Source organism: Dermacentor variabilis, chromosome 10 (genome assembly GCF_050947875.1).
Source record: "Dermacentor variabilis isolate Ectoservices chromosome 10, ASM5094787v1, whole genome shotgun sequence".
Lineage (NCBI taxonomy): Eukaryota > Metazoa > Arthropoda > Arachnida > Ixodida > Ixodidae > Dermacentor > Dermacentor variabilis.
The window spans coordinates 61486264-61540073 of NC_134577.1; the positions used below are offsets into that span (position 1 = coordinate 61486264).

Here is a 53810-nt window from a genome sequence, read left to right on the forward strand (position 1 = left end):
TGTCGCGTGTAGATAATGTTACAGATATTTCTTTTCTTTTGGTGCGTGATGCTGGTATCTACAGCGTCATCTACTGCTAACATTTCAGGAGATATTGCCTTTGCGCGGTCGTTTAGAGCACTATAGGTTATCCGCATATTTTACTGCAGCGTACCAGGCACAGTTCTGAAAATTGCTTCTGCCTATCTTGTACACAAAGCAGCTCGCCGTGGACGTGTTTGTGGCAAGGATGTTGGAGGACACAACGCCAGGCACCACCGGCTTGGCAAGTGAAAGTAAGCTGCGCTTTCATCATCATCATCATCATCATCATCATCATCATCATCATCATCCTGGCTACGCCCACTGCAGGGTAAAGGCCTCTCCCATACTTCTCCAACTACTCGGGGTTGTGCTAATTGTGGCCATGTTGTCCCTGCAAACTTCTTAATCTCATCCGCCCACCTAACTTTCTGCCGCCCCCTGCTACGCTTCCCTTCCTTTGGAATCCAGTCCGTAACCCTTAATGACCATCGGTTATCTTCCCTCCTCGTTACATATCCTGCCCATGCCCCATTAATTTTTCTTGATTTCAACTAAGATGTCATTAACTCGCGTTTGTTCCCTCACTCAATCTGCTCTTTTCTTATCCCTTAACGTTACACCCGTCATTCTTCTTTCCATAGCTCGTTGCGTCTTTGATCCTCCCCTCCCTTAGCTGCACTTTGACCCTCCCCTTTGCCTTCCCTTTTCGTGGAGCTGTTTTTTTAGCTCTAAGAAGCATTCAACGACAGCAACACTAACCATCATCCAATGAACTCGCTCTTTAAAGCCAATATAGGAGTAGCACACCTGCAACAGGCCGACAGCCAGTCCCAGAGCCCGCCAGATGAGATGACTGCTGGCCCCAGCTCTGCTGAAACCAGTAAGAGGACTTTATGGAATTATGTTGCAGCTTTGTTGAACTGGCTTCACGGGAGGCACACTGCTGCTTTTGTATACTTTTTTTACTTTTGGTAGGTGTGCGTGTAATGTATTCCTTTTTTTTTCAGGCCAATCCCAACGAACGCATCGCCAGTGTCGCAGTTCACGTCGTGTGTCGTACCACGAAGCCCTCTTGGAACGTGTAGCCAAAGACTGTGCAAGAACTGCGGCACAAAATGAAGAGACAAACAAAGTGCGTGCGTTCTTACCTGCCTCTATGATGGAGTGTACAGATTGACAATGTATAGACTTAACGTTTCTTTCCCGACTTCATTTTTCTGGGCTGTGCAGAATCGTATGGGCTCATGGACGTGGTCGTAAAGATGGCAACTTGCCATCAGGCTCAAAGAACCCCTTAACACAGCGTAATCACTGATTGAACCTATTTCGCAAGCAGGTCATAACCGGGTGGACTAGAGAACACGCTGCATCGCTGCAAGTCACCGCATCAGCAAACATTTCGATGTGGCGAATACACGGCCACAATTTTCTTGCTACACTAAAAAAAAAAGCTAAGCAAAATAGAATGAGGATACCAGGATTTGAACGCGACAGGAATATGCCGATTTAACCGTTCAGTTCTGCACAGCATATTAAGGGGCAAAAACAGGTTATTTGTTTTCTTTCTTTTTTTTTGCACACAGACATGCGCCGCTTGTTCGTTCACAATCCGTAAATCACGTCTATACCATTGCCTGAACCTTTCAGCCACGTGATAGTTTGCAAATGCATACGATGTTCGCATTTATTGGAGGAAACTGAGAAAAACACAACTAGACATTTAGAACAGCGTGTCTGTGTATACTTCGTCACTTACGGCGCATATACATAGACGAGGGACAAAAAGGACGACGAAAACAAGCGCTTGTATTCGTCGTCCTTTTTGTCCCTCGTCTATGTATGCGCTGTAAGTGACGATTGATACCATGGAATATCAACTAGCCTATACCCAAACCTTGCTTCAGTATATTTCTAGTTCGTCGGTCATCGCTAACACTGTTTGTCTTCACCCTTCTATCCTTGTCCCAGCGCTTGACTTCGTCGTCCTTTTTGTCCCTCGTCTATGTATGCGCTGTAAGTGACGATTGATACCATGGGATATCAACTAGCCCATACCCAAACCTTGCTTCAGTATATTTCTAGTTCGTCAGTCATCGCTAACACTGTTTGTCTTCACCCTTCTATCCTTGTCCCAGCGCTTGTCTTCGTCGTCCCTTTTGTCCCTCGTCTATGTATGCGCTGTAAGTGACGATTGATACCATGGAATATCAACTAGCCTATACCCAAACCTTGCTTCAGTATATTTCTAGTTCGTTGGTCATCGCATACACTGTTTGTCTTCACCCTTCTATCCTTGTCCCAGCGCTTGTCTTCGTCGTCCTTTTTGTCCCTCGTCTATGTATGCGCTGTAAGTGATGATCGATACTATGGAATACCAACTAGCCCGTACCCAAACCTTGCTTACGTATACTGACTTGTTTAAGCTGCACAAACAGTCACAGCGTTCTTTTTTATGAGCGTGAGCAAATATAAACCAGCATAGGTAGAAAAGACTGTTTTCGTGAGTTGATGCCTGTCTGAATGGTCGCAATTGCCTGTTGATCGATATAGTGCTTTCCTTTCTAGATCCTCCATGGCGTTCTTAAGGGTGTGGCCCAGATGGCCACTGCCTCGGTACGGCAAGCTTGGGCAGCCGAGCGGATGGCAGCAGCCGCGGAGAGACAGTCTGAACTGCTGGCCGATGTGCTTCGTCACGTGGGCCAGCTTTCGCCGTTGGTGGCCTTTTTGCCTGAAGGGGCTGCTGCGAGAGGACCGCAGTAGTTGCAATCTAAGCGCACAAAGGAGAGAGTTGATTCTTAAGAAAATCTTCATTGTTTGAGTTACGATGCCGAGAACGTGTAGATATGTGTGATTTTATGAGCTTATTTCGAATCCGAGATTCACCTTCGTTTATCTTGTTTAGTACAAAGTTTGTGCAAGTTTCATTTGCCCAACTTTCTCGGGGGGAAAAATATGCGGGAAATCAGTACCTCAGATTTCACTGAACCGGCTATCATTAGTTTCTGCATGATGCAAGAACTACAGTAAGATCAGCCTTATTGCTATTATAAGGACAAAAAAAAAACGCACAAGCTTTTAGCACCGTACCTAAATGAATTAGGATATGTAATTGTCTTTCTTTCTGTCGCTCTAGGAACCAACTATGTGCGTCAGGATATTTGTCATTACGCCTAATTTTCAACAATCGTCAAATTTATTATATTGTCGCGAGAGAAAACGGCAATGCATTCACCCCAGAGCGAATGGCTGGGCTGCTTAATTTCTTGTCGGAAGACGGTAACCACGAGCGTCGTCTTCGTCATCTACCACAAAGAGAGCGTGGCATTATGGTACTTTTTCATGCAATTAATCACCGTTGGGCACATCTGTGAAAAATTGGTTTCAAGATAGGTCACCGTATTCACCTAGCAACAGATGAACTGCGGGTGGAGAAACATATTGTCTCAGTCACATTGTGTGAAACTGACTCATGCCATCTTTTCCATGCATGGAAGTGTATAAGGAGTGCTAGTCAGGCTTGTCTGATAATTCCGCGAATTGCTTCAGAGTAAATGATACGCGAGTGGTTCTAGTTGCCGTGATATTGTGATTCTGTGACGTACGTGCGTTGTCGAGGAATATATCACGAAAGGACGAATGTGTCACGTGGAGTGTTTGACCATCATCTTGCTGCGGACACCAGCGTGGTGGCTCTTACATAAGTTACCCTTCCTGCTATGTTAGCTCGAAAATAAAGTGAATTTCACGTGAAGTGTGCTAGGTGCTACAATTCACGGCCACAGCGTCTGGCGGCATGCTGTCTGTCGGGCAAAATGGCACTGTTCTAATTTTGGGTGAAATGTTGCGCCCGGGTGCAGTGCACTTGGGAAAGGAAGCGTGTGTGTGGGCAAAACAACTAATGCGGAACCTCTAAACGTAATTTCGTTTTTATGGGCGATGTGATCAACGTAATTGCAGCCATGAGGTACATTAATGAATTGATTTCATGAGTTTCATGAGTTTTCTTTAGCTCCATAATTCCTTTTAAATCCGTGTGGGCTACAAATGCTGTCTCGCCGATGGGCCGGTCCATCGCGGAATAAACCCGAGGTGTCTTTTAACTGCGACAGCAGTTACGAGCTCGAAATTGGGCCTGCCGTGTCCGTCCATCCTGTCGCGCTGACGAGGACCCTTAAAAAAGAAAGGCGCGTACCACAATAAAGGGCGAGCCGAGAATGTGGTGGGTGGTGACAAAATTCACTCACCATCCCGGCCTTGCGAAAGTTGCTATCCAGTGAAGCTGTTGATAACCACCACAACTGCTGAGAGGGGTATATGCAATGCTTTATTGCTTTAGAGTAATGGTAGTAATGGTAATTTTGAGTAATGGCAATTTTAACAGGCCGCCGCTGGTCGTACTGCCGTTTCTTTTTTTCCCGTTGCCGCTCCTCGTATTCACGCTCCTCCTTGGAAGTCCTAACTATGCGTTTCCTACCAATAGCGGTGCTGCAATAACGCTGAGATGAGTTGCCAGGCTGGTTCTTTGGATATCCGGGCGCTCCTGATGACAATGCGAAGCATGTTGCGCTCTCAGCTTTACGTTTCCCGGTAAAGATTACTCTTGCGCAAGCTGCCTCGGCGACGGCAGCTTGTGACGTGGGAGTGACGTATCTAGCCTTTCGTATATAATAGAACCAGCCTAGCAACTGTTATGTTGTAGTAGCACCGCTATGGGTACCTGACGCATAGCTGGGGACTCCCGAGGAGCAGCGTGAATGCGATAAGCGGCAAAGGGAGAACGATACTGCTACACGACCAGTGGCGGCGCGCTGCCAAAATTACAATTACTCACATTGCTACTGTTACTGTAAATTGTCATTACTACCATTACTCAAAAGCAGTAAAGCATCGCATACCCTCCAGAGCAGTTGTGGCGGTGGTTTTCAACAGCTTCGCTAGACGTAAACTTTCGCAGGGCCGGGATGGCGGGTCAATTTTTTTTGCATGCAAATGAATCTGATAATCATATAAAGCAAGGCCACACGAAGATTATCGGTCATGTAAATTTTACTAAAAAAGAAAAGTCCTTTACACTAATTAAAGTGGGCTTCATTCGCTGCACACAAGTGAGTGTGGGCTCCTAACGTCAAGCGCAAACGATTGTTACGATCATATTGAGCAATACCATGCAAAAGTACCTTGGAAATGTGAAGGTTATCAAGAAAATTAATTTTCTATAATGTAAGGAAAGGGGGCTGCGCGGCACACAAGTGCGTCTATGCTCCCAACTTCGCTCTTCGGCAGTTCTGTGCCACCGTATGGTATTGACAACACAGGAGTTCTAAATCGCCTCCGATCCTTCACATAGAGTACCCTCATGTCAGTCAGTCAAGAACTTTATTGAAGCCCTGAGGAGTTTCAAGCCGTTGGAGATCCCACGCGGGAAACTCCTCCGGCAGAAACCGTAGGCGACGCCCAAGTCGGGACGGGAACGTGGTGACGCTCCGCCAGTTCTTGGGCCGTACCCTCATGTACAATATCTTTTGATTTTCTCAATAGGGGCTGGCGCGTACGCCTAGCCCCACTACCAAAAATTGCATGCTCCAGCTACCCCGACTTGGGGAAGTGGCGTGCTTCAGCCAACCGCAGTGCAATGGAGAGGCCTCTGCACGGGGCCGTGGCCTCGGTGATCACCGCCGACCCAGCACCAGGTAAGTATGCGGAGACGAGCGTCAGAAAACGATGCCATGCGTGAAATGATGACATGGGGTGCAAGTAGACAAGTCACTTGCAAGTTAATCTGGGAAGGCAGCAAAGTCTCGACAGATCTTTAAGGCGATTTTTTTTACAGAAGTGCTTCGTGTTCACAAATCTATAAAATAAACTTGTGTGACTTTTTGCAGTTTGAAGTGCAGGTGAGAATAAATGCGAGCAAACACCAAAATGTGAGCCTGCTGGATTTATCTGTCGTGCTACCCGCTTAGTGGCGGTGGCGATGCGCTGCCGAGCTCGTGGTTACGGCAGTTAGTATATGCGTAGAGCACGCAGATAGCCACCTAGCGGGCGCTTTAGAAAGTACGCTCGGGATGCAGTAGCGCACACTTAGCCAGGCGGATCATTCCGCATCAAATAAATCGGCGTTCTTTTTTTTAACGTCACAGATATAGTTGAACAAATTCCTCATGTTTGTTGAAGTTCAACACTAATTCTCCACATTTATTTTGCTTTCCCAAAATTTTCTTCCATTACTGCGCAAAGTTATCGCCCAGCTGCACTGGAAGTCACCAACCAACTTTTTTTTTTCACAGACACATCGTATAATGCAGTCTTTCAAATGGTGTGTATTTCAAGACGATAAAGGTTTGTGGCTGCCGAAATAGTCAATTGTTAAAGATATTTGAATACTTCGAGTGCTTTTGGCACTGGCAAAACCGAGTGAAACCGCAAAGGTTGCTTTTTTCTCGCAACGCAGGAAAATGCAGAAAACAAATTATAGATGGAATCTTAGCCTAGTTGACATACAGTACAGCCGAAAAATATTTAAAGCTCTGAAGGTTCAGCTGATCACATGAAAAGAATAAGTGTGAAGTTCCAACTTGCAAAAAAGGTCAAAAAAGCTGGCTTTGGTGGTCGGCCTAATATATATATATATATATATATATATATATATATATATATATATATATATATATATATAGCAGCTGACGTTGGTATCCTGCGGACCATCGTCACTTCGCTCCTCGAAGAGGCAGCACGGGTGTCGAATGAGATCAGGAAGAACACTTTGCCATGTGGTGAACGTGGTAAGTACGACGTATTCCTAACGCATCTTTAATGCGTGAGCATTCTTTGGCGAGTACTCCAGCAATATCTGTCCGTCCCGTGAGGCCTTATATCTGCAAAAAAAAGTTGACAATCACTTTAGCACGCGCTAAAGATGGTGAAGGGAAAAGCCCGCGCGCTCACGAGATATTAATTAAATTATTTTGACATTCTCACTCGAATGTTTTGTTACCTCCTATTACTTGGTTTCTCTATAGTTGTTTTGCTCTTATCCTCTTTTTCGGTCGCCTAGACATCGCCACTGGTTCTGCGTGGTTATTGGCACGTTAGAACGGTCGTGCCAAGCCTATGAAAACCATTAAGATGCATACGCAGGTTCATTGACTGAATTTTTTTTTATTATAGCACTTTAATCGACGAGGTAGCTATATGGGCTTGCATATATGATGCCTTCTACTTTCTTGCATCACAGGCAGAATGAGAGGGACACGGTAAGGTAAATTAGACAAGCACGGCATTAACTTTCAACAACAGATTTGTTTCCAGTTCTTGCAAGCGTACTTATACTCCTCAAAACGTCATAAGACACATGACATTGCTCGGCAAAGAACAAAACCGGGAACACCACGCGCAGACAGTTGTGTGACCACATTAATTATTTGAAAGGGTGTCCGTTCAACGCGAACAGAGATAATCGAACTCTTTTTTTTATTGATAAAGAAATATTGGCGCATGTGCGTGAATTTTGATGCCATGACGCCCACGGTAAGTTTTTCGACCAATGAGCCATATAATGAATAAAATTGTGCATAATTGGTCAACACATGCAATCGTTATGCTAGTGCAATAGTATATGATTGGTAGCGTTAGAAAAAATACTTCTGACCGGGATTCGAACCATGGAACGCAGCGTGGCAGGCATATATCTGTGTGAGCCACATTCATTGGTAGCTTTAGAAAAAAAAGAATTCACGCAGCAACTCATGTGGGAGTTGTCTGAGTATGTGTAAGTATTGTGCCACTTGCTCATCTCCACGCAGCCCGGTGTCATTATCAATGTTATGAAACTTTATCCGGCGAGTACAAATGACAGCGCTGCAGTGACACGAACTGGTACAGACGGCGGCGCAAGGTGCGTTGATGACGCAAGCAAAGTACTGCAGGTGGCGGCGCCAGGTGCGCTGATGACGCTCCTACCATTATAAGCCGTTATCGCTTTTTAGCGCCTTATCCATCCGCGTCGAACCATCATGCCGTGATCAAACGCACACCGGCGTCGGCAGCGTGTATGGGACGGCCGCGTGGACAGTATCTTGAAAGCGATCTGCGATGCGAGCAGAGAGTGTCGACTGCTGATAGCTTCGCGCGCTGTGTTTTCGCCGCTTTCGCGTTGACGAGAGACGCGTGGGCCCACATCTTGAAAGCGATCGGCGAAAGTTGCAGGGTGCGGCTTGCGCTGAGGGCTTCACGAGCTCGGTGTTTTCGGCACCTAGTTCGCGTTGAAGCGACAGGCAGCATGAAGGTAAATCAGGGCAAAGTCGCTCGCTGCTGCGAGCTTTATCTTGAAAGCGAGCGTCTTACTGGATGGATGGACATTTGTCTCGTTGGGTATACGCATAGGAAAATAAAAAAAGTTAACAGACATGTAATTGTTATAGTAGTGTAATAGTATATGATCGGTAGCGTTCGGAAAAAAAATTCAGTGCCCTTCCACTCTGTGAAGAAGGATGACCAGCGAAGCTGAGTATGTAGGCCCCTTAATGGCGAACTGCACATCCGCCGCGCGTCGGCCCGGTATTGCATTATTTTCGGGATCGGCCCACGCGTGGGAAGCGCTTAACACCTGCTTCACCTCCGCCGCGGGTCGGTCCAGCATTGCACTTTCTCCGGGATTGGTTCACGTCTGTCTGCACACTGACACGATGCTGGGGGAACTAGCCCTTAACAACTTCGCTGTAAAAAAAACACTAAAGAAAACTGCTGACGCTGCCGTCGCCGCGTCAAGGTCGTAACAAAAAAGGAAAGCAACTTAAAACGCTACACCATGTCTCGCTTTTGATTTTCATAATGGGGGCTGGCGCGCACGCCAAGCCCCACTACCAAAAATTGCATGCTCCAGCTACCCCAACTTGGGGAAGTGGCGTGCTTCAGCCAACCGCAGTGCAATGGAGAGACCTCTGCACGGGGCCGTGGCCTCGGTGATCACCGCCGACCCAGCACCAGGTAAGTATGCGGAGACCAGCGTCAGAAAACGGTGCCATGCCTGAAACGATGACATGTGGTACGGGTAGACTAGTCAACTGCAAGTTAATTTGGGAAACCGGCAAAGTCGCGATATATCTTTAAGGCGATTCTTTTGGCAGAACTGCTTCGTGTTCACAAATCTATAAAATAAGTTTGAGTAACTTTTTGCAGTTTGGAGTGCAGGTGAAAATAAATGCGAGCCAAGGCCAGAAAGTGAGCGTGCTGGCTTTATCTATCATGCTATCCGCTTAGTGTCTGTGGCGATGTGCTGCCGAGCTCGTGGTCACGGCACAGTTGATAGACACCTAGAGCACCGCCTATAGAGGCTAATGCCCTTAAATCATTAGTAGAGGCGCCACTGATAGCCACCTAGCGGGTGCTTTCGGAAGTACGCCCGGGACGCAGTAGTAGACACTTTGCAGCAGGGTCATTCCACGGCAAGTCAGCCAGCATATTTTTTAACGTTACAGATCAAAAATATTTCCACGTGTTTGTTGAAGTTAAGAACTTATTCTCCACGTTTATTTTCTTTCTTCCCAAAAGTTGCCGGTCATTTCTGCGAAAATATATTTTTCTTGCCCAGCTGCGTAAGGAGGCACCAAGTGACATATTTTTTCAAAGGCGCTTTGTATAATGCAGTCGGCAAGACAATGAAGTAGTGTGACTGCCAAAATAGCTAAGTTTTCAAATATTTGAATACTTTGAGTGCTTTTGGCCCCGGTACAATCGAGGCAAAGTGCAATGCTTGAATGTTTTTTTCACCCAACGCAGGCAAATCCAGAAGGTTCAAATAAGATAGTGTAGCCGAAAAAATATTTGAAGCTTTGAAGGTTCAGCCGATCAATTGAAAAAAAGAAAGAAGATAGTATGAAGTTCGAATTTCTTGCAGGAGCTTCCTGTTCAAGGCAAAAAATTTGTGACGCCGCAGCATTCATATGAAGACGGATCACCAGCGAGGCTGTTTAGGCTGCATACGTGGGCCGAATACATGGGCTGCACACATTATGAAATCATCTAATTTTTTTTTCATACATAAGGACACTGCGCCGACACAAGCGCCACCGCGGTCACCGCACATACATTTTTATTACGATAGCAATTATACGAACACTCCTGGCTCACCTCTGCCGTCGCCATCGGCGTCGCCGTGAGATTCCGTATAAAGTCCAAGGGCGCTAAGTTCGTCGCGGCGCGTCGTGTGCTGTATGTGCGAGTGAAGGCGTGCGAGGGTGAGCCAACGATGATGGTTCAATCTCGCGTGCGCAAGGAAGGAGAGCGGGGCGGTAGCGCCTTCCTCCATCGCGTGCAAGGTTCCGATGGGGGTGTAGTAAGGGCGAGGGACTTCTACTCCAGCGGGGGCTGCTTAGGCGCGGCCGCGCGATCCCTGCCTTGAAAGCGGTCTACGATGGGAGCGGAGTGCGCCGAGCACTGATAGCTTCGTGTGCACTGAGTTTTCGCCGCTAAGTTCGCGTTGAAGCGAGATGCAGCACGAAGGTCGATTCGCTCGCTGCCGGAACCGCGCTTTCTCACTGCAGCGTTTTGACAGCGAGTGTGCGCGGTCATCGAGTAAGATGTGTTCATGTTTGCTTGTGCGCGCGTGACACCATATTTGCTAATTTAATTAGTAAATGAATATTTACGGGTTTATAACGCCCATAGGGCTACTATCCTTACTTGGTATAGCTGTCTACTCATTTGCTGTCGCAATTGATGCTTGGGCTTTCGGACGAAGCTGCGACTTTTTTTTCATCGACACCACAATACGCCGACACAAGCACCGCCGCGGTCACCGCACCTGTCACGCACCTGCCGCAACCGCTGCTGCAGCCTCCCCGGCACGTCAGACACGCGCGACGTCATAGCCACAGAAGCGCAGACCACGTGCACAGGCGCCGTCGCCACACTCCATCAACCCCTCTCCCTTTACCTGTTTCCGTTGCTTTAGCGCTGTGGCGCTGTCGCTGTGCCAAAACTACGATCTGATTATGACGTACGCCTTAGTGAGGGACTCCAGACATTTGGACCACCTGGTGTTCCTTAACGTGCACCTAAATCTAAGTACACGGGCGTATCCGCCCCTATCGAAATGCGGCCGCCATGGCCGGGATTCGATCCCGCGACCTCGTGCTTAGCAGCCGAACACCATAGGCTCTAAGCAACCACGGCGGGTAACGACGACGGCAGCATGACTGTAGCGTACGAAGCAGGGCCCGCCAAGCAACTGATTTGGGTTGTCGCAGTGCACTATGGGAAGGCCACGTATTGTGACGACTCCTGAAGAGCAGGGTACATGCGAGGCGCAGCGAATCTCTCTTCTCTCTGGTCCGCTCATTGTAGGTGCGCGAAATAGCGGCGCAAGCCAAGTCGCAGGCCATCGAAACGTCTTAGGCTAATAAAGAAAAAGCGCACGTGAATAATTTCAACCTACGCAGGAATGAGTAAACGTTTTAAAGGCCTTTTACAGCGAAGCTGCGTACTTAATTTTCGTGTCGTTGTGGTAAGCAAAAAAAACTTCCCATACGTGGGCCGAACCAGGAGATAGTGCAATACGGGCCCGACTCGCGGCGGAGGTGAAGCAGGCGTTAAGCACTCCCAATATGTGGGCAGAGCCACGGCGGGGGTGCAGTTCGCCATTAAAGGGCCCACATACACAGCTTCGCTGGTCTTCCTTCTTCACAGTGGAAGGGCACTGAGCTTTTTAACTACTCTAGGCTACACTACACCATGTCCTGCTTTTGATTTTCACAAATGGGGGCTGGCGCGCACGCCTAGCCCCTCTACCAAAAATTGCATGCTCCAGCTACCCCGACTTGGGGAAGTGGCGTGCTTCAGCCAACCGCAGTGCAATGGAGAGGCCTCTGCACGGGGCCGAGGCCTCGGTGATCACCGCCGACCCAGCACCAGGTAAGTATGCGAAGGCCGGCGTTGGAAAATGGCGCCATGTCTGAAACGTTGGCATGTGGTGCAGGTCGACAAGTCAATTGAAATGAAATCTTGGAAGGTGGCAAAGTAGCAAAACATAATTAAGGTGATGTTTATGACAGAAGATCATCGTGCTGACAAACCTTTAAATTAAATTAGAGCAAGGCTTTGCAAACTGAGCTGCAAATGAGAACTTATACGAGCAAATGTGGGAGAGAGTCAGCGCGCTGTTTTCATCTGCCATGCTATCCAGCTATCCAGCTCGATCCCAGCCGTGGCGACCGCATTTCGATGGGGGCAAAAAGAAAAAAAAAAGAGAAAAAGAAATAGAGAAACGCCGTGCAATTATAGTTGGAACCTCAGATGGTTTTAAATTTATCTGGATCCTCACGACAACGTGCCTCATCATGATGTCCTGATTTCAGCTAGCACGCGAACCCTCAAATATGAATTCGTTTTAATTAACGGTGCGTCTTGTTTTACTGAATGAGAAATCGCAGCCCTGAACGCAAGATGAGAATTCCTTCCTGCGCTGTCACACACCGGAAGAAACTTAAAGTTCCTGCGAAGATGAATGCATCGTTATTGCGCAGTCGGCTGACCTAGTTGAAGTAAAAACGGTTGCTGTTGTATCTGCCAAAACTGACTAGGATAATGAAAATGTTGCGCGCCGTTTGTTCTCCTTCACTTATAACAACATCTGAAACTTGATTTTCAGTTCGCCATTAAAGGGCCTAGATTCACATCTTCGCTGGGCATCCTTCTTCACACTGGAAGGGCACTGATTCTTTTTAACTACTCTAGGTCAGGGTGTTCCCTGACCTAGAGTAGCTAAAAAAAATCGCGGAGTACACACGCGGAGTACAGCGATGGAAAGACTTTTGCCATCGTTGTGGTCGACCCCAGCGGCATGATTTCCAATAGCGCCTTCATTCGCACTTCAGACCCTGGAGTCGCCGAGCAAGCCGCCATCACCCTCGCCCTGCTAGACGGTCGTGAGTCCGAGATATATAGCGATTCCAAAAGGGCACTTAGGGCTTTTCAGAAGGGTTGCATCGCCAAGCAAGCTGCTCGTCTTCTTAGCAGCTCGAGTCGATATGCTCTCACGCATCATTCAATCTACTGGTTTCCCGCTCACGCAGGGTCGGTCGAGGGGGATCCCCCAATGAGTCTGCTCACGAGGCTGCGCGTGACCTCACCGACCGCGCTTCCTCTGCAAGAAGCACCGACTCCCCTCCTCCATACTGCCACAGGGACGCTCCCGCTACTCACAACGAGATTATTAAATTCTACATGTCTAGAAGGGTCTTTCCACCCCCTCACCCCAAGTTGAATAGGGCGCAAGCCGTTTCGCTTAGGTTTCTGCAGACCAGCACGTATCCGTGTCTGTCCGTTCTCCACGAGGCTTACCCGGACGTGTATCGCGACGACGCCTGCTCCTCCTGCGGGCAGACCTCCACTCTAGCGGACATGCTCTGGGAGAGCGGGCCGATATACCCCAAGTTCATCAAGGAGGAGTGGGACTCGCCTCTGCGTAGCCCCGCTCTAGAAAAACAAATCTTGGCTATCCGGCGTGCCCGCGACCGGGCCGGTGGACTAGACCTGCCGGTCCCGACGTGGGACTAGCCGCGTGCGCGACGAGTTCGCGTCCTCGCCGGACCTGCAATAAAGTTTCTTCACTCACTCACTCACTCACTCACTCACTCACTCACTCACTCACTCACTCACTCACTCACTCACTCACTCACTCACTCACTCACTCACTCACTCACTCACTCACTCACTCACTCACTCACTCACTCACGTGGTTAACGCTACACCATGTCTTGCTTTTTGATTCTCATAATGGGGGCTGGCGCGCACGCCTAGCGCCACTACCAAAAATTGCATGCTCCAGCTACCCCGACTTGGGGAAGTGGCGTGCTTCAGCCAACCGCAGTGCAATGGAGAGGCCTCCGCACGGGGCCGCGGCTTCCGTGATCACCGCCGACCCAGCACCAGGTAAGTGCTAGACCTATTCGACGTCGACCAAAATATTAAAATTGATTAGTTGAAATTGATAAATGAATTGAACTGATTGAAATTGAAATTGATAAAGACAGTAAAACAACAGCCGAAATAGTTCTCCGCCTCAGCTTCATTTGTAGCTCTCACCACGCAGCATTATATTCACACTAACCGACTTTTCACTGCTTCGCAAAAAACGCGTTGATACACTTGTGACACATTGAACTGGTCGCTTCCGAACCCCCAAGAGCTTTCTCGCCGTATTATACTGGCGGATATCACGCGCTTCGAGTACAATCGCCGGGTTCACTCAGAGCGCCGTGCTCCAGCTCCGCGTGCTCCGAGGCGCTCGCACCTTCAAGCTCGGAGTATGGCCGAGATACGACAGAATTCTGATCAGATGTCTCATCCGAATCCTCTGCGATCAGTCGAACGTTTGCCTGGAGCAGACTTAAGAGAGCTCGGCAACCTCGAGAGGGCTCTGCATCGCTGCTATCCGAGTTGGAGCACGGCAGGAACCAGTGGAATGTGGGCAGGCTATGTCATCCCGATCAGAGCAGCGGGACGTTCACACTACGCGCGAGTGTCCACAAATTACGCAGGTTTGGTAAGAAGGTCCTCCAGTGGCACACTACGGGTACCGAATGATATATTCAACACCGTAACGTCCTTCACGCATACTGCGAGGACGCGGTTGGATTATGTTTGGTACCAGCAACAGTAGATCCGTTCGCCACTTTCTTGAGGGGAACCACAGCGCGATAAATGGCATCGCTCGGCGTCTGAGCCAACCTCGTCCGCCGCCGGTATTATTTTGGGCTCGCGTGTGGCCAGTCGCGCCAAGCGACTGACAGCTTAGACTAAAAGCGACATCACTGGCTTCCCGACCAGAACCTTCAAAGCTCAGCGCCCGACACGGTGCATCAAAAAGCGGGAAAAAAGTAACGCTGTCGGGATGCTGTGTCATGCCGAACAAGGCGGCTGGTTTCCGCGTCGCTCCCTTATCTACGCGAACATCTAAACTGGGAACGAGAGTAGCGGCGCCGGTAAAAGGTCAGCGATAGTCGCGTGACACAGTGGTGCTTTGCAAGCGCACGGAAGAAGCCGATGCCGGAGTTGGTCCGAGTTACTCCAGGGGTGCCAAGGAAGAAAGGACGTCGATATGGCGGTTTTAGGTCTCAGCAAGGAACGTAAAGTCTCCGACGATGTTGTAAGTGAAGCTCCATCACTTTTTCAGCGTAAACAGTTCTCCGGATGGCTTCGAGGTGAACCTGTAACTAAATTTGGTTCCGCTAGAAGAACCGTGCAAGAAGGCTAGCAGCTGGGAACTAGGTTAGGGGTCCGAATGCAGTAATGTCCATTTATGATTAATATTGGCACTTTAAGAAAATTAGAAATGAATGCGCAGTCCTCCACTATTGTGTATCCCGTTTCAAAGAGCTGTTTATAAAGGTCATTGATTTCTCTGTCGTTCCTTGCGCGTTGCATTGAGGCGTTAAAGCAATCAATCAGCCACTCAGTCGACGAAATTTATATAGGAGCAACCACCCTGTGCAGGCAAACATCGTACAGGAGGAGGAGGAGGAGAAACATTTATTAAAAAGAAAGGACAAGCAGGTGTCTTTCTGCTTGTGCGGGAGGCGCCCTTAGTCCGGGGCTCCTGCGGCTCTTGCTGTCTCCTGGGCCCGCCGCACCAGTTGCTGCTGGTTACGAGGGTCCGAACTAGTCAGCACGGCCTCCCACTGCTCGGGTGTGGGGTTGGGTATTTGCGGGGCCGCCTTCACGTTGGGGCACGCCCATGTGGTGTGATATAGGGAGGCGTAATCATTACAAAGGGGACATTTGTATGAATATAGTGTAGGGTGTATTGCGTGTAGTCTGCTTAGATGGGGGTATGTGTTGGTTTGTAGTTGTCGCCATGTTACGGCGTCTTCACGTGAGAGGGTCTTGTGTGGAGGCGGGTATTGTCGTCTGTTCAATCTGTGGTGTTGTAGTATGGCGTTGTATTGTAAAGGTACGGGCTCCATGGAGGCGGCCGTATCCCTCTCTTGTGGCGCCCGGGAGGCATGAGCTCGGGCTACAGCGTGCGCACGCTGATTTCCACGGAGGGACTCGTGTCCTGAAGTCCACACTATTTCAACGTCCGGCAATTGGGAGGATTGTTTGAGGAGTCGGTGGGCGATTGAAGATATTCTGCCTCTCGCGTAGCTACGGCAAGCTGCCTGGGAGTCAGTAATGATTGTGACGTACTCGTTGGTCGGACTAGAGGTGATGGCCAAGGCGATGGCTGTCTCCTCCGCTACGAGGGCGCTGGCAGTGCGGACCGTCATTGAGACCACCTCTTTTAGGTTACAGTCGACAACGCTGGCCGTCATGGCTGCCTTTTGGGGGTACTGCGCGGCATCTGTGTATAGTGTGGTGGGGAGACTGCCATATTTTGTCTGTGGAGTTTTTGCGCGAGCTTGGCGACGATCGGCATGATGTTCCGGGTGCATGCTTCTGGGTATAGGGGCTACCTTGATGTGTTCCCGGAAGTTGGGGGCCAGATGAATTGCTTGTTCGTGGCCTTTGCCGTGTGTGGGGTAGCCTAGGCGCGCTAGGACTGTCCTTCCTGTTGGTGTGAGGGCTAGTCGTTCTCGTTGGCTTGTGAGGTGGGCGTCTATAATTTCTCTTATAGTATTATGGACTCCTAGGGCTTCAAGCTTGAGTGTCGCTGTTCCTGGTGGTAGGCCGAGCGCTTGCTTGTAGGCTTTCCGAAGAAGTACGTCTAATTGATCAAGTTCCTTGGGAGTGAGGGGCAAGTACGGGGCAGCGTAGGCAATGCGGCTGATTATTAGGGCCCGGACGAGCTGTATTATGTTGTCTTCTTTCAGTCCGTATTGTTTGGTGGTGATACGGCTGACCATTCGCATGATTTGGAAGGTGGTGATGATGCTGAGGAGCTCACCCGTCACAACTGGCGACAACTATGCAACAAGTTGCAGGGTAATCTTAGCACGGCCAAAACATGGTCGCTGCTACGCCATCTTCTTGACCCCACACAAAGCAAGGCAATTAGCCAGCAAACAATTCAACGTATCCTGCACAACCATCCGGGTTCTGATGACGAAATCCTGGAGGAGTTGCGGGCGCGGTACATAGGCGATTTCGAACCCGCACAAGGACAACCTCCAACCTACAGCGGGAGCGACAATTACGACCTCGACAAGCCGATCACCATCACTGAGGTGCAACAAGCACTCCATGCACTCACACGAAACACCACCCCAGGCAAGGACAAAATAAATAACAAGCTCCTGCGCAATCTGGATGATGGCACCATTCAATCTCTTACTGACCTCTTTAATCATCACTGGGCAGCGGGTACGCTACCAGCAGACTGGAAGCACGCGGACATCATACTCATTCCGAAGCCAGGCAAACTCTCCAGCTTAGAAAATATGAGACCAATCTCACTGACCTCATGCCTAGGCAAGCTTCTGGAACATGTCATTCTGAACCGGCTTCAACCTTACCTAGAATCCAGCGACCTCTTTCCCGACACAATGTTCGGGTTCCGGCCCCACCTTTCTACCCACGACATCCTTCTTCAGCTGAAGGAACAAGTCCTTGAACACATCTCACCGCACAACACCGGAGCGGTTTTAGCACTCGATCTCAAAGGCGCTTTTGACAATGTGGCTCACCATACCATCCTTACAAACCTAAGCCTCACGAACTGTGGTCGTAATACTTACAATTATATACGCGCCTTTCTAAGCAACCGCATGGCCACAATAGGCATTGGCTCACTCAGAACCCCGACGTTACCTACTCGCAACAAAGGAACCCCACAAGGTGCCGTTCTATCACCCACCCTGTTCAATATTGCTATGATGAAATTACCTGAGAAACTCAACGCAATACCAGGAATCAGGCATGCAATATACGCCGATGACATCACTACCTGGACCACCACTGGTTCCGAAGGAGAGAAACAAGACGCCCTTCAACAAGCGACCGACGCAGTCCAGCAATATGCAAAAACAAGTGGTCTCCGGTGCTCCCCCGAGAAGTCAGAACTATTAGTCGTTCGACAGAAATCACGAAGAAAACTCACTGAACTACCCCAAATCACACTCACCCTCGACGACAAAGAAATACCCACAGTAAACCGCGTCCGCATTCTCGGACTCCACATACAACAGGACGGCGGAGGCGCATACACCATCCAACGTCTCAAACATCGTACAGTACGCATGCATACTTACAAATGCAACGTGGCTGATGCTTTAATGTGTTGTCAAACAATCGTGTTGCGGGCCTGCATAGAAGGCTGGGGTACTGCTATGTGTCCTGTCAACACTGACGTCGCAAAGGCAGCTCGTTCGCGTCAAGTCTACCCTTGCGGCCGATACGTCAATCGCGCATTGAGAAAACTCAGTCAAGTCGAATTTTGCTTCTTACATGCTCATTGGGAAAACTATGTAAATGGGAATGTATTTGTGGCGTGCTAATCTCATATAGGGCGAACACTTTCATAACTACGTGTCTCATAACTAAAGCTACGCATTCATAACCGAAGCTGTCAGCGGATGCCGAAAAGCGTGCGGCGTGCTTTCTGCCCACAGGCGCTTCCGCGTTTATCGAAAGATCACGTGACCGGATCGTTGTGACTTAGGCCGAGAGAGGTCTATTCTCGGAGCTCAGTCAGTTTAAGCGAAAGCCTTTCAAGGCTCATGGTGAAGTTTGTTAACAGACCTGACCGCCGGAGTTCCGTCGAAGCGCCATCACGCCATATGAAGACAGAATAAACTCAGAATAAAGAATGAAAAAATATTGATATTGACAGTTAGTGAATGACAACGTTACAATAGAGATTGGTAGAGGGTAATAATGACTAGTAATTACTACTTATGACTACTAATGACTCCGAAATCACCAATATGTCTAACGATGGCTTGTAATGACCAAAATTGATTAGAAATTATTAGAAATGTCTAGTAATCAGTAGTAATTACTAAACTAACTACTAATGACTTGTAATGACTACCAATGACTACGAAATGACCAATATGTCTAACGACAGCTGACTAAGAATGCTTACTAGTGAGCAGTAATGACTAATAATGACTGAAATGACCTGTAATTACTATGAAACGGCCAATATGTCTAACGACGAATTGTAACGACTAGAATTGATTAGAAATGACTAAAAATGCTTAGTAATGACCAGTAATGCCTAATAATGACTGAAATGACTTATAACGACTTCTGATGACTATGATATAACCAACATGTCTAACGATGCCTTCTAATGAACACAATTGATTACAAATGACTAAATATGCTTAGTAGGGAGCAGTAATGACTAATAATGACTGAATAAATTGTAATGACTAGTAATGACAATGAAATGACCAATATGTCTAACGACAACTTGTAACGATTACAATTCATAAGAAATGACCAAAATGCTTAGTAATGACTAATAATGACTGAAATGACATGTAATGACTACTGATGACTACGAAATGACGAATATCTCTAACGACGAATTGTAACGACCACAATTGATTAGAAACGACTAAAAATGCTTAGTAATGACCGGTAATTACTAGTAATGACTGAAAGGACTTCTAATCACCACTGATTACTATGATATGACCAATATGTCTAAAACTTGTAACAACTACAATTAATTAGAAACGACTAAATATGCTTAGTAATGACCAGTATTGACTAATAATGACTTCAATAACTTGTGATGACTACTAATGACTGCGAAATGACCAATATGTCTAACGACAATTTGTAACAGCTACAATTAATTAGAAACAACTTAATATGCTTGGTAATGACCAGTATTGACTAATAATGACTGAAATTACTTGTATTGACTACTAATGACTGCCATATGACCAACATGTCTAACGACGGCTTGTAATGACCACAATTCATTACAAATGACTAAAAATGCTTAGGATTTAGCAGTAATGAGTAATAATGACTGAAATGGCTTGTAATGACTAGGAAATGACCAGTATGTCTAACGACAACTTGTAATGACTACAATTCACTAGAAATGACTAAAATGCTTAGTAATGACCAGTAGTGACTAATAATCACTGAAATGACTTGTAATGACTAGTAACGACTACGAAATGACTATTATGTCTAATGACAGCTTGCAACGACTGCATTTCAATATAAATGACGGAAATACTTAGTAATGACAAGTAATTACTAATAATGACAGAAATGGCTTGTAATGACTACTAATGACCATATGACCAATGTCTAATGACGGCTTGTAATGACCACAACTGATTACAAATGACTAAACATGCTTAGCAGTGAACAGTAATGACTAAAGGAAAGAAGAGAAAGAGGTGAATGATAAGAGGAGCAAGAGTAGGCTTTCTCCGTTCGCCTCTTAAGAGAGTTCTTACGAGACCCTGTAATTTTTTGCTTGCTGCCTATTCGGTCAGTCGGTATGCGTGCAGCGTCCATCGATCTTTCGCGGAATGTTTGAGGGCATTAATGTCGCTGCGCGAGAACGCGTAATCACGTGGTACTGTTCTTCAAATATCTTGCGTGCTTTTGCGACAACCCGGAGAAAAAAAAATGAAATAACCACAAATAACCAAATTATTTGAATGTTTCTTAATAGTACTGTACATCTCCAGTGAAGATTTTCCCGTTTAGACAATACTTAAAGAATTTGTTAACTAATTATTCGTAAATAATTACCTAAGACCATTAAGATGCAGCTCAAGTTGCGAAAGAGGACAGTATGCCTGCATCCGAAGTTTCTGACTGTCTGGGGACCGCCAGGTTTTATTGAAACACTGCAGAGTCACGCCGACCCTAGCTCAGCGCTTATGCGGCTGCTGTGTAGATAGCTGCCACCGATTTCGGTACATGCGGATCGCTATCTTATCTGCTTAATCTCTCGGCAAAAATACAATTTCTTATGCGATATGGATCAAGTAAATCATGGTGCCAGCATACGTAATCTGTGGTCATTGAATTTACCATCGTACCGCCATTTGGTGAGTTTCTATGTAAACAAAATCGGCCCTGCTATTGCGCCCAATTTTCTACGTGTATCATACCGTGCAAAACTGCTAAATGACGCGAAACGTGGATGCATTGTAGTTGTTGGCCTAGATATAAACCTCACTGCAATGTTGTGTCCGTAACTTGTGGAGAATGGAATACACTGCGCTATTTTTTTGGGGGGGGCGCCACTTTCAATTGTTATATTTTTTTCATTGCATAGGACGTGCGATTCGGTTGATATGCACATCAACCGAATCGCGCATGGTTGAAAAATAATGACGTAAAACTTGGCAGCGTAGCTCTGCCAGGCGACCTTGTAATGTACCTTTTCCTTTCATCTCGATTCATTGACTACTCCACCAGAAGGCGCGTAACGTCTGGCCGAGTTTCGTTATTCCTGCATCACAAAAACAACGCAGATGGGCAAAACGGGGCAAGGCAAGACAGCTTCTACGTCCTGTAGAGTCTTACTGCCCCTGCCCTGCTGCATTGCGAACGCAAAACTAGAAGCAACTCGTGTTAACACGGCAACTTTCCCAGCTCGATAATCGGCACTCCTACCACTAAAAGCCGAGGATAAGAGGCGGGTGCGACTGGTTGACTGCAGCTTCATAGAATAGCAATTCAGCATTGCTCGTTGTTTAGCACTGTCAATGTATGCGTTCAATTTCCACTCGCAGGGCAAGCAAACGTGATTTCATGGTATGATACGAGTGGGTCTTTGTTGTCTAGGTCCCTCCAGGCTGGGTTGAAGCGAGAGGGCGGACCACAGACGCGGAATGTGAGCTCTCGCGCCTGTTGGTGTGCCCGCTCGTTCGGATTACAGTCAGGATTTCCGGAAATGTTGCCCATGTGGGCCGGGAACCATGTGATGTGTGGGGACGTTAGGTTGTCTCCTCCCGTTTCTTTGAAGAAGATGGTGTTGATAACCGTAGCTGCTTTCCTAGAGAACCATGTGATGTGTGGGGACGTTAGGTTGTCTCCTCCCGTTTCTTTGAAGAAGATGGTGTTGATAACCGTAGCTGCTTTCCTAGAGACGACGGCCGACGAGATGGTTCTAATAGCTGTTCTTGTCAGGGGTTCTTATGTCAGGGGCATAACAATTCCTCTCTAATGAGGCCGGGAATATTTTACATAGCGTGGATGAGGGTTTTTGTGTGCACGTGGCTTGTGTGCTCAGGGTGAGTGTGGAAAACAAACTACTGAGGGCATTTGGCCGCCGCTACTGGTGTCAGGGTCATCGTAGATTCGGTTCTGGACCGCCGCCAGCGCATGTATATAACGGTACAGTGCAAAAAGCTTCCGACTCAATGCCAAGGAATACATTAAGAAACTTCAAATTGTCAAAAACCCCAACCGGCATTCTGGACATCTTTTCATTTTCTTTCGCAGGCCTTCTTTGGGTCGTGTAACCATGACAATCATTCAAAAAAAAAAAATGGGGTTTTACGTGCCAAAACTACTTTCTGATTATGAGGCACGCCGTAGTAGAGGATTCCGGAAATTTCGACCACCTGGGGATCCTTAAGGTGCACCTTAAGGTGCACCTTAAACACACGTGCACCTTAAGTGCACGTCTGTTTTCGCCCGCATTGAAATGCGGCCGCCATGGCCAGGATTCGATCCCGCGACTGCGTGCCCAACACCATATCCACTATAAAGCGACGACGACGAGGGATCATTCTAGAAGGAAACCATTCAAGGCCAGCTCTGTCATCGAGTTTCTTCAACAGAGCAATGATAAATATTTCAATACATGCATTCCTGCGTTATAGTCAGATGAAATAAAAGAACAGCACAGCAGCGTTTGCCGCGAATATAACTTCTTAAAGAGAAACATAAAGAACAAGAGTATGCTTGAGGTAGTCTACAAGTATTCAGTACTTAAACGCGTATATAGGTGAACTATTTCGGATGATGATTTACTGTCTTTAATAAGGTGGTCATAAAATAATGAATTTTAAAATTTGGTCGATGTTGAAGTGGTCTAGCAGTCTGACCTGAGACGTTATAAATGAAATAGAATTAATGATCCAGTAGATAAGGCAGCTGGACAAGCGCATTTAAATAACGCCACACATGGTCTCCGTTTAACACAAGGCGAATCGCGCCGCATACTACGGGGGATATTAGCCCGTGGGCGCCAACTGACACGGTTTGATGGAAACACAAAATATTCCGTTTTATTTCACATTGACCCATCGCTTCAATTCCAAATCCCGTCCACACTAAGTGAGTGAGTGAGTGAGTTAGAACTTTATTTAGGTCCTGAGGGGAAATCAATCCGGCGGCTCCACCCAGGTCGGGGCCGGTAGTCTTTCGGCGACGGCCCGGGCCCTCTGGACAGCCATGAGCTGAGCGATGAGCTCCGTGCTTCTGAGCACTGAGTCCCAGGAAGACTGGTCTGGAAAGTCCGTGCTCGCGTTGGCAGGGCACAGACAGAGCATGTGTTCGAAGTTGTTGTATTCGTGGCCGCAGTGTGGGCATTCCGTAGCAAGGTCAGGATTGATCCTGCTTAGTGTCGTTGGTGTGATGTATGTCCTAGTCTGCAACTGCCTGTAAGTGACGGCCTGTGCTTTTTTGAGCTTTGGATGAGGAGGAGGAAAAACTCTTCGTGATAACCTAGGATTTGAAGTGATTTCCTGGTATGATACGAGTGGGTCTTTGTTGTCTAGGTCCCTCCAGGCTGGGTTGAAGCGAGAGGGCGGACCACAGACGCGGAATGTGAGCTCTCGCGCCAGTTGGTGTGCCCGCTCGTTCGGATTACAGTCAGGATTTCCGGAAATGTTGCCCATGTGGGCCGGGAACCATGTGATGTGTGGGGACGTTAGGTTGTCTCCTCCCGTTTCTTTGAAGAAGATGGTGTTGATAACCGTAGCTGCTTTCCTAGAGACGACGGCCGACGAGATGGTTCTAATAGCTGTTCTTGAGTCCGAGTAAATGACTGACGCTCCTTTGCAGCTTCGAAGGGCCACCGCGATGAACATTTCTTCTGCTTCGTGAGGGAAGTTGGTAACCACCGTGGCTGCGTTGACGAGTGAGCCATGGGCGTCCACCGCAGAGACCGCGTAGGCGCCTCGATTCCAATATCTGGCCGCGTCAACGATGAGGACTTGCGTTTCCTTACGTTTGATGTTGTCAAGGATTGCCTTCGCTCTCGCTTTTCTCCGCCCTTCGTTGTGGATGGGGTGTATGTTTCGTGGGATGGGATCAACGGTTATTGATCTCTTGGCGTTTGTGCATAGTTGCGACTTCTCTGGTGGCATGAACAGGGGCTGTATGCCTGCTTCTAATAAGATCTCGATGCCCGCCCTTGTGAGTGAGAGCCGACTAATTTGGGAGTTTCGCTGTGCCTCAAAGAGTTAGGTTGCCGTGTTGTGTAGCCCCAATTGGAGGAGTCGTTCCGTGCTAGTGTATCTAGGGAGGCTTTGGACCTTTTTCAATCCGTTCTGATTAATGTATATATTTTATTCAGCTCCGTCTTCTTCCAGTTGAGGAAGGGGGCGGCGTAGGTTACGTGGCTGATGAGGAAGGCGTGAAATGCTTTCATGAGGTTGTCCTCTTTTAGTCCGTCCCTTTTGCTGGCGACCCGTGATATGACCCGTCCACACTAAATACAACCAGAGCCTTTGAAACGCTGATTCACAGTCTGCGTCTCGGTAACGCGTGCACAAAACACTTTCTGCATGACATTTCTGCATGTCGTTTCTGCATTTCTGCCTGTCGTTTCACGAACAACCGAGGAGCCCACGTCGCCATGATCACACTTCATGGTTTCTTAGTTGCTTTGCTGTTCTGCGGCTATAGGCATGAGGTTGCCGGCGTAGATCCCGGCCGCGGTGGCCGCATTTTGATGAGCGGCAAAATGCAAAAAAAAAAAAAACAACCACACAAAAGAATGCCTCTGTACCGTGCATTTGGTGCATGTTAAAGAAAACCGCGCGGTCGAAATCAACCCAGAGTTTCCCCGCTACAGCGTGCCTCGTAATCAGCACGTCGTTTCGGCCAGTAAAATACCAGAAAGCATTTTTTTTGTCGCCGCCCTAGCCGACTTTTAATTTGAAAGAAAATTTGCGACCAAGAAATGTCGTGGGGACCTCATGCTGCACCCGAGCAGCTGTAGTGTCATATCATTGTCAGGATTGTCCGAACTACGCCTACACAGCGTGCCTTGATTCCTTAGCATTCCTATCACATTATTATTATATATATATATATATATATATATATATATATATGGAATTCATATTATAGCGTTAGTGCGCAGAAGTGACTTTAGTACTATAACAAAGCCTAAGGTTAAGGCATCATCCTAAACGGAATATACCCATGCTTGTGTGAAGTTGTGGTCGCTCTCAACAGCCAAACATTTTCTTGCTGAACGAGCCAATGCGTCCAAAAGCGGCTATAATGACCAACGTCTGCTGTGCTAGCATAACCTCCATGTCTCGAAAAATCAGAACGCGTAAAACAGCGCATGCCGAACGCTTCACATATTTTGCTGTTTCCGTGCACAAATGCGTGACATGCTTAGATTTAGGTTCACACTGACATCATGCCGCGTGGCAACCCAAGCGAATAAAGAAACGCATCAGCCACTTCGTCGGGTGCTGATTTAAGAAGGTTCTTGATCTCTATTCAACATCACACACTCATCGAAGCCTCAGTCTCTTATGCTGAAGCTAGCAGCGTAAAATACATTATATTCTGTCCGGGAACGCTTGCAATTGCAGTGGACATTCTAGTATCTTGACACCGGTTACGCAAAACCAATTCAAAAACAGGAATAAGAGTTGTGTCTTGTCCGCATAAACGTATTAGCGTTCGCAGAAAGCTGGGCAATCAGGCAGCGGTACGGCAGCAAAATCGTCGGTAGCGACGTCTTGCGACCCGTAGTCCAACGAGAGAGGGCAAAAAGCTATCACTGCGGCATCCCGCCATGTTCCACTCATCTGCTTGCCTTAAAGCGTCGGTAGCGACCAAATCATCAATGCGCAGACTTATTACGATTGGCTATTTATCTACTTTGTCTATTACGATTGTCTACTTATTACGCGTTGTAGCTGAAGAAATCGTTAAAGGAATTACTTTACCGCCACGTGCACTATGACGAAAATACATAAAAACCAGACCAGTACTTGCCACCGTCTGTTCATTTTTCAGAGAAAGAAGATCCGACGTTGCATAGTTGCAATAAAATTTAGAATTATATTGCCTTATTTTGCTCGTTCTAATGCCAGACCTTATCATTTTGGCCAAATCTTCTCTCTTTTATTCGTGACGAGTTTAATTCATTCACTCTTTCCACACCCATGTACGTTGGCTTCTCTTGCAACGAATTTGGTTGACACGCCTTCATTATATTACGTTTTTGCCAGGACGCCAGCTAGGTGGCATTATCCCGGAGATAGCGAAGTTTATGGTGCAATATGGTTAATTTTCGAATATATTGGCGATAATTACCTGCGCGGCTAATTTTACCGGCCCTGCAAGTAATTCTCGCTGCTTCTTTCACTCAGACCAACTTTTTGATACTTTTTGCGACACTGCGACATTGGAGAAGTCGCAAAGTCGTTTTTTGACCAGGATGTCAGATACATACCCATGCAGACTCCACGTTCGCCAAACTCGTATGAAGTTACAAAAGAAAAACCTTCACATAAAAAAGAAAAAAAAAGAAAAGAAAAGCGCGGCTCAAAGACTTCTGTCCTGTAGACACGTGTGTAATGTGCCGTTGTAAGGAAAATCTCGCTACTTTTAGCGTAAAAAAAATGTAACTGCTAAATGATTAACTGCTGAATATCGCAAGTTACTTGTGGGTTTCCGCCGCGAAACCATAAACGTAGTTCGCATTACCCATCTAGCGTGTATTATTCGGTTCGTATAACAAATTTTGATTATTCGCCCTATCCTAGTTACCCGGCTTTCTATAGGACAGGTTGGAGAAATCCACTCTCTACATAACTGCCTGTTAGCGCAATTCAAGCATTAATAACAAGATCGTTACGCAGGACATACACCGGCCATTGTTTTCCTAGGGACGTGAAAATGAAGTAGGCCGCCAGCAGAGACACCGCATTCAAAGTTGTAGGTGTGGCCTATCCTGAGGGGCAAGATATGTATGCTCGCTAATTTTTAATGTGGTCTAAAACACGGGCCTATGCAGACGGCTCAAAGCCCTGGTGTTATTCTTGTCAAATTTGCTCGAATAACTAGCTTTTTTTTTTATTTAGCGGATGGGGAAACGGCGCCGCGGTAGCTCAATTGGTAGAGCATCGCATGCGAAATGCGACGGTTGTGGGATCGTTGCCCACCTGCGGCAAGTTTTTTCATCCGCTTTAATTTCCGTTAATTTATCGTTTCTTTATTTCATTTATTAAGCACAAGTAATTTACCATATGCTGTCCTTTGTGAAAGTGTGTGTTGGGTTCTTATGATATGACTAACAAAAATTGGTCTCCTAGGTTGACCCCCTTTCTTCTCGTTTTTTCTTAAATCCGACTAATTTCAGAAGTTACCAAGAACTATTTCTGCTGACTTACAGAAACGACGGAAATTTACGTTAGATTAAAAGAAACTCCTTTAAGTACTTACAAATAATCAATTGGCATGGTTACTCCGTATGGTTAGGATCTGAGTGTTCTCCAGTTCGACCGAACGATTATTCATGATATACAAAAAAACATTGTGCACCGGGTATTCATTAGATTCGAAAGGGCAATGAAATGGTCTGCTTAGTAGACTGTTCTTGCATTTGCCCACCAGTCCGTGTTTTTATGTATCCGTCTTTTGGTAAGCAGCGCAAGAAATAAGTACTCCTCTGCGTAATTTCGCTAATAAGTGTATCGAGTGGTTCTGGCGCCAACTGGTAGGCGGAATGTAATTGAAGAAGAAACTTTATTTAAGAACAGTCCGGCAGTGTTTATTGTGGTGGCCTCAGGTGGCGGCTCGAAGTCCTTGGATTCGGGCGGCATCTTCGCCTTGTCGGACGTCCCAGAGCTGGTCTGCCACCTTTTGAGAGCCGCCTCCCAGCGGCGGCGACGCCGACGGAGAAGGTCCGCGGCGGCCCCCACAGCCGGGGCGGCGTCGGGAAGAAGCGAGCTCGAGGCTTCCCGTACTCTGGCAACGGCCGCGATTATGGACGGATCGCGAACGGAGGTGGTTTCATTACCGTTGTTGTCGGCACACTCCCAGAGCATGTGTCGGAGCGTTGCTTTCTGTCCGCAAGCGTTACATGCATTTGTTGGATGTAAACCCGGGTAGCAGTGATGTAAGACGGCGAGGCTAGGGTAGGTGTGTGTCTGGAGCAAGCGTAAGGTGACGGCCTCGTACCTGTTTAATTTATCGTGCGGTGGCGGGAATGTGCGTCTTTTGAGTCTGTAGTGTTGGGTGAGGTGATTCACTTTGATTCTTGCCGCTGCATTTCTGTCACTGAAAAAAAACTTTTTTTTCCTGTCTATTTAAAGGGATGAAAGCGAGGAGACAAGCCAGCAATGCGCCTGCGCCGTCTGCGACAAAGTTTTCGTCTGCCAGTACACCTACCACCTTCGGCTCCCCCCGGGCAGGAGAGACGGCTCCCATGTTTGTCCCGAATGCCGCCGCGTATTCGATGGAATGGGCCGTTTAAACTTGCACCGAGGCGAGTACACCGGATAGAAAGGCCGCATATATCACGAACGTCATAGTTCCTCTCACACACAAAAAAAAAGCTTCATCTCTAGAAGCATCTCCCCACTTGACACTGGTGGACTAGGTCCCATCTATTTCGAGATAATGAAAAAAAAAAAGGCATTTGCGAACAAAGCGAACCTCGTATAACCTGTACCTGGCCTGAAACGCCGTCTGCAGCGAAGATTCTCACAAATTTTATAAGGACCAGGAAAGTGCCGGCGCTAGATGCCTCGGTAACATCGGTGAAAGTATGTATCATTTAATGTGAACTGCAGCTTTGACAGTGATTGAAAACGAAAAAGAAAGAACTGAGGTGAAACAGCGCGAAAAAGACGAGTACACAAGGAAACAAATACCACAGACAAGCGCTGACTGCCAACTGGAAGTTTATTTGAAATTCACCGGACATTTATACCTCTTTCAGCATAGGCATACGCACATCAGTCGCGAAAACATCTGCAAATCAACATTTTAATCTTTCTTCCAAAAATGTTATTTCTTTTCCCGACAAGGCAAGAGAGGGAGTGCTTACACATTTATCTCCTTCTTTTCTTATATGAAAAACCTCTACTATTTCTCTTTCCTTCTTACCCTGTCCTTTCCCTATGAATTTTGTCTGTTCAAATATGGGGGTGCATTGACACTTGTTAGTGTCCAGCTAAATGACTCCCATAGCCATTCTTTAGGTTAGTGCTGTGCTGACGAGCTCTTTCATTGAAGCACTGTCCTGTTTGAACTATATATGACTTTCCACAGCTGAGCGGTATTTGATAGATGACGTTGCACCTGCACTCATATATGCACCCCCATATTTGAACAGACAAAATTCATAGGGAAAGGAAAGGGTAAGAAGGAAAGAGAAATAGTAGAGGCCTTTCATATAAGAAAAGAAGGAGATAAAAGTGTAAGCACTCCCTCTCTTGCTTTGTCGGGAAAAGAAATCACATTTTTGGAAGAAAGATTAAAATGATGATTTGCAGATGTTTTTGCGACTGATCTGCGCATGCCTATGCTGAAAAAGATATAACTGTCCGGTGAATTTCAAATAAACTTCCAGTTACCAGTCAGCGCTTGTCTGGTATTTGTTTCCTTGTGTCCTCGTCTTTTTAGCCCTGTTTCACCTCAGTTCTAAGTATGAACCAACTAGCCCTCATCAAGATCTTACTAATGAAAAAGAAAGCTTTCGACCGACATCTGATGTGGAAGCATTAATTTCTGTGTGCACCGCTGCTTGAACTTCCGCGCACATGGCATCAGGCTAGCCGATGCATGGTCCGTAATGGCGAACCGCAAGATTTTTTTTTGTCGTCAGTGGTTGGCCCGTGTATGTGGCAGGCACGTAACGCCAGGTGTGCCGTTTCGCCGCGCGTCTTCTGCGCTGTGACGCTAACAAGGCTCCACCTGGACCCGTTATACCTACGCAACGCGCAGCCTTGAACGAGCACTGCTGTATAACGTGCAAATGAATATTTTACAATAAAAAAAAATAAACGACTTCGGAGTAACAATGTGTCATTTTTTATTGATCTGCAGCCGCTCGAGCTGCATCGATGCCTCTGTGTCATGGCTTGGCGGGGAAGCATAGGGAAAGAACGTTTACTGCAGAAGCCAAGGAGGGAAACGGTGTAATGCGGAAATACATATCAATAATCAGTCGAACCGAAGGCATCCCACTCGTGAGCGCAATGCTCTGACGCGGTGACGCGCTGCTTTATTGCGTGGAAATAGTCTCCGTTGGACAGCGAGCTTATCACGGAGTACTTGTCAGCCGTGGCGCAGTGGAGCTCACCTCGAAACAGACTGAGCACAACATTGCAGCACTTGGGCAAAGGCATACTTAGAAGCAAGATTCCGCCGCAAAAATGTCGCCCAGATTTCGCTGGCCGCTGTAGTCGCCCCGCAGAGAACTGCTCCTAAGATGTGTCGTGGCTTTGGTGCGAGGGCTCCCTAATTGGCTGGATGGCCCCCTCTGGCGCCGTTCGAGCGAATACGCCAGTATACGCCCGTCAGTGCCCCTTGTGGGGGCGACCCTTCGGCCCCACCTCATTCGCGTTGCGAATTGTAACCTAACAGCTCGAAACGTTTCTTCCCAGAGTAGAACAACGAAACAGAAAAAAAAAAAGCGTGACGACGTCGTCACATTCCTTGTGTGGTCACAGACCGGTTCTGGTGAAATACAGCTGCTTGCTTTCACGCAGTCGCGTTGGTGGACCACCTCGCACCTTGTATTAGCCCCGAACAGTGCCGGATAGGCGGAATTCTTCGCATAACTTCGATTCCCGCACTGCCAGGAAATATATACATTTTTTTTCTAGCTTCGTCTGCTCACGACTACCGAACGAGATTGCCATTTGCGTGTTCTTTTTTTTATCGTGTTTGAGTATCTGGCAGCTGGGCTGTGCGGTCCTCACGTACTGTGACCAATTTCATATAGCTTCTCACCATTAGATATGGGACGCCGAGGACTCGTTAAACTTAAGAAGACACGACTTCTTACACAGGGTATTCGTCGGCAGTCGTTAGTTGGTTGTCATTGGGTCTGAAGCACTGTCGCGACAGAGCAGTACGTCTAGAGCAAGTCTGCTACGTAAAGAACACTCGTGAAGTTTCGGCATCTTGCTTTTATCAGCTACGCTGCACCTGCGAAGTCATTCTGCGAAATATCGCAGCACGCTAGAGACATGAGTGGGCCAGACTTGCACGTATCTGAAGTACTGTACTCAATAAACTTCAAATGCTTTTGCGAGCACTTTAATATTTCAGAAATAATTTCGCAAAACATTATGGACGCTGCAAGTTACACAACGCCTGGTGTGGTTTCGTGCTCTTTATTTAAGACAGCCGGTACGGGTTTGATTGGTTGCAAAGCCTCGAGTACATTGCTGCGGTACTGGATTCGTGCGGTCTAGTTGAATTTTCAGTCATCATTGCCACGTGTTGGGCCGAACTTGCAATGGATATCGCTAAAGTGTGTGCTAAAAAAAAGCAGCCACGTTACCATTCAGCTTTACGGTGGCTGTGTCTGACCATCTTTTCATTCCTCTGTGCTGGGCAAAGCGGCGAATCTTCCTTTGTAACCGGCTTGCCCCTAGTACGAGTACAGCAGTGAGGTGCAAAATGCGACAAGAGTTTTATGATAGAGGGCGGGGAACGCAAGCCACCGGGTGTGCGAAAGAATGCACAGCGAGGACAAAAGAATTCCAGACCCCTCAACCCTCGGGTGTCTCTCGAGTGTTCCTTCTGATACTCTCTATTAGCCGTGAAATCCGTACGGCGCTTTTCTCAAGCGCCAAAGCACCTGCGTTGTAAAGGGAGACGGAATGGGCGCTGTTCTCTCTTCCCGTCGTGGAAGCATGGCTGACTTCCTGCTACCATTCTGAGAAGTGGCAGCAGGAAGTTCCTTCAATTAGCTCACTGTAGCATGACATCGCGATCATGCACGGGATGGTGGGTGGGGGGGGGGGGGGGGCAACCAGTAAATCTGACATGCAGGCCAACTTCTCCCTCGTTGTTTCCACACTGCCCAGAGTGCAGCCATCAATAAAAACTGCCGGGAAAAGGCTGATCAAGGGCGTACGGTAACGATCACGGTTAACAATGCCGCAACCTAGTCCGTCGTAAAAGTTCGGCCTCCTAAAACGCGGCAGGAAGTGGCCGCCCCGAAATTCCGGGCGTTCGATTCCGGTAAATTCCGCAACGGTGTGTCTATGACACTTGAGAGAGTGATTATATTTACTGCCGCTGCCTCAAAATAATATTAATAAAAAATAAAAGTAGAATAACTACTTGCCTTGTGCCATCATCCTTCAGTTTACTATCACACGCATATACTGCAGAGAAAAAATAGTTTCGGCTGGAGAAGCTGCCCTTTCGCGTTTGTTCACCCACAAGTTCTGCGGCTGCATATTAGTTCTGCAGGTATGCTTACAATAGTCCAGCGACTGTCGTATCTTCTTCGAAGCCAGGTTGGACAGACAATAGAAGCAAGGACTTGCTGGGACGAAAGCGACGGGCCCTGAGACCTGCTTTCTTCCAAGAAAGAAAAGGAAAATCCAGCATTCCTGTTGCCCTCGACTACGCTGCCCCACTCGTTTGTGCTACTCATCTAATCGGTTTGCCGAGCTTTCTATTCGTTCGGTTCGTTCACAGGGGACGTGCATACCCTGTGGTGCGTATATATGCGCTCTTGAGTTGCAGGAGTCAGACATCGTCCGAGCATACGGAAGCATACCAACGCATACGGGCGTCCTGGGCTTCGCATCGACAGCGACTCTACGCCGACCACGAGCCGTGCAAGAACTGACTACACCTCGTCAACGGTGGGCGACCACACCAGGTGAGTTCTGCTTCCGGCAAACTTTTCGTTCGCGGTCGCAATCGTACGAAGAATCAGGCGATGCTACCACTTGCTTTATTGCAAAGTATACGCTGAGCTTATAAGTTGACGCTTCTATAGTTTATTAAGCCGGGAACTCAGTTTCATGGCTTTAGATTCTTCTCGTAGAAATGGGCGCAAGTACAAGCCAGTGTTCTGAATATTGCCTTATAGTGGTGATAATATTAATGATAAGAAAAGCTATTAAATGCGGACGAATGAAAATTTGCTTTCTTAGAAGATTTTTTTAGTTCTGCTCTTTGAAATTCAGCGTTCTTCAGCAAATAGTCACCAGTGTGTTAATAATGCCAGTTGCTACATTCAGCCATATTCAAATGCGAAATAGCCATCAAAGTAAAAATCTAACCTTCTCGAACTAAGTCTACAAATACGTCCTAGAGCTGCAGCATGACTCGCAATGCTGTAACCACGGTAGGTTTCTTTCGGCAATATATGGTCACAACCGATGCCCAATTAGCAAGAACCGCGTATATCGGGCTTATTCTTGGCAATTATTAATTTTTAAACATACACATACGCTCGCGTATAATGTATGCATTCAGAAATTATAAAATAATTTGAGCTTGACAATGGTACGTACGACAACCTCATACAAGAAGCAGAAGAACCGCCACGGCCACTCGAAAAAATACTCGAAACGGAGAGCGATGTCTAGTGCGCAGATCAAGCAGCCACAAAACAGATCCTACTCTTCGAAAGCGCCCGTTTTACCGCAGAAGACTCGCAATCTCGCGGTACCGAAACGACTGCTCGCAGAAGTGATTTGCCTTTGGAGACGAAAAAGCAAAAAAAAAATCTACATAATGAACTAAACAAATGTGCTACTCGGTATGGCCAAGCGGCGTCAAATGGCTCGAGGAGCTGCAGGTAGTGTCACCTCCTGCCGTGCAGTCGCATTCCTTTTGCTCACAGCTTTCACGCGTACGATGGCGGAGAAACGGAGAAGTATAGGCTCACGTGCTGCGAGCGCCATTGCAGAAACCGAGTTTTTTCACAAATAAATGATTCCCCGTGCCGGCGAAATCCGCAGAGATAGAGTGGGTGGTGAGCACAGTGAACTAGTGGTAAGACTATGGATGGGGACGCTTGTGGCCCCAAAGACGAAGGCGGGTTATGCGCCATTCCAAGAAGTGGTAGCAGGAAGTTCCTTTAAAGGGGAGCATACTGACGCGATATTTCTTACCAATCATTTATTTGCGGCAAATGAGGGCTCTATACCTGTAATACTTATAGAAAAAAAAATGAAATAGAGGGAAGCCTCAGATTGTCCTGAGCAATTTTCTTTAGTAGCTTCTCTGCACCGTTTCAGTTTAGTTTCCCAGGAACATACATTGTCCTATGTGGTCACGTGGGAGCCACACGGTATGAGGTCACGTGGGAGCAGGACATGGCTACGTTTTGAGACGCGCTCCAGCTCGGTCGGTCACCTCTTAAATCAGCGATTCGATGCGAGGGCCAGTGTAGCGGCATAGCGAATGACTGAGCGAGCCGGAGCGGGAGTCAAAACCGTCGCAATGTCCTTCTCCTATGTGACCACATGCTGCGACGTCATGACACAGTACCCTCCTGAAATCGAAGTCCAGTGTGGCCGTATAAAAAGCTACTATAATAAATTAATAATGGTGCTCTGAGGCTTGTCACGTCATTTCAAGTTTTTTAGAACTCCAGGGTTTTCGTGTAATGCAAGACCTTAAGAGTCGAAAGTATCATTGTCAGTGCCGCATTAAGCAGGATAAAAAGCTCGAGCTGGACAAAGAACATAAACAGACGTACGCGTTCTCACGCACTGTGTCTACGCTTCCATTGCTCTTTTTTGTTTTCTTTTTGTTGGAGCACTGGCTGTTGGAGCAAGCTGCCGTCGCCGCGGCAGCTTGCTCAGAACTGAAAGTTCAGAACGGCAGCTTGCTCAGAACAGAACAGAAAGTTCTCCGCCAGTATAGTATACCTATGTTTAGAAGTTTGTACGGCCGATAAAACTACTATGTTCACTTCGTATCGCTGTGCAATAATTTGCTATGACAATCAATGCTTGGCCTTTCGGGCGAAACTACCGCTCTTTTCATCAAGAAGTTTTCCGCACACCGACGTTCTCCGGAACACACTACTGCTACTCTGGCTGACAAGATTATTGTGGAGATTCACGATGTAGTAAAGCCAGTGCCACACAGTGAAGGCTGTGAAAACAGCGAAGCTGGTGTTCGTTTTTTCAAGTTTGAACTCGTGTCCAGCGCTATTTTCATGAGACTTTTGTCTCGCTGTCATTTTGCTAGAACCGAGCTTCGGTTGCGGATTGCCCACACCCTTCAGTTGCGTGAGGTTGTGGTCAAACCACAGTCTATCACACACCTTGCCGCTGTGGCCGCACTCACAGTCAAGGAATTCTCTCCTGAACCGTCCATCGGCCCCCTCCGCGGGAGGAATCTCTCTTCGTCGACGTCTCTGCATTCGGGTGGATCACAATGCTCGCTTTCACGAACCTTTCTCCACCTTTCGGGATTCCACAGAAGTGATTGCCAAAGAATAGTGCCGAGGATCTTTGGTTTTATGAGTACGATTTCTATTTTATTGTCATTAAGTATGATTAGACAAGTCGGCGCCAGTGCGACCGCTAACGTGTACGTGCAAATAATGTTCCTAGACCTGTGTCCGTGTAAACCAGAACTCGGCAAATGCATGTCACTGTGCGGACCACAACGCAAGTGCGCGAGTGATATCGTAGTGGTAGCATGAATTAAAGGAACTCATGATCTAAGTGTAAGTGTTCCATCAGTCCACCTACCTTGTAAGGAAATATCCTTCCAGTCTATGTATTCGTATGCTGCGCAGAAAGGCGGAGTTGTGCACGCTTCGGTGGTTTGCTGTTTTCATTATTATTATTATTATTATTATTATTGCAATTCCCGCTTATGTGATCTAGATTGTTCTCGTAATAAATTTTGTTGCTCATTAGTGCTTGCCGGTGTCTGTCCTGCTCATCCATGTTTTCCTTTAGTTGTTCTGCTCTATTCAGCATAAAATGCTGCGTGTTCACAGTTACGTTCTGAGGAAAAAGTTTCTGAAATTTCCTGGCACACTTGCCCATTGTAGCGTCTGAAACCCAGATATGTGTCTACTTGTAGTGAACCTCCATGGCCGAAGTCCAAAGCAACGCGGTTTACAATTCAACCGGCAACGGCCCTTACGTTTGCGGCCAATGCGGGACGACCTTCAGCCGCCTGCATCACTTCCGTAGGCACCTAGCCATGCACCTGTACCAGGAAGCAATCGAGGAGGAACGCGCTGCAACATTCGAGAAGAATGCGGAACCGCTGGACCACCAGCAACTCGAGGACAAAGGTAAAAAAAAAATATTTTGAACCTCCTGACAATGGACGGATATATATATATATATATATAACATGGTTGTCGCTCGCTTACGTACAGGCGATGTAGTGTAATGCCGTATCTTTATATATATATATATATATATATATATATATATATATATATATATATATATGTATATAACATGGTTGTCGCTCGCTTACGTACAGGCGATGTAGTGTAATGCCGTGTCGCATATGAACGAAGTTAGGACGTGTTTGAAGTTTGCATGTATAACCTGCTTCACTATAGATGGTGCTTTAGTTCTAGTAAGTGTGAGAAAGATGTCGGTTGTGGTGGGCGGCTGGTGCGACTGTCGAAATTAGAGTCGTGCGAATATTGGGGAGCTTTCCAATACCGAATCCCATAGTCACTATTTGTAAATGCCAACAATTGATCGAATACTTTTCGAATATGCGCAAGCGTCCACTGCGGCCAATGAAACATAAATTTAAAGCAAATGTACGGTAAGATTTCACCCCCGCGGGCATAGTATACAATTAAAAACGAGAACTTGCGTGGTGGAGCGGGTTAGATCGCCTAAATAACCATACTTTACAGGCTATCACGTGATCATTCGCATTCTTTGAACAGTTCTGTGGATGCGAAGAAACAACTTGTTTGCACTTAATGCTCCGTTTGTGCTTTCATTAAACAACGCTTAATTCATGCATACTGTGTAATGACAGTAACTTGATAACTTTAAGACTACTAGTGTGAACATCGTTTTATAATATTTGTCATAACGGTTGTAAACGAAATATTTCAGTTTATTGTAGAGACTCTCTAGAGACTTGCTGGATTTCGTTACTTACCATATGTATTCTTGCAGCTGGTCTGGACGCTGGTCGGCGACGGCTTGACGAAGCCGAGGAACGCCGGGAAACCTGCGGACAGCTCCCGGTGAAGAGACAGAAGGCAGACGGCGTACAAGGCACCAGTCGCCCATTGACACGTAGTTACAGAAGCATGACTCTAAGGAACCGAATAAAGAGAAAACACTGACTGTAATTGCACTGGTAGAAGTGTTCTTCAAGCCCTGCGATTTCATTTAAAAGGACCAATAAAGAAAAGAGCCAAATTGTACTGGTAGAGTGTTCAGAGTGTTCTTTCTGCCCGCTGATTTAATTTATTAGGGGATGAAGGATAATTCATACAGCGGAGTAACCGAGGGCCCAGCTTCCTCCTTTTTACGCTGGTCTGGGAAATTTTGCTGTCTTTGGGCGTTTTATTTGTTCTTGTTTTCTTGCGCGTTAGTACAAGGCGTTAGCAGCGTTAGGAATAACTGTAATCCACTTGCTTATCGATAAACAACTATCTCCGAGCAGACACTCCCAAACGGATGAAGCAACCTCGAGCTACTACGGTACCGCCAAGGATGCATTCTCGCCAGTACGCACTCTTGCATCACTCCTTGCTTTGGAATCTCCGCTCACTTTAACACTAAACATTAAGCTATTCCAAACAAGAACAATAGTGAGACAATGCTCACTTTGCCACTTGCCAGCACTCGCACATAATTACAAGAGTTCTAGAAGGGGAAATAGGAAGAAAGCGAGTCACTATAGCTCTACAGTCTGAAACGCACTTGTGTAGAGTAGCCGCCAGCGTCTGCAATTACTTCCTTGAGGTAGCAACTGCGGTAACTGAGGTAGTAATACTAAAAACAAGGTAAGTTCAAGATCACCCAGAAGTAGCGACGGATACCCGAGCAAGCTTGACGCAGACGGCAACCTCCGTAGCAGGGAAAGACAAATTAGACGAGCCTCCATGATCTTGCAGAAACTGCCGAACGATGGAGAAAGGTAAGAAAGAAAGAGTAAAGAAAAAATGACGACGTGTTTATACGGCAAACATTCATGACATTTTATGAGCGTGCCCTGATACTCCGGATGTCATGCACATGCCAAATGTCATGCCATTTTCATTGTTGGATGACAGACAACGAAATGTTGCCTCCGCCAAGACGTCACGTAAATGAGCGAACATAATTGGTATATATAAAACTTGTGCAGCAGTGTCCTTGCAGCTGCAGTCTTAGTAGGACGCTTTGTGATGGAACGTCATCAAACAGTTTTCAAGGCCGGTCATGTCTGAAACGAAGCCATGTGGTACAGGTAGACATTCAATTTAATGTTAATCTCGGGAGGCGGCGAAGTCGCAAACGATATTTCATCTGATGATTCTGCCGAAAGGTCATCGGGCTGACAAAGTTTTAAATTAAGTTAAAGCGATGCTCTGCAGACTGAGCTGCAAATGAGTACTTATGCGAGCAAATGTGTGAGAAAGTCAGCGCGCTGTCTTGTACTGCCATGCTATTCTTGCCGCGGTAGCTTAGTCGCTGCGGCCATGAGCAGGACAGCTCCAGAGCTCGATCCCTGCCGTGGATGCCGCATGTCGATGGGGGAGAAATGCAAAAAAAAAAAGACATTCGTGCATTTATATTTGGAGCCTCAGCCGGTTTAAAACTTATCCAGATTCTCACTATAACGTGCCTCATCATGATGTCCTGATTTCAGCACGTGAGCCCATAGATATGATTTAATTTTACTTAACGCCGCGTCTTGTTTTACTGAATGAGAAGTCGCAGTCCTGAACGCAAGATAAGAATTCCATCCTGCGCTGTCACACACCTGAAGAAACATGTTCATGCAGAGATGAATGCATCGTTATTGCGCAGTCGGCTGACCTAGTTAACGTTTACGGTTCTGTCTACTAAAACTGACTAGGATAATAAAGGAGTTGCACTCCTTTTGTTGTCTAACATTTAATAAGATCTGAAATGACACTGGTAGATCTCTTCGACGTCGACAAAATTTTAAAATTGATTATTTTTATGGCCACGTTGATAAAGACAGCAAAACAACAGCCGAAATGATTCTCCGCCTCAGCGTCATTTGTGGCTCACACCCCACAAAATTACATTCACACGAAACAACTTTTCAATGATTCGTAAAAAACACGTTGGTATACTTGTCACACATTGAACTGGCCATTGGTTTCTCGCCGTGGGGTTTACATTAGGCTGGCTGCTATCACGCGCTTCGAATACAATCGCCGGGTTTACTCAGAGCGCCGCGCTCCAGCCCCGAGTGCTCGGAGGTGCTCGCACCTTCAACCTCGGAGTGTGGCCGAGATGCGACAGAATTCTGATCACGTGTCTCTTCCGATTCCTTTGCGTGCAGCCGAACGTTTGGCTGGAGCGGACTCGAGAGAGCTCGGCAACCTCCACAGGTCTCTGCATCGCTGTCAACCGAGTTGGCGCACGGCAGGGACCAGTGGAATGTGGGCTGGCTATGTCATCCCGCTCAGAGCAGCGGGGCGTTCACACCACTCGCGAGTGTCCACAAGTTACGCAGGTTTCGTAAGAAGGTCCTCCAATGGCACACTGCGCGTACCAAATGATATCCTCTACACCGTAACGTCCTTCACGCATATTATTTGCGAGGACGCGGTTGGATTATGTTTGGTACCAACAACCGTAGGTCCGTTCGCCGCTTTCTTGAGGAAAACCACCTCGCGATAAATGGCATCGCTCGGCGTCTAAGCCAACCTCGTCCGCCGCCGGTTTTATTTTGGTCTCGCGTGTGGCCAGTCGCGCCAAGCGACTGACAGCTTAGACTGAAAGCGACATCCCTGCCGGATCATAACCTTTAAAGTTCATCGCAAGACACGGTGCATCAAAAAGGGGCAAAAAAGTAACGCTGTCGGGATGCTGTGTCATGCCGAACAAGGCGGCTGGTTTCCGCGTCGCTCCCTTATCTACGCGAACATCTAAACTGGGAACGAGAGTAGCGGCGCCGGTAAAAGGTCAGCGATAGTCGCGTGACCCAGTGGTGCTGTGCATTTACATGGTAGAAGCCGATGCCCGAGTTGATCTGACTTATTCCACGGGTGCGAAGGAAGAAAGAACGTCAATATGGCGGTTCCCGGTCTCCGCAAGGAACATAAAGCCTCCGACGAAGTTGTAAGTGAAGCTTCGTTCCTTTTTCAGCGTAAAAAGTTCTCGGGGTGGCTTCAAGGTGGACCCGCAACTAAATTTGGTTCCACTAGAATAAGAGTGCGAGAAGGGTAGCAGCTGGCAACTAGGTTAGGGCTCGGAATGCAGAAATGTTCGTTTATGAAGAATAATGGTGCCTTAAGGAATTTCGATGTGAATGCGCAGTCCTCCACTATTGTGTATCCCGTATCAACGAGCTGTTTATAAAGGTCATTGATTCCTCTGTCGTTCCATGAGCGTGGCATTGAGACGTTAAAGCAATCAATCAGCCACTCAGTCGACGAAATTTATATAGGAGCAACCACCCGGTGCAGGCAAGCATCGCACAGTACGCATGCATACTTACAAATACAACGTGGCTGACGCTTTAATAAGTTGCCAAACAACCGCGTTGCGGGCCTGCATAGACAGCTGGCATACTGCTCGTAACCTGTGAACATCGACGTTGCAAATGCAGCTCGTTTGCGTTATGTCTGCCCTTGCGGCCGATAGAGCGACCGCGTATGGCGAAAACTCAGTCAAGTCGAATTTTGCTTCTTACGTGCTCATTGGGAAAACTATGCAAATAGATGTGTATTGTGGCGTGCTAATCTCATAGGGCGAACCCTTTCATAACTACGTGTGTTATAACCAAAGCTACGCATTCATAACCGAAGCTGTTAGCGTATGCCGGAACGCGCGCGGCGTGCTTTCTGCCCCCCAGACGCTTCCTCGTGTATCGAAAGATCACGTGACCGGATCGTCGTGACTGAGGCCAAGAGAGGTCTATTCTCGGAGCTCATTCAGTTTAAGCGAAAGCCTTTCTACACTCTTAGGCAAAGTTACACCCTTTGGCTTGCCCCTTCTGCCACACAACAATAATCGTTATCTGCCTTGATGCGTTTCCTTTCTTTAACGCTGCAAGCCCGGAACTTTCCAATAACGAACGGCGCGCGGGTTATCAGCATAGAACAGTTTACACCATTTGGAGTGCCCCTTCTGATAACGCGCGTGCCGTTCTTTACTGGAAAGTACCGGGCTCGCAGCGTTAAAGAAAGGAAACGCATCAAGGCAGATGACGATTATTTTTGTGTGGCAGAAGGGGCAAGCCAAAGGGTGTAACCTTGCCTAAGAGTGTAGGCTCATGGTGAAGTTGGTTAGCAGACCTGACCGCCGGAGTTCCTCCGAAGCGTCATCACGCCATATGAAGACAGAATAAACACAGAATAAAGAATGCAAAATTATTGATAGTGGCAGTTAGTGAATGATAACGTTACAATAGATTTTGGTAGAGGGTAATAATGACCAGTAATTACTACTTATGACTACTAATGACTCCGAAATCAATATGTCTAACGATGGCTTGTAATGACGACAATTGATTAAAAATTATTTGAAATGTCTAGTAATCAGCAGTAATGACTAACATGACTACTAATAACTTGTAATGACAACCAATGACAACGAAATGACCAATATGTCTAACGACGGCTGACTAAGAATGCTTACTAGTGAGCAGTAATGACTATTAATGAGTGAAATGACCTGTAATGCCTATGAAACCGCCAATATGTCTAACGACGAATTGAAACGACAATTGATTAGAAAAGACTAATGTGCTTACTAATGAGCAGTAATGACTAATAATGTCTGAAATGACTTGTAATGACTAGTGATGACTATGATATGACGAAAATGTCTGACGCCTTCTAATGACCACAATTGATCACAAATGACTAAATATGCTTAGTAGGGAACAGTAATGACAAATAATGACTGAAATGACTTGTAATTACTAGTAATGACTATGAAATGACCAATATGTCTAACGACAACTTGTAACGACTAGAATTCATTAGAAATGACTAAAATGCTTAGTAATGACCAGTAATTACTAATAATGACTGAAATGACTTGTAATGACTACTGATGACTACAAAATGACGAATATGTCTACCGACGAATTGTAACGACTACAATTGATTAGAAATGACTAAAAATGCTTAGTACTGACCGTTAATTACTAATAACGACTGAAAGGACTTCTAATCACCCCTAATGACTAGATATGACCAATATGTCTAACGACAACTTGTAACATCTACAAATAGTTAGTAAAGACTAAATATGCTTAGTAATGACCAGTATTGACTAATAATGACTGAAATGACTTTTGTTGACTACTAATGACTATGATAATACTAACATGTCTATTGACGGCTTGTAATGACCACAATTGATTACAAATGACTAAGTGTGCTTAGGAGGGAGCAGTAATGAGTAATAATTACTGAAATGACTTGTAATGACTACGAAATGACCAGTAAGTCTAACGACAACTTGTAACGACTACAATTAATTAGAAATGGCTAAAAATGCTTAGCAGTGAGCAGTAATGAGTAAAGGAAAGAAGAGCAAGAGAAGAGGCAAAGAGAAAAAGGCAAATGATAAGGGGAGGAAGAGTAGGCTTTCTACGTTCACTTCTTAAGAGAGTTCTTAAGAGACCCTGTAATTTTCTGCTTGCTACCTATTCGGTCAGTCGGTATTCGTGTAGCGTCCATCGATCTCTCGCGGAATGTTTGAGGGCATTAATGTCGCTGCGCGAGAACGCGTAATCACGTGGTACTGTTCTTCAAATATTGCGCGATTTTGCGACAGCCCGGAAGAAGAAAAAGAAATAACCACAGCCGCTGTCACAATGGAAAGAAATTATTTGAATGTTTCTTAATAGTACTCTACATCTCCAGTGAAGATTTTCACGCTTAGACAATACTTAAAGAACTGGTTAACTAATTATTTGTAAATAATTACCTAAGACCATTAAGATGCAGCTCAAGTTGCGAAAGAGGACAGCGAACAATGCCTGCATTCGCAGCTTCTGATTGTCCGGGGACCACCAGGTTTTATTGAAACACTGGAATGACACGCCAACCCTATCTCAGCGCTTATGCGGCTGCTGTGGAGATAGCTGCCGCCGATTTCAACACATGCGGATTGCTGTCTTATCTACTGAACCTCTTGGCAAAAATACAATTTCTTATGCTGTATGCATCAAGTAAATCATGGTGTCAGCAGCTACGTAATCTGTGTCTACTGAATTTTAACATGGTACTGTCATTTGGCGAGTTTCTATGTAAACAAAATCGGTGCTGCTATTGCGAAGAGTTTTCCTACTTGGATCACAGCGTGCAGAACTGCCAAATGACGCGAAAGTTGGACGTATTGTATGTGTTGGCCTAGATGTAAGCATTTCACTTGAATTTTGTGTCTATAACTTGTGGAGAATGGAAGACACTGCTCTGTTTCTTTTGGGGGGGGGGCGCCACTTTGAATTTTTCTATTTCTTTTTTCCTTGCATAGGAAGTGTGATTCGGTCGATGCTGCGCATATCAACCGAATTGCGCATGGTTGAAAAATAATGCCGTAAACTTGGCAGTGCAGCTCTGCATGCCACGCTACCTTCAAATGTACCTTTTCCTTTCATCTCGGTTCATTGGCTACTCCAGCAGAAGGCGTGTAACGTCTGACCGAGTTTTGTTATCCCTGCATCACAAAAACGAGGGAGATGGGCAAGGCAGGACAAGGCAAGGCAGCTTCTACGTCTTGTCGAGTCTTACTTCCCCTGTCCTGCTGTATTGCGAACGTAAAACAAGAAGCAACTCGTAGTAACACGGCAACTTTCCCAGCTCGATAATCGGCTGTCCTACCTCTAAATGCAGAGGATAAGAGGAGGGTGCGGCTGGTTCACTGCAGCTTCATAGAATAACAATTCAGCACTGCTTGTTATTTAGCACTGTCAATGTGTGTATGCGTTGAATTTCTGCTCGCAAGGCAAGCAAAAAATGACTTAAGCGCAGGAATTTGAATGTCAGCTGGCATAACAATATCTCTCAAGTTAGCGCGAGAATATTTTACAAAGCGTGGATGAGGGTGTATGTGTGCACGTGGCTTGTGTGCTCAGGGTGAGGGTGGAAAACAAACTACTGAGGTCATCTGTCCACCGCTACTGGTGCCAAGGTCATCGTAGATTCGGTTCTACGCCGCAGCCAGCGCATGTATATGAAGGTGCAGGGCCAAAAGCCTCTGACGCAATGCCAAGATATAATTTAACAAACTTCGAATTGTCAAAAACCCAACCGGCATTCTGGACATCCTTTCCTTTTTTCGCCGGCCTTCTTTGGGTTGTGTAACCATGTCAATCATTCCAGAAGGAAACCTTCCAAGGCTGCTTTCGTATCGAGTTTCTTCAACAGAACTAAGGTAAATATTTCAGTATAAGCTTTCCTGAGCTATAGTCAGATGAAATAAACAGCACAGCTCCATTTGTCGCGAGTATAACTTCTGAAAGAAAAACATAAATAACAAGAGTATACTTGAGACACTCTACAAGTCTTAAACACTTAAATGCTTTATAGGCGAAGAACTATTTCGAATGTTGTTTTACTGTCTTTATCAAGGTGGTCCTAAATATAATCACTTTTAAAATTTTCATCGATGTTGAAGGGGTCTAGCAGTCTGATTTCAGATGTTATTAAATGAAAGAGAATAAATGGCGCGCAGCTTTTTTTTTAGTATCTAATTCATTTTTAGTAGATGGAATAGTAGACGTTTTTACTTTAACCAGGTCAGCCGTGTGCGCAATAAAAATGTAATTATCTGTGCATCAACTTTAAATTTGTTCAGGCGTGTGACAGCGCTGGATGAAATTGTCAACCTTGAGTTCAGGGCTGCGATTTCTCATTCAGTAATATAAGACGCGCCATTAATCAAAATTATTTACAATCGGGGGGTTCACGCGCCGAAATCAGGATATCATGACGTTGTAGTGAGTATCCGGGTAAATTTTGTATCAGTTGTGCTTAAATATATAGATCCACGAACGCTTTTTTGCATTTTGTCCCCATCGAAATTCAGCCGCCACGGCCGGGATCGAGCTATCGAGCTCGGCTGCTCGTGGTCGTAGGCACTTAGTTAACGCGGCAGGAATGGCAGGGCAGATGAAAACAGCACGTTAACTTTCTGCCACATTTTACTCGCATAAGTTCTCACTTGCAGCTTAGTCAGGAGAGCATTGCTCTAATTTAATTTAAAGGTTTGTCAGCACGATGATCTTCTGTTCGATACGTCACTTTAAACATCTGTAACGGCTTTGTCGCCTTCCCAGATTGACTTTCCATTGACTTGTTTACTTGTACCACATGACATCGTTTCAGACATGGCGTCGTTTTCCAGCTGTGATCCCTGCATACTTACCTGGTGCTGGGTTTGCGGTGATCACGGAGGCCACGGCCCCGTGCGGAGGCCACTCCATTGCACTGCGGTTGGCTGAAGCACGCCACTTCCCCAAGTCGGGGTAGCTGGAGCATGAAATTTTTGGTAGTGGGGCTAGGCGTGCGCGCCAGCCCCCATTATGAAAATCAAGGAGAAGACATGTAGCGTTACGCACGCGTCTGTTCTAAGAACTAGGGTAGTAACAAAAAAAAAAAAAGAAAAGCCAGTTCCACGCAGTGAAGGCTTTCAAAGCAGCGAAGCTGATGGTCGTTTTCTCAAGTTTGAACTCGTTTTTAGCGCGATTTTCAGGAATCTTTCGTCTCGTTGCCATCGTTTTGCTGGATTCCAGCTTCGGTTCCGGATTGCGCACATTGTTCAGTTGAGTGAGGTCGTGATCAAACCACAGTATATCGCACACCTTGTAGCTGTGGCCGCCCTCACGGTCGAGGAATTCTCTCTTGAGCCATCCGTCGGCACCCTCCGTGAGATTAATCTCTCTGCGACGACATCTTTGCTCGGCCTCCTACTCTCGAAGTTGGAGGGTTAGCTTGCCTCTGCTGGTGCTTGGCTCGGGTTGCCTTCTCCTGAAAGTGGGTGTTGGCTTGCCGCACCAGCGCTTGGCTTGCGTTTCTCGCTCTGGATGCTCAGGGTTCGCGCGACGTCGGCGCTGCCAGTCTCGTGCGAGCTCCGGCATTTATTGTGCACTTCATCATCATCATCACCTGTACATTATCATCATCACGTATGTGCCCTTCATCTTCATCGCGCGTGTGGGCGCATTGTCAGTGTGGACTAAGCCGAGGGTCCTTTGCCGTGTATTTCGGACTCTATAAAGGTGACGGTAACGAAGAACGCCAGAAGTGAAAGAAGAGGAAGATAATGGTAAGTAGAAGGACAGAGCAGTAGTGGGCCAGGAGCTCCGAAGCCGCCCCCCCCCTCCCATGTGACACTGGACAATGGACGGTGAAGGGTCGACTTAGAACAGCTCCGCGGTTAAAAAAAATCACTGGGGATTTAGCGGTCAAGGCAACGTAGTCCCAGGGTTCGTTAGCTATGGTAGACCGACTAAAGGCGCACAACATGGACTAATTAGGGGCTTGAGCGGCACCACTGTGACTGCGTGCCGCCCGGCATTACCTCATAGTCGCGTGCGCACATTTATCTAAAATAGCGTAGCTTTTAACTCAGTCTACGCCAGCTTATCGGGGTGCAAAACAAAACACCGTCGCCGGGATGGTATATCGCAAAGCGTCGTCGAAGATTGTATCGTCGGTTGTCTGCCGTTGGCTTGTGCTTGATGCGTAGGTATGCGAGTTGTGATTCTGCGGCACGCTGCAGAAAGATGGCGCCGTTGAGATGCTCCTCGGCGGTGACATGCTGTAGCATGTTGAATTGTTGCATGTTGATGCTGAATTGTTTCTCGCACTGTGGTCCGCTTACAACTACTTGACTTGGGCGATATGGTTCACCCTAAGTGGATCGCTCGTCCTGTTTTGTGTGTTTTCAATTCTCTTCATCTTCTTCGCGCTGCTTCAAGTTCTACTCGCGAAGGTTACGTAAGGGAAGGGTGGCATCCCACTTCTTGTGTTCGACGTCCGTGCACATTCCAGTCGCCGTTATCAGGTTACCTCCAGCTGCCCGGATCGAGAAGCACGTCGAGGTTGGTGGTTTGCGGTCTTGCGCTAACGTTATCTCGCGACGTCGGATCATGGCTATTACGTCGCGTCGTCGCGTCTTCTTCAGGCGGCGAGTCCTTTCCGGCTGAGTTTCGTCGAAATGGCAGTGTGCCGTTGCTTCATTGTGGAGGTTGATCTTGCGTCGGCGGTGGAGGATCTTCTGTATTTCAATGAACAGCAGCCGCACCTCCATCGGTTGCTGCTTTTAGTTTAGTGCAAATTGGCTCGCAGACCGTCCGCGGATTGGACCTGTGTAATGTAGCACTGCAGTAACAGGTTGTGCATTGGCGACGGCGATAGGGAAGTTCGTCGGGGTCTCCCCTGAGTTGCAGCCAAATAGACAGATGTCATGTACTCAATCGCCTTGCTGTGGACGCAGAGATTGACGGCAAAACCTGGTAGTCCTTCTTAACAGTATGGACATCGGCAATAGACGCGGCCGGCTTCTGCGCAGTGGTAGCAGAGCGGGCGGTGTTTGGGTGCACGCCATACGTCTGTCTTTCTCGGGGCGTTGCGTGGGATGATGAGCGGGTGCGTTGGCGGCAGCAACTAGGGGCAGAATTGCCCAGTTACTGTGCTTTGGTGTGGGTGAGGAGGGAGACGCGGACGACCTTGACGAATGTCATCCCTTCCGGTTTAAGCAGCGGCGAATAAGATTCAAATGACTGCTGGATCTCCTCTCTGACGATGTCAGCGATTAAGGTTGCTCGAGGCTGCGTCGACGAGTACATGTTCCGCAGTTCCACGCGTACAACGGCTCCGATGGTCTTTCGGAGATTGTCGGAGCCTAGTCAAAGGATTTCTCAGTTTTGCGAAAGCACTAGGCGGCTATGTTGCCGAATTTGCATTTCCAGCATCTTTTCGATGCCCTTGGCTTCCTTCAGAAATTTCGCACGGCATTGGCCGGCTTACGGATTAAATCCATCGTAAAGCTCTTGCTTCAAACCGCGCATGAGGAAACACGATTTCTTCTCAGGCATGTTATAGTCGACCTAGCTGAAGAGAGGGTTAGTCTCTTCCGTAAAGACCGCGGTATTCACATTTGGCAGCTGCCCACCTGTTTCGAGCAGAAGTTCGACTAACTTTAGGCGCACGACGAATATTTGTAGGAAGACGCTGCTAAACCGCTTCGACGATATTAGGCTGGACTCTCGGTTCCCGAACCACGTTCTGGCGATGTCTTCCAATGAAATAGTCGTGCCGCAGCTTATCGTCACAGTTTCAATTGTTAACGTGGCGCCTCTAGCGCAAGTTTACAGCCAGGTTTCCGGATATTCAAACGATGATGCGTGGAAGATCGGTGGCTCCCTTAGTTTTAACGCGAAAGCGTCAAGGAGCCGTGTCGCAGATGTCCAACGTCGGCGTCCAACGTCCGACGTTGTACGCCGACGCAGGCTGTTCATGTGACGCAAGGAATTCACTGAAGCAATTGAATTTCGGAAGCTTAAATACGTGGAAGAATCGTGAACGACGACTTACAACCTACAAGCACGCAAGCTGTCTGATTGTAATTTGAATACACGAGAAAACAAGTTTGTTACGCGAAAACACAAACCCCTTTTCGAGCGTTTCTACAATGCACAGACAGGAGACGGCATCCACTGTTTGCGCACACCGGCGCGTAAATATCTCAGAGTCCACAGAGCAGCGCGCCCGCTTCTTTGAAAGAATTCCAGATGGTGCTCGCCTCCGCCGCATCGCAGCCCCTACAAGAGGCAGCATTTGACCAGAAAGTCCGCCTTCGTGCATAGCGTTCACCAGAGCGTTTCCCGGCAAACGTTACGGTTACATACGCTGCAGTTGCCGGGAAGCGTGAGAAGTAGTCAGGACCTTTGAATGCTATCTGTTCCACTCTTAAAGCGAAGCTTAGGCGTCCTTCAATTTTTTGCAGAACAATCGTTGCCGGCAACATCGGGGCCTTCCATGGAACCACTCACTGGGTCATGATCTTCCCAGTCTTCTCGAGCACGCGTCCGTACTCTTTCGGTAGTCGTAGGTTTCGGCTAGCTCGCTGGCCTATGGCGACGTTTACAGTCTTCACGGCTTGCAGGGTGCATCCGGTAACAGCGAAGCACCTCTATGAGATGTCGCGTTGTAGGAACGGTAAATAACACAATAAGAAGAGCGGTGTGCGACGAAACACCTTATTGAACAAAGCGCGACTCGGAGAAGAAGTTACACAAAGATTGTTTGGAGCATATGAGTCGATCGTCCCGGAAGTGAGTTGCGGCTAACGAGCGTTTCGCATATTCCTACATGATTCATGGAAGATTTAAGCGTAATCATTGGTGCTTTCACGCCTTCCAGAATGCACAACTGTATTCGCGTTACGCGTGCAATTTGTTTACACAAGGTTCGACTGCAACGTAGAAAAAAAATACAATCAACGAGACTGACAGAATGTTCTGATGCACGTTCTCGCGTCATGCGCTGAGCGGTAACTTAACATTTGTTAGATGGGGAACCGCATTCACAGGAAGAATATATAGAAGTATGCGTGTGAGGATGCCTATAAAAACTGCATCTCAGTTTTCCTGTCATTGCTCACACAGATGCGTTTGTCACATCAGGATAAAAAGGTTCTACAGCTGTAACTAGAGAACAGCGCGAGTCACAACAGATGGCGTCCAAGTGGATAAAAGACTACGCTTTAAAACTTTACACAATAAAACAACAATTTTCGTAATGGGAAGACGTATGATACAGTGAAGCTCCAAATCATTTAAATACAATGGAGTCTCACTACTGTCATCAGCTTAGTTTAAGGTATACAACAAAGATTTTCGGTATGAATACATGAGCCAAAGAGGGAACCTAAACAGTCAATGCATTCAACTATAGAGAAATAAGTTTTCCTGAGCGTACAATGGCGTGTACATGTTGTCGTAAAAGCTATCTCTGGAAGGCAAGAGGGCGTAAGGACGTTTATAATGATAGACATTGCTTGTAAGTTGCCAAGAAAATGCCTCCTTTTTTAAATGCTTATCAACTAGAGATGTTCCCTTCTATCCACAATGCAAGATCATTAAGCATAGGATCCATTAGAGCTTGTTTACATGCTCACTATCAAAAAGCCTGCAAAAAGAAAAAAAAATTCTCTAACGAAATGGCGAGTCAACGGTCTTGTGCGGGCGTTTCGAACTTCCACTTGAACGAAACACAAACTTCCAGCCCATGAGGGTTTTTCTTGAAACAAGCCTGCTAAAGCCGCGTTCGCGAACAACACACGCAGTTATGCAAACAGTAAGCGCCCGCCAGGTCCTGCAGTGTACTTCGACATTGAAGCATCCCGAATACTTCTGGCGACGAAGTGTTTTCTCGTAATTTCGAGAAACCAGGTGGCCATCGTTCACATCGTGCACTTTACTCAGCCATTTTAAACGTCGAAAGAAGCCGGTCTCTGCGCACGATGCGTTTAGTTAGTTGCTGAAGTTGTCAGCGTGGTTTCTCTGCAGGGCTTCACTCTTACGTAACTTGTGCACTAGTCGGAACATTACGGCTGCACATCCCTATGCGTAACGAGGTGTGTAAGCAGTTGAAATTCGTCTCCAAATGAACTTCCACATAAGTAGCACTTATTATTCTGACACAGACGTCCATCCATGGTTTCTTTCTCTGCGAAACGCAATGCACACTGCATATACTCACACGGCGTTTTGGCCCCGTGCAGACATTGGAGGTGACAACCGAGACCCGAGTTTTTCCTAAAAGTGAGATTACATATTTCGCAACGGAAAGCTGTGTCACTACTGTACGAGTTGAGCTGCCTCTTGTGTTCATATTTGGTAAAAATGTTTTAGTACATTTTCCGCAGTCATGAGGTTTCTCGTGTGTGCGAGTGCTCTGTTGTCGAGAGAATGTCGCCTGGTGAGCGACTGATTTACCACACGTTTCGCAAATGTAGGGTTGCTCGCCTGTATGTGTGCGCTTATGGATATCTAGATGACTGAACTGCCGGAACGATTTTTCACAAATACGGCATTGATAGTGTCTCTCGCCTGTATGTGTGCGTTTATGGCTGTCTCGGTTAGGAGAGTGCCGAAACGATTTTTCACACATTTCACATTTGTAGGGTTTCTCGAATGTATGAGTGCGCTCATGGTAAGATAGGTGACTAGGCCGCCTGAACGGTTTATCACAATTGCGGCATTTGTAGGGTCTCTCGTGTGTATGTGTGAGTTTATGGTAAGCTATATGATTCTGGCGGAACGATTTTTTACATATTTCGCATTTGTAAGGCTTCTCGCCTGTGTGCGTGCGGGAATGTAGAGCTAGATCGCCAGTTTGGCGGAACAATTTGCCACAGGTTGCGCATTTGTGGTTCTTGCTTGTTGTACTCTGGTAGCTTTTTAAGAACTTCGAATTCTTCACCGACGTTAGTTCACATGCTTTGTAAGTGTGGGCTCTATCGCCCGTGTGTTCGTTGGCGTGCCCGTGTAAGGCATCGCGTCTGCTGGAAACACTGCCAGAGACAATGCAGAATCCTTGTTCTTCCCTTCCTCCTCTTCCAGTAGCATTCCTGCAAGTAGACGGTCAATGGGGCTCAATATGGGCGACTCTCTTTACGGGATGACAAAACATATTTTTGCCAATTGAGAGTTCGGCAAACTAAATCGCGCGTTTACAGTAAGGCGATTTGGTATTTGTGAGCTGTATAACTTGTTCGGGTTGTCTGTTTTCTTGTATGAGTGTTTGCATCTGTGTGCGCACACGCTCGAGCTCCTGTTCAAATTTCATAGTTGTGGCGTCTGTGCTTTTTTATACGATGCGGAAGCTACTGCTGTCCAGGTTACCTCGTTTACTTTGGTGGTAGTCCTCTTGAGTGAGGCTTCCTTGTTCTTTCGTTGGTGCTGCTGGGGCCCTTTGTCTTTGAGTGCCGCGGTAGTTGGTGCTGCCTGCTGAGCTTGCTTAGGCGTCCACCGAGATCGCCATCTGGGCGACCGAAAGTGAGGCCGGGCGTGAGAAGGTGAGCGTGATCTGGACCTCGGGTTGGACGCGGACTGGGATCGGTAGACGCTCGAAGACTCCGCGTAGTCGAAGTCTTCCTGCTGAGCTGAACCACCACGGGAAGGGTCAGCCGCCTTGGTCGACTGAGTGACCGGTTGGGGCTGCTGTGGGGGTTTTGAGTGTGGTGGTGGCGGCAGGTTTCCCTCTGCCAGAAATACGCTCGGCTTGTTGCACACGGTTACAGCCGTAAGATGGGCTCCTCCGCTAAGAGCGCAATTCGGAACACAAGTGTGTCCGGCGTCTGGGTTAAGGTGGGCGCAGATGATGATGATGAAAAACTTTATCCCTCTTTAAAGGGAAGGGGGCAATGGAATAGAGGGTGGGATGGGCGCAGATGATATACGCACAAACCATTGGGTTGGGGCAGGAGTCTGGTCGGTGTCCAGTGGTTCTACAGAAGTAGCAGAATTGCCTTGCCTACTGGTTGTCTCGGCAAGGCATCTCCCCTTCGTAGAAGGGAACAACGCAGTAAGAAAAACCGTGAGACAGGAAACTATCACTTTATTGGGCGAACGTGAACCCACAAAACAAGTTCACTAGTACAGAAAGATAGTTCCGAGCACATGCGTCGGTCATCCAAGAATTTATTTACTGCTAACGAGCGTCGCATATTAGTACATGATTCATCGAAGATTCCAGCGTAACCGTTGGTGCTTGCATGCCTTCCAAAATGCAGAACTGTATACGCGTTGCGCGTGCAATTTGATTACAGAAGGTTCGACTACAACGTAGAGAAAGTGTATAGTCGACGAAAAACATCGAGAATGTTGTGATAATGCAGTCGCGTCATGCACTGAGTGGTAACAACCTTTGTTACCTGCGAAACGCATTCACAAGAAGAATATATACAAGTATGCGTGTCAATATGCCTAAAAACTGCATCTCACATTTCCTGTCATTGCTCGCACAGATGCGTTTGTCACATGAGGCTAAAAAGATTCTGCAGCTGTATTTAGAGAACAGTGAGTCTTGACAGATGGCTTCCAAGTGGATAAAAGACTGGTTTTTGAAGCTCGAAGTCACCACAATAAAACAGCTAAAATTTTCGTAGTTGGAAAACACACGACATAGTGAAGCTCCAAATTATTGTGATCTAATGCCGTCCCAATACTGTCATCAGCTTAGTTTTTGGTATACAACAAAGATTTTTGTTATAAATACAGGAACCAAAGGGAACGAAAATAGTGAATGCATTCAAAAAATTTTAAATGAAATGTTTCTCATGTGTAGAATGTGTCCATATATATAGTCATAAAACTTGTCTCCGGAAGGCAACAGGGCGCAAGGACCCTAAATAATGACACATTACTTTTTAGTTGAGAAGAAAAGAGTACCTCATTTTTTAAATGCTTTCCAATAAGAGGTGTTCCCTTCTATCGACATTGGAATATCATAAAGCACAGGGATCTTTAGAGCCAGTTCACTACTACGCTGTCAGAACACC

At 46.9% G+C, this 53810-nt stretch overlaps 1 protein-coding gene and 5 non-coding genes across 8 annotated transcripts; 2 read left to right on the top strand and 4 right to left on the bottom strand.

Moving 5' to 3' along the window:
- Nucleotides 1-5559: 5559 nt before the first annotated feature.
- Nucleotides 5560-5722, bottom strand: LOC142562570 (U1 spliceosomal RNA). Its single transcript, XR_012823921.1, has one exon. It is a non-coding gene; the product is annotated as a U1 spliceosomal RNA (small nuclear RNA).
- A 3132-nt stretch (nucleotides 5723-8854) lies between these two features.
- Nucleotides 8855-9017, bottom strand: LOC142562574 (U1 spliceosomal RNA). Its single transcript, XR_012823925.1, has one exon. It is a non-coding gene; the product is annotated as a U1 spliceosomal RNA (small nuclear RNA).
- Nucleotides 9018-11779: 2762 nt separating this feature from the next.
- On the bottom strand, nucleotides 11780-11942 carry LOC142562575 (U1 spliceosomal RNA). The gene has a single exon (XR_012823926.1). It is a non-coding gene; the product is annotated as a U1 spliceosomal RNA (small nuclear RNA).
- Nucleotides 11943-13798: 1856 nt separating this feature from the next.
- LOC142562576 (U1 spliceosomal RNA) lies at nucleotides 13799-13961 on the bottom strand. Its single transcript, XR_012823927.1, has one exon. It is a non-coding gene; the product is annotated as a U1 spliceosomal RNA (small nuclear RNA).
- Nucleotides 13962-15040: 1079 nt separating this feature from the next.
- LOC142559566 (uncharacterized) lies at nucleotides 15041-36400 on the top strand. 3 transcript variants are annotated; one of them, XM_075671147.1, is made up of 3 exons: nucleotides 15041-15169; nucleotides 32872-33010; nucleotides 36190-36400. In XM_075671147.1, the coding sequence occupies exons 1-3, from the start codon at nucleotides 15122-15124 to the stop codon at nucleotides 36300-36302; spliced, it is 300 nt and encodes a 99-aa protein (XP_075527262.1). In that variant the 5' UTR covers nucleotides 15041-15121; the 3' UTR covers nucleotides 36303-36400. The 3 variants fall into 3 exon arrangements, 2 of the variants coding, with proteins under 2 accessions (XP_075527262.1, XP_075527261.1); XM_075671146.1 differs by lacking the exons at nucleotides 32872-33010; nucleotides 36190-36400 and adding exons at nucleotides 27944-28161; nucleotides 28470-29039; XR_012823161.1 differs by lacking the exons at nucleotides 32872-33010; nucleotides 36190-36400 and adding an exon at nucleotides 28470-29039.
- Nucleotides 36401-45657: 9257 nt separating this feature from the next.
- On the top strand, nucleotides 45658-45820 carry LOC142562573 (U1 spliceosomal RNA). Its single transcript, XR_012823924.1, has one exon. It is a non-coding gene; the product is annotated as a U1 spliceosomal RNA (small nuclear RNA).
- The last annotated feature ends 7990 nt before the right edge of the window (nucleotides 45821-53810 follow it).

Excerpts from the sequence above, each read along its gene's own strand:
- LOC142559566 (XM_075671146.1), top strand. Across the intron at positions 28,162-28,469 it reads TGGACGGATCGCGAACGGAG|GGATGAAAGCGAGGAGACAA; the intron begins GTGGTTTCATTA and ends GTCTATTTAAAG.